This window comes from Lolium perenne, chromosome 6 (genome assembly GCF_019359855.2).
Source record: "Lolium perenne isolate Kyuss_39 chromosome 6, Kyuss_2.0, whole genome shotgun sequence".
Classification (NCBI taxonomy): Eukaryota; Viridiplantae; Streptophyta; class Magnoliopsida; order Poales; family Poaceae; genus Lolium; species Lolium perenne.
In genome coordinates, this window is record NC_067249.2 from 187,436,635 (window position 1) to 187,505,200 (window position 68,566).

A 68,566-nucleotide genomic window follows, 5' to 3' on the forward strand; every position below is an offset into this window, starting at 1 on the left:
GGAGGAAGAGGAGGAAGACGACTCCTCCGACGAATACCCGCCGGCAAAGCGCTTCCGCGCTTGGTCGGAGGACGATGACGACGATGATGATGAGGAGGATGAAGCCCCGGCCGAGGGCTACGATAGCAGCGACGAAGAGCCCGCCGGAAGCAGCGCCGACGGCAGCTATGACGGCAACGACGAGGCCAGCGATGGCCCTTAGTATAGGACTAGTAGTAGTTCTTGAGCAATCGGCTCTTCTTCTGTTCTTCCTTCCTTGAGCAATCGGCTCTTCATTGTAAAAAACCCCCTTTATTAATGAAGAAATGTTTCCAATTAATCTTGCCGATAGTCAAAGTCGGTCAACTCCCAAAGAGCCGATGGCATCGCATCGGCCTTTACCATAAAACGCGAGTAAGGCCAAATCAGTTGTCTCTTCAAACGGTAACCTGCAACCTTCGTCTGAGAGAGTAAACTCAGATCCCCAAATCGCCGCTCGAACAGATCCAACTCACGGCCACACGAATCTCAGATCTCAACCGCGCCAAACCAACCCCGCAGCGCATCCAATGGCGGAATCATCCAACGCCAATGCTATGGTCTCCGGTCTGAAGGTAATCCTTAACCGCTCCTCTCCATCCGAGTAAATGTTAGGATTAACAGCAAACACCTGAATTAATGTTCTATTTCGTTATTAATTTTAGGTTTCAGACATCCTGCTGCCGCATCCTTCTCTCCCAAATTCTCTGTGTCTTGGCCCCCGTTCTTCCGAGAGTCCTGCTCATTTAATTTCATGCGAGGCCAATAGAATTCCCTTCGTAAACCAGAATTTAGATCTGACTTCTTGGGCCGACTGCCTACGAGCCTGGCCTAATCCTCCTGAGGGTTGGGTGGCATGGTACAGTAGAGTATCCAAAACTCACCATGCCACATGGGAAACTATAGGGATAGCCGATGCTTTGTCATTATCATTGTCTCCCCTTGAGAAGCACGAAAACCTTCTGAAAACCATCGGCTACTTCTGGTCTGATGCACTGAATTGCTTCATGTTTGGCCATGGTCCCATGACACCAACTCTGCTGGACGTGGCCATGATCACAGGTCTAGACATTGCATCCCCAAGCCCCTCTGCTTTTATGCTGCCAAAGGTTCCTTTCACCCTCTCCTCCAAAACAGAGTGTACCAGCTGGGGTGCCTACCTTAGGCGTTACATGAAAACCAAAGGGCCTGTGACAGAGAAAGAACACACAGTCTTCCTGAACTTCTGGTTGGAACACTTCATATTCTGTGGCCCTTCACTCGCCCCAACCAAGAATTACCTTTCCCTGGCCTATGAACTTGCCAAAGGCACTCAGCTTGGCATCGGCAAACTATTCCTTGGAGAGGTCTATCGATCTCTCCAACTGATGTCTGTCAAACTGTTTTCCCAAAAGACAGTTAAAACAGGAGGTCCCTGGTGGTTTATTCAGCTATGGGCTCAACTGTACTTCCGAAACCAGATCACAAACTCCCCACCTCTGGCCACTTGCACCTTCCCAGATGCCAATGGGAAGCAGATCCGATGCACTAGCTACGGCCAAGCTCTATATAGCCTTCCAGGCAGCAGGCTGATCCCTAAGGAAGCATCAGAGTGGTTCAGAATTTTCTTCCAAGGCCCGGACAGTCCCCTATTCTTTCCTTACACTGAATCTGAAAATTTTGAGAATCCAGTTTCCTTTAGGTTGGACAGTTTTGCCGATGACCCCAGCACTCGGCACTTGTACTCCATCATGATCCGTCCTTACTTCCTCCCAGTTGGCATGAGTACCTCAAACAGGATCATCAAACCCGGTTATGAATCTTATCAGCCGGTGGTAGTGGCCCGGCAGTTTGGTCTCGGGCAAGTGTCTCCACACTTCTTCCTTCACCACCTGACAGAAAGCAGAGCTGAGCTGCCTGATGTCCTCACTGGCCAGAGGTGCTATTCCTTCTTTGATGCCCTAGCCATTCCAATCCCTCACAACCTTCGTTTCACCACCACTACTGATGGTTTTGAGACTTGGTGGTCCATGTGGAAGACACATGCCTTCAGGAGAGCTCTCGGACCATTGCTGAAGCAACTTGATGCTGAATACGATATTCCTGCAGAACAGGTACCACTACTCACAATTTTCTTGCAGTGGCTCACAATGATTGTCTATAACCTGGCTCTATTTCCTTGCAGCAATAAGATGGCCCAGAACCTGTGCAAATTGATGGCCCCCCTTCCAATTCCTCCCACCAGCTCTGGTGGTTCTATTCTGCAAAAGCTCACCACCTTTGAAGAAGATTGTGATGCAGAGCCAGCCGATTTCACCAAAATCGGCTCCTAAGAACAAAGCATCTTCTGGGCCAGCTGCCCCCCGAGCCTCAAGCCAGGCGAGAAAAGCAGTCAGGAAAGTAGCTGCCAGAAAGACCTTAAAGCGCCAAACCCCTACTCCCGCTCAAGAAAACTTGCACGTAAGCTGATCTATGCCTTGGCTAATTTCATCTATCCTTCTAGGCTTCTGCAACATGCTTGTATTTCTTTTACAGACCTCCACCGAGGAGAACTCCAGCGAGGAGACACAGTCCAGTCGAAGGGACTCGAGCTCAGGCAACTCTGGGAGAACCACCACACAGAGCCAGACAGACTTGCCATCGTCAGCTTCCAAGAAAAGGTCAGCTCCCGAACCTGCTGCTTTCCAAGCTCCGATCAGAGCAGGGCTACGCACGAAGAGTCGATGCGTCAAGAGGGCTCGCAAAGAACCGCGAGCTTCTTCACCAAGCCAGGAGGTTTCAGATGTAATTACCTCCCCTGGTTCATATTTCATACTATACCATCGCTACTCGGATCGGCTAACCATTTCCTTTGTAGACTGATGACACCTCTAGTGGGGACGTCGAAGAGATACTGATGCCATCCGCCACCCTGGATCTAGCAACTTCAAAGAGCGCGGCTGACAAGGTGGCCAACCTAGCCAAGCCCACAGAAAAGCCGATCACCACAACATCGGCTGTCCCTCCTATCTTAGGAGAGGTACATTCCATTTCCTTGGCTCTACCCTTTTCTTTTGCTGCATACTGACGCTGTTCTTGTTTGTCTGTCAGGGTTATGACCTCTCAAGCTTGCTGACGTTCTACCCTGAATCCATCGAACCAGCTACTTCCAGGGCAGGTGAAGAGCCAAGACCTAGCACAACCCATGGTCAACTCCATCGTCTCAAGGCTTTGCTCTCCTCCTCAATTGAGACATTGGTTGAAAACCCTGAGGAAGTAAAGGGCATTCTTGAAGACATTCAGCCCCATCTCCCGGTGACACTGCAGGTGAAACTTTGGCCAGTTGTGACCCTGTTAGCCTTCAGGTCAAGGGTGCAGTTGGCTCGTCAGAGAATTGACCTTCGCCATGCCCAGCTACCGTTGAAAGCCGATATTGCAGAAAAGTGTCAACGGCTTAATGAGAAAAAGGCTGCCTTGGACGCCAAAACTGACACTTCTGTCAGCAGTGCCGAACTCGAGACCCTGCGTAAGGAACTGGAGAACCTTGAAGAGAGGGTCAGGGTGACCAAGCAGCTTATCCAAGATAAGGAAGCTCTTATTGCCCGCTCTCAAGAGGAAGCAAAAGGCCTCACAGCTGAACTGAAGACTGATCTGGCTGAAATACGTGTCCTGAACAGTCAGCTGGTGACGGGCAAGGACGAGGCTGACAAAGCTGAGATCGCCGAGGTGGATCGTATCCGTGCTGACGCCCTCCATGCCCTCAACGTATTCCTTCAGTAGAGCCTCTCTGTGTAAACTGATAAATACTTCATTGAACTTGTACCTCTAGAGTCGATGGCTATGCATCGGCTTTTTTACTCTGAAGTCGATGTCCGTGCATCGGCTGTACTTGTATACTGTTGTCTTGCATATTTTCTCAAGTCGATGTATGTGCATCGGCTGTGATTTGTATGTACATTTTTTTTACTGGCCGATTTTTTTGTGCATCGGCCCCCATATTTCACTGTTCATGGGTTAGGTGCCCCCCGGGCCGAATCTTCCAAGTAATTGAAGATATCGGCTCTCCAGTCATCCTGCCTGTATGGCTTGATGAACCCGGCATCCAACACTTCCTTGATTTCTTCCAGAATTTCGGCCTTTGTCTGACGTGCTCGTTGCTGGAACGGCCGAAATCCTTTCTTGAGAGGGAGCCGATGCTCAATGATGCTCCTGTCTAACCCAGGCATCTCTGTGTAATCCCATGCAAAGCAATCTGGGTATTCTTTTAACAGAGCTATCATCTGGCCCCTGAGATGTGGATCTAGCTTTTTGCTGATAAAAGTTGGTCGTGGCTTATCCCCAGGACCAATGTCAACCTCTTCTAGCTCATCAGCCGATGTAAACCCATACCCTAGCTTTCCGTCGCCTGCTAGATCGATGTTAAACACAGGCAAAACGTATGGCGAGGATAGTATGGGCCGATTGCTAGAATCGGCCCCCATTTTGATTGCATTGCTCAATGAAGGTTTACATCTTGCTCGTGTTTTATTACGACTACGTGGCATGCTTGAGACGAGATCATCACGTTCTATTTATTGGGGCCGATCGCAGGGATCGGCCTTGCCACGTATGTCCGTTGCCTTTGCTCTTGCTATACTGTCAGGCCGGTGGATAAGACCAGCCTCACCCCGTTTTTTGTCACTTCGATGCACTCACAGTCATCCAAACTGATTCCGGAGAGCGGCTCTTGGTCTCCCGCTTCCCAAATGTTCATGCCAGCCGTTGAGATTTCGGCTGAATCATCTGCATGGACGACCTCCACTTCATCTCCATCCCACTGTATCAAGCATTGGTGCATCGTGGATGGAATGCAGCAGTTAGCGTGGATCCAATCTCTCCCTAGCAGGACAGCGTAGGTGCTTTTGCTATCGACGATGAAGAATGACGTAGGGATGGTCTTTCGGCCTACAGTTAAATCTACGTTCAGAACGCCTTGCGTCTCTGATGCTTGGCCGTTGAAGTCGTTCAATGTGACGTTGGTTTTGATCAGATCTGCGCTAGAGCGTCCCAAGCGACGTAGCATGGAGTATGGCATTATATTGACTGCCGCTCCCGTGTCGACCAGCATCTTATTGACAGGCTGCCCGTTGATATAACCTCTTAAGTACAGGGCCTTCAGATGCCTGTAGCTCCTTTCTCGTGGCTTCTCAAAGATAACTGGCCGTGGGCCGCAGTCGAGCTGTGCTATAGGTGCCTCTTCTGTTCCTGGAGCACAAAACTCCGACGGAAGAATGAACACCATGTTCGTGCCAGCCGATGTCTTATCATCGGCTTTCTTTTGTTTGGGGCGCCACTCTTTCTTCTGTGGACGACCCTCCTCGTCCAGAGTTTGCTGAATTTTCGCGGCCAGATCAGGCCGCGCTTTCCTTAACGCGTGTAGGTATCGTCTCTCGGCTTCCTCTACACTACGTAGTCGCTGAACCCTACGCTTTTGAGAATGACTGAGTCCATCAGGGCACCACCTTGGCCGGTGGTATCTATCTTCTTCTTCTTCATCTTCATATTCTAGCTCCTCGAGATCTTCCACCCGAGAGGACTCAGCTTGCTTGTTCCGAGACGGGAGAGGCCCTAGACGCTTGAACACTGACACGTCTCCTGTGTCCCTCTTTTTCTGTCTACACTCTGGGCAGTTGCCGATTGTAGGCAATCGGCTCATCCCTGAATCCCAGCAATGCTTGAAGAAAGGACAATCCCAGTGTCTGCCCACGTCGTCCTGCTCTCTTGACTTTTCCTTGGCACGGCGCTCATATCTTTCGTCGTCTCGATCATACCGACGATATTTCCTGTTATCCACACTAGACCGACGATCTTTTTCGTCGTCGTTGTCGTATCGCCGGCGCTGGTCGTACTGACGCTCATATTTGTTGAGGAGATGCTCGGAGAGAGGTCGCTGGTATCGCACATTCCTCACTTGCTCCTCTGTGATGTAGCGCTTGTCATCATGTCGGGGCCGGTCGCGTGGGACGGCCTCCTCTTTTTCCTTGCCACGGGAGCGGCTGCGCTCGTCTTTGTCCTTACCAGGGTGGTACACAGGTCCTACCATGTTAATGCTGAACGAGAAACCTGGCTAGCACCTCCCGGGGTAAGTGCACTCCACCATGTTAACGGCAGGGAAAGGGTGCGTGTCAACTTTCATGGCGTACTGGCTGAAAATTAGACGGCCTTGTTCTATCGCCATTTGGATCTGCTGACGCCACACTCTGCAGTCGCTGGTAGTATGGGTGAATGAGTTATGCCACTTGCAGTATGGCCTTCCATTCATCTCTTGCACCGTAGGTATTTTATGGCCTTCGGGTAACTTCAGTTGCTTCTCCTTGAGTAAGAGGTCGAAAATCTGCTCAGCTTTGCTTACGTCGAAGTCAAACCCTTTTGCAGGACCTTGTGGTTTAACCCATTTGCAGGACACGGGGTTTGCCCCCCGAGTCCATTCAGCCACGGCTACCTCCTGATCTCCTGCAGAGTCTTCATCTTCTTCTGTCTCAACCAGGACTACCGAGCGCTTGAACTTGTCCTGGTACAACTCTGGGTGGCGCTGTTCATATAATGATAGCTTCTGAACCATATGCGCCAGTGAAGTGTACTCTGCCTGGGAAGCCATATCCTTGATCGGCGACGGGAGACCCACCACTGCCAGATCGACTGCTTCTTTTTCATTCATACGAGCCGAATAGCATCGGTTCCTGACGGTCCTGAAGCGCTGAATGTATTCCGATACCGTTTCTCCGCGCTTCTGTCGTACTTGTGCCAGATCGGCAATGCCAGCCTCGGAAGCTTCTGAGTGATATTGCATGTGGAACTGCTCTTCCATCTGCTTCCAAGTCCGGATTGAATCTGGTGGCAACGAGGTGTACCACCCGAAAGCCGATCCTGTGAGAGATTGCGCGAAAAACCTCACACGTAATGGGTCTGATGCTGAGATCATGCCCAACTGCGCCAAATATCGGCTCACATGCTCAACTGAACTAGAGCCTTCTGATCCACTAAACTTGGAGAATTCAGGGAGCCGATATTTGGGTGGTAGTGGGATCAAATCATACTCGTTGGGGTACGGCTTGGAATAGCTGATTGCCCTCCTCTTCGGCACCATGCCGAACTGGTCTCTCAAGATTGCACTGATCTGATCCACGGTGCTAGCTGCAGGAGTTGAGCTTTGATGATTCGTTGGAGTGGCATATTTAGCTAGCCACGCCTGCTTCTCGGGATCCGATCCAGAAACCCCTCCTGTTGTCCCAGAAATCCCTCCTACTGCAACCTGGTTCGTGCGTGCCCAGTTATTGCAGTCTGGCACATATGTGCACATGTATCCGTGCGGGATCTCCTTAGGCGGTTCATACAAGAACTGATAATCACTAGGATCGCCACCGATCTTGTAGACGACGTATGCCGGTAAACTCGGCAGTTCTGGTGCTGCTAGCACGAATGGCAGCTGTGGTCTGGTCTGGAATGGCATCTCTCCTTGGTGAGTCCCTAGAGTAGGTCCTGACGGAGAGTACTGATGCTTCATGATTTCCTGGACCACGCGAAGCGCGACACGCTCCAAAGCGTTCACCGGGCTCTCAGAATGGCGGTGTAGCGAATGAGCTACCATGTGATTAATCTCCTGACGTAGAGACCTGGTGCGTTCTTCTGAAGGAGTAGACAGATCCACTCCATCGAGAGCGCCTTCAGCTGAGAACCCTCCCCACCTGATGCCGTGTGAGCGGGTCCTCTGGAAAGAGCCGATGAGGTCGGCTTCGAAGAGAGCTTTGATCTCGTCATACTTCTTCTTGTACTCCTCAGTCAGATCTTCGTACGTGACTGGATCTTCCGCCATCTCTGATGCGGATGTTGATGCAGTTGATGTAGAAGACAGTCCCACCGGGCGTACCAGAATGTGTTGACCACCAAAACCCACCGGCGAGTAGCGACGGGCAACACTTAGAGCCGGGAGGCTCCCAGGACTGCTGGTGGGCCCTGGTCCCTCGGGCGACGGCCCGCAATGCTCCGGCACGCACGTCCGATGCTGGTGCAAGGGCGTGCCACCTGACCTATACCTGGTCAGGAAGGTGATGGATTGCTTCGACTAGTTTCCTGCATGGCATACACGTAAACATTAAATACGAGCCTCGATCGGCTCTCAGGTTGTCCTGTGAATCGGCTCAAGGAGTCGATCCACCCATGATTCGTATGAGATCTACGATAACATGGTGGTCCTGCTTGATCAATATTAAGTTAAAACGATCTACGACGATTTAGGGTTTTCACCACATAACCGGAACATCCTACACGTAATTGAGCCTGGCAGACACGAAAGATAACAACAAACCAACCCTAGAGAAGGCCTAAAAACCAACATGAAGTTGATTCCCGGAACATCCTCTCTAGGGTTAGCAAACTATACCTTACGTGCTACTGGATCATTCAACCCGTTTGCAAGGCCTAACTATGTAGATATCAAACTAATCCTTGAAGAACAAGGAGCAATCATAACGGATCGAATCTACTAAATAAAGATTAAGCAAGGTGCCACCCTTGCACCTAAGATCGGTACAAGGGTGGCTAGATATCCAGGGGTAGCATGACTAATCAAAATACATCAAGAAAGTACCGATGCTAACCCTAACATATCCATGATAACGGTGTTGCTCGCCATCAAAAAGGCTTCAGTACGAGCAACACATGAACAACGAATAAACAAGATACTGCCTAGATCGCGAGATGCGATCTAGGCAGCATAGCGCTTACCCGGAAGAAACCCTCGAAACAAGGGGTGGCGATGCGCCTAGATTGGTTTGTTGTGAACGTGATCGTCCTTCTTCTCAAAAAACCCTAGATACATATTTATAGTCCGCATACTTTCTAACTTGAAAATAATCCCAACCGTGCACGATCTAAACTCTATCTCTTAATCCTAACCGACACGTATCCTACTATATTTTACAGATACACGGGCAATTTGGCCCAAACTCTTTATACAAGGCCGATTCATGAATAATTTCCATGCATATTCGCTAAGCCCATCTCAATCATGGCCCACCTCTGATTTGGTTAAAACCTGGTGATAACACATGCATATATGCCTAAAAAGTCCACCTTCGGGTTAGCATCCGCACCCCTTCCAGTATTAAGTTGCAAACAACAGACAATTGCATTAAGTATGGTGCGTAATGTAATCAACACAAATATCCTTAGACATAGCATTGATGTTTTATCCCTAGTGGCAACAGCACATCCACAACCTTAGAACTTTCTGTCACTGTCACAGATTTAATGGAGGCATGAACCCACTATCGAGCATAAATACTCCCTCTTGGAGTTATAAGTATCAACTTGGCCAGAGCCTCTACTAGCAACGGAGAGCATGCAAGATCATAAACAACACATAGATGATAGATTTATAATCAACATAGCATAGTATTCCATATTCATCGGATCCCAACAAACGCAACATGTAGCATTACAAATAGATGATCTTGATCATGTTAGGCAGCTCACAAGATCGAACAATGATAGCACATGAGGAGAAGACAACCATCTAGCTACTGCTATGGACCCATAGTCCAGGGGTGAACTACTCACACATCACTCCGGAGGCGATCATGGCGATGAAGAGTCCTCCGGGAGATGATTCCCCTCTCCGGCAGGGTGCCGGAGGCGATCTCCTGAATCCCCCGAGATGGGATTGGCGGCGGCGGCGTCTCTGGAAGGTTTTTCGTATCGTGGCTCTCGGTACTGGGGTTTTCTCGACGAAGGCTTCTTATAGGCGGAAGGGTAGGTCAGGAGGCGACGCGAGGGGGCCACACACTAGGGCGGCACGGGCCCCCCTAGGCCGCGTGGCCCTAGTGTGGCGGCGCCTCGTCGCCCCACTTCGTATCTCTCTCGGTCTTCTGGAAGCTTCGTGGAAAAATAAGACCATGGGCATTGATTTCGTCCAATTCCGAGAATATTTCCTTTGTAGGATTTTTGAAATCAAAAACAGCAGAAAACAACAACTGGCTCTTCGGCATCTTGTCAATAGGTTAGTGCCGAAAAATGCATAAATATGACATAAAGTGTGTATAAAACATGTGAGTATCATCAATAAAGTAGCATGGAACATAAGAAAATATAGATACGTTTGAGACGTATCACACCCTCCCCACTTTATATAGGGAGTGAGTGTGGGATTCACAACACTTGCAGCCCACTCACTTGGGCCCTATCTTGGTCACTGTGAGTCCAACTCACTGAACCAGTTCTGGTCCAGTCCAAGTGCAACTCGAACTGACTCCATTTCAGTTGGATCACATTCATCTGACTCCTTGCTCTTAAGTGTGTGACCCTGCAGGTTCACGACCCCTTAGACATGACTAGAGTTACCCTTCCAAGTATCCCGTCATGGCTCCGAGTCTCAGTCGCTCCCATGAACACCTGGTCTCAAGTCGATAACTGTTAGTGGCTCCTCGCTGAACTTGCTAGCTCCCAAGTGACGTAAAGTCATGGCGACTAACCTTTCAATGTGACAAATGTCTAAGTCCGTTTTGCCTCACGATATACCTTGTCAATCTATAGGCAAGTTGTCGCCATCCCTTTAATAGCTCAACTTTCTTCTCGATTCGTGATATCTGATTCACATGACTAATCCTTAGTCGATCGCCTCGGTTAACACTTAACCAAGTCGCGCATGGCCATACTTTCTGAATCATATCACTCGATTACAGAACAACGTTTGACAGAACCTAAGTCGGCCGATCCACAGCTCGGATCATGCAATAACCTCGGGTCTAGGCATTACATTGATAGAGAGATGCAAAAGACGACTTTGCTCATTGCGTATCCCTGTGGGTCAGTCTGATTCGCTAAACAATTTAGCCAAGTTTGTGTAAGTCGGATTAGCATCACCACGTCCATGACAAGTGCAACGGAGTCATCAACCGACTTGCACATTAATCTAAGTCGTGTGTCTAACACAACCTCAATGACTAAGGAGAATTTAGTATGAACAACATAAGCATATAGTTCCACAACCGAATCACGTATTCGATGCTATATGAAAGAGTTCATACAAGTACGACCTTACTTTATGAATATATTAGGAAATACATCATTCATGATTGCCTCTAGGGCATATTTCCAACAATGCGGAGTCTCCTTGTGCTGGCGGCAGTGCTTCTAGGATGACGGTGATGCATGTAAAATGCATACATGAACTTTGTAGTTTATTGATACATATTATCACATATTTGCAGCATATATGATGTTAAATCCATGTTTTATATTGATTTATGGTGATTTACCAATGATCCCCTTTATTTAGGTTATAACTCTGCAGAACAGGAAAACTCTTTTTTGTGTACTTTTTTTTTTACTTTCAGGGACCTCAACGAGTCAAATTGAGCTAGGATTTCAGGGATTTCAATATTTCACCACAAGAAACATCTGGAGCATTTGGACCTCACGAGGGAGGCCTGGAGGCCCAAAAAATGTCAGATGGCGTGCCTAGTAAGGGTGGGCGCGCCACCCTGGCTCTTTTGAGCCTCGCCGTCCGTTTCGGCTGATTATTTCGCCTACGAACTCCGTTCGACCTAAAACCCCAATATATATGACCACCAGGGTTTTCTTGACGAGACATAGAAACACCAAAACAAAGGGTGCAACAACGAAGATTGGAGGGGGAAACTCCGCTGGAGTCGTCGCTGGAGGGATCTCCACCTTCTCCAACGTCTTCCACATCAAAACCATGATGAAGGGGGAGTAGTCCAACGTTATGTTCGTAATTATTATTTGGTGGATCTTTATTATATGATATTGATATATGAGATTCGAGTCTATTATGTGTGGGATGTATTGATAGATGCATATTATAGATTACGTTCTTAAGTGCTTGTTCTGATTCAACTTGTATGCAAGAACATGTGCGAAAAAAGAATATATATAGAGTAACATAGTTGTAGTGATTAAATAGTGACTTAAAATTCATGATCTATTATGGTTTCAGTCTCTACGACACGCACATGATGAAATCTCCATGAACAAGCATAGTTATTCTGCTTCAATTTTTCTCAGTTATTTAATGTCATGAAAGGAGAAATACGCACATGCCTGGTGAACCTCCCTTTTAGTTTTATATCCTTCTCCCTTTCGACAAAGTGTGGAATAAGATGAACCTCTTAAATTCGAAATGATAAGTGCTAATGCTGATACTACACAAACCTGCATTTGATTTCCCTGTGTGTTGCCACGTGTTTTTTTGGGATATACGTCTGTCGTGATCATTTCTGCAACTCCAAAAAATCAATTCAGTGGTTCTTAACATTTTTTTGTTGGCTTAGGTTGCTCATCAAGCATATCGCTCGATAATTCAGTGGTTCTCAACATGATAATGTTCTGAAGTTCCCAAACTCAATTCAGTGATTCACAAGCACACAGTTCAGTGATTCAGAATACTAGTAGGAATGGGCGCGGCGGCACGCCGCACCGACCTATAATATGATGGTGTTAATAGTTTTAAGACCATACTTGAATTGATAAAAGTAATTAATACTTTGCTTTTAAGTAATGGATCAAGGTGATTGAACTTATGTGCATAAAAAGCTGATCCTGAAAATCAAGTAAATAAGCGGCATCAGAAAGAAACCAAAGTTAAGTCTGGTAATAATAACTGGCACTGCATATTGACCATCGTACGCCACGCCCGTGAGGTAACATTGGTGGTTGTAAGGAGTTTGTCACAACATTGGTGAGTGGCGACACTTAGAGGGCAAATTCAATTAGAAAATGGAGGTTAGCCGGTCTTATTAATCTATACCTGGAACTTGCTTACATAGTTCATGAAATGTCTTGCATAAATATCATAGATCCTAAATTCTATTTAGTATGCATGACAGCTCTTTTCTAGCGAGAAAAGCTAAGCAGGGATGCACAAGTACCACAGTAGGATGGGTGGTGTCGGTGTTCCCACGTCTTTGAGTTGTCAGTCCTCAGTGCCGTCATCTTCATGGTTGGATGAGAGGATGGTGTGCTCTTCACTTGGTCCACCGTGATCTTCTTTAGTAACCGATAAAACACCCATTGATGCAAAAGAGGATTCTTCTCAGCTCCTAGAGTCCTAGTGCCTCTATGATCTTTTCATCCCCTAGAATAGAATGAATTGCTTTATTAGTTGCCAATCTCTAAAACTGAGAGGGGGACTCTTCTTGAATCGCTCATAGCCTCAAACTTCCCATGTACACAAACAATCAGATATACTATGAAAATTTAGATTGTGTGTGAAATGAAAAAAGATAGTCGAACTCTAAAAGCTAAATAAGTAGTAAAGAAAAAATTCTGTGAGGGACGATTTCAGGGAAAGGACATAAAAATAGTGAAGAATTTTTTTGATTTGGGCATATGACAAACATTTTAAAAGTATAAAAGGAACAAAATTTTTGGGCTGGTAAAAAAAATCCTAGCAACAAAAAATCTAACGAATAACATAATATTATATATGAAAAGAACCAAACAAAGTAAGCAAAGAGAGGTGAAGCGTTCTTACATGGAGCAAGAACTAACATCCAAGTTTTATATGGAGAATACCGGCGGTCGACCGTGTATGTATGAAGAAATCTTTGGTGTTGCTATTGGAAGTTCAGACCTTTGGCATCTTAGGCCGCAGCCATCAACCTGTCAGGGTAGGTATTCTGTAGAGTGCCCAAGACTGTAAGGTAATGGCTAGCATTGTTTTCCTTGCAGTAGTTCCATGATGAGCAAGTGTATGTTTGATTATAGTGTCGCTCTGAGGTCTCTTCTTTCCGTCAAGGTGGAGAATCTCAACGTCAATCAAAATAGATTACCTAGTGCTGGAAACATAGGGGTACAACTACAAATGTAACCAAAACTTTTCTTTTTTGCCCTAGCTAAGAAATATATAAAAATATTTAGCTAACAAAATTGGTGTTCAATCGGTAACAGTATTGAATTTTATGTGGGCTCTCGAAAGTGTGAACCATACTGCCAACTGATATCATTGAAGCATATAAGTACGTTTTGCTGATAGCTGCATGTTAGTAATAGCTTAGAATAGACATTTTAAAATGGTTGGATAGAAGAGGTAGTATGTGCATATAATATTTTTGTAAACATATTTAGAAAGATGACTGACATATTGCAAAGAGGATATGAGAAGAACACAATCGCACAAACCAGATAGTATTTACATATGCACTAACACAGAGAAATCAAATGGCTGATTCATTTCCATACAGAAGAGTGGCAATCTCAAATATCCAGAATGAGTTGTTGACACGACTTGTAGGGATGGTAAGTATTTGCTGAAGCGCACTTCATAGAATCTTCATATAAACAAAAAGTGGATCACTCGACTTGAGATCAAACGCACATGAATCAACTAACTGGGTTGAATTTTTCTTAATGGCTCCAGCATTAAATTACTACATTGTAGAGCTAATTAGGGGAATGAATAATTAGATCATCTTTTAAAGCAATTAAGATTAATTCCTCTAATTTGACTGCTTCATGAGCACTATCTGAACACTAAAACATCATAAAATCTTACATCATGAATTAAAAGTGTATTGTTTCAAAGAGAGAGACATATGGTACTTAATTTTGCTGCTGATGCGACTGCCATAGAGCTGTGTTGCCCCTTGTGTCTAATTGAGAGAGTGAAGCGGTCTCTACACCCAATCAAGACCAATCCAGTATTACCCTGGAAGTCAATCGAAGATCACGCCGCCATGTGCAAGATTATAATAAAGAAGGCATAAACACAATAATCTGGAAGCTCCTACGACAACCTTTTCTATATTAAACATTAGCAAAAAAATAGCAGGTATAGTAATGACAACTACTGAATTATTATCAATCCAGTTTCTAGGCCAAAACATCAGGTAATACATTAGTGTTAGGACATGATGAGTGGGTGAGTACCAACAAAAATTTCAACCTAAGAATCCAATGAGTGTCACCTGAAGTGCACTAATGCCTGCCATTCAACATCAGGTGTTCCTGACTTCACCATTGATCAAGAGCCTACCGTGCCGTCGTCCAGGAGCAGCAAGCCTGCCCAGTGCATGAACCAATATGCAATTTCTGTTTCTCTGCATGCCACTCTCAATAAGGAAAACCAAGAATATGAAGCTATACATAATCATAATTCACATAATAGAACAGTCTAGGTCTCAAAGAACTCGTACAAATTAGTCTAGTTGGGCTGGCGATCTGGCAGTGTATAATCCGTGTCGTGCCAGCTTCTTGGCTTAGGTATGAACATGCCACTGGAGCTTAGTTTACTGTCATGGAACATATGACAATGTTGATTTAGAAATGCAGTGTCCCTTAAATTGAACACAACGGTACAATCTTTTCTCAAGTGCAAACAACCATGAGCTTGCTCGGAACACAACCTGTTGCAGTCTATAAGTGAGATTGTAGAGGGCGCAAATGCACAAATATGCGCAATAATTACTACTACTCATACTCTCAACAGAACACTGCATCTCTAGGCCAAATTCTAAGTAATCACTCAATTAGTCAGCATAATTAGTCAGCTAAGATAATTGTTAAATTGAGCCGACAGTTAGCCTAAACGAACGACTTAACTGATTGACTAACTGGCACCATATGGATCCAACATATAAAATGTAGGCCTACTGAGGCATGAGCTACTTTAGAGAGCTAATTAAAATGTATGGTAAGCATGAAGATTGTGGAGTCAGATCATAACTTTAGCACCAAATAAAATGTTTCTATACCTCTTAGTTGGTTGGGCTAGCTTGGTTCAGAATACTAACTGACAATCTAGCTTTCAAAATTATGATATGGTTTAATAATAAAGCCACAAAATTATGTTGTTCAGTTTTGCTTTGGCAGACCCAGACGCAGGTGTATCAATCACATGTAAAATTTCTGAAAAATGTGAAAAAAAATCTTCATTTACAAAAGGAGTGGTATTCTGATTGCCACATGAATTCTAAAGGCCTACAGGCCAAGATACGTAGAGGCTGACTCGGCAGCAGAATCAGCCGACACAGCCAGGATTAGAGGAATTTCCCTGTACGGGATCTGAAGGCATACCTGACGGTCGGAGGCCGGCCACGCCTCGGACGCGCATCACCAGGCGAGCGCGGGCACGGCATCTTGAGCATCGAACAGGGGCGGGCAGCATGGCAGGACTCTGGCGCAAATAGGGACGGCGTTGAGCCGAAGAGGAGACGCGGCGGGACTCGGCGTCCAGCATGGACCTAGAGCTGCGCGCGGCACGGAGGAACTCTGCAGCGAGCAGGGGCAGGAGGGAGCTTTGCGATGTGCGACGGAACTGCCGCGAGCAAGAGCTGCCGGGAGGTTGGCCGCAGCGAATTCAACGTCACCTAGCTGTGGCGCGTCGCCGTCGTGCTCTCCACCGAGAACTCCACGCCCACCGCTCGTGGCTCGTCGGCGGCGGCCCCGCTCGAACCTACCGCGCGCACGACCTAGAGGCCGACGACACCTCGGACGTGCACCCAGGCGTGACGGTGGCCAGGAGAGAAGGGGGGGGAGCAGCGGCAACCTTCAGCGCCCCCACCTCAATCCGGCGGCTCCGCCAGCGACACTATCCACGAGGATGGCCGCGTCAGCTCTTCCCCAATACATGTCGGGGAGAAGAGGAGGGCGCCCAGGTCCTCATCCACGCCCACAGCCGCCTCTGGAGGAGAGGAGGGCCCCAAGCTCCTTCACCGGGGGCAGCACCCGGCCAGGGAGAGAGAATAAGGGGCGCCACCAGCACCATCGCGGTCCCTTTTGCCACCGACACATATTCTCGCTTCCCCCCAAGGCCGACTTCGGCCGCGACCTGCCCAGCGCGCCGTCGTCGATGCCTGCATGGCCCCCGCGCTGATTCCTCTTGTCTAGAGCAGGACGACGCGGCCGAACACGCAGGGGGTTGGGGGAGGCCGCGATCACGGTAGCCTCCTTCTCCGTGGCCTCTTGCCGGTGAGGGTTCACCGTCTCACCTCCATACCGCCGCCGCCCCCTCTCCCTCCCGAGATCGTCGGAGGCCAGATCGACGCAGCACGCGATACCATGGCCGGCCAAGGGAACTCGGCGAGATGCCCCTCCTCGTGTGCTGCGCCTTTGGAGGTCCACAACGGCGAGCAGGCCTGCCAGCATTGCCGGCGTGGCAGCCCGTGGAGGCTATTCTCGGGCGGGGAGGAAGAGGATAAATCGAGAGAGGAGGAGAAATCCAGAGAGAAGTTACGCCGCTTTGACCGGGTCGTTCCTTTACAGCTACAACCACACAACTATGATACCCAAATGACTGACTAATAGAGGAAAAAAATTAAAAGCTCCAACAGAATTGCTAGAGAGCACCAAAGCGTACATAAGAAAAAACTTGTGGGAGTTAAACCACCATGGAACACACGTGTTGGCTCAGTATTAATCGTAAAAAATATTCAAAACTCTGTGAAAAATGGAGGCTGTTCAGGTTTAGTATAGTAATATGGCAATGATGTTTGCCCCAAAGCCATTTCATTGATTCAGAATATGGTACAAAGTTGTAAGACCCATATGACTGACGACCCAAATTCAGAGATATAGAACCCCTCCACACACACAGCAACCAATCTTTTGTTCTCCTTCTCTGCTACTAGCTAACTTCATACCCTCGGCATGGTAGCAGCAGAAATCGTGAATATGTTTGCTCCTCATGGAGCTAGCTGCGGTAGATCTTGAAGGGCTCGAGCACGTCCTCCCTGCTGGCGTCAGCGGCGTCGTACGCCTCCATGAACTCGCTGAAGAGGAACTCCCTGTACTTGGCTGGATTGGCCATCTCGTCAACTAGCTGAGGTGCCGGCCTAATGAGGCTCCCGTCCGTGGGGTGCACGTGCGTGGCCACCGACATCCTGGCTGCGGCGGAGTTGGTGACGGCGCGGTGCTCGACGCTGGCCAGCGCACCATTGGTGACGATCTCCATCTGGTGGCCAAAGTTGACGAGGATCCAACTCCCGTTGTGCCAGGCCTGGAGGCCTGCAGCGTCGGCCTGGGAAAGCAGGGTGAGGAGGCCCATTGTGACGGTCGGGTCCTGGCAGGGCGGGTAGGTTGATGCTCATGTGGGTGTCGCCGCCGCTAAGATCACCGGCGAAGAAACCTCCGTCTAAGCCGAGTCCCTCGACGATGAGCCCGAGCAGCGTCTGCGCCAGCCCGTGTTGACTAGGCGGGGAGCGAAGCCCGCCGGCTTGGACGGCCAGCAGCGCACGTTGTCGTCGGAGGGCGGGTAGCAGCGGAACTTGACGTAGTCGCGCCAGTAGCGGGTCTCGCCGCGGTCGTAGGAGGTGCTGGTGGCAAGTCGGAAGCGCTTGGTCATGTCGTAGGAGCAGTAGGGCAGCTTCTCCTCCGCCGGCAGCGCGAAGAACCCCTCCCCGCCGCCTCGTCCCGGAACGCGCTCACGGCATTTTCCCCCACGCCGTGGTTCACCACCTGGAAGAAAATGAACTCCTTCCCGGCGGCGATGATCTCGGTGGCCACCTGGCTGCGGCATTGGCCGTCGTAAGAGAGGAGGGCCCCGCCGCCGTGGAGGTCGATGATGGGGAGGGCGATGTCGTGGGAAGTGAGGCTACCGGAGAGCTGCATGGCAGCGCGCTTCTCCGGCGGGAAGACGTACCTGTCCGGCACGGTGGCGTGCGCCGCAGCGCCGGGGCATTGCACAGCAGCTCCATGCAAGATGACTACCTGTGGAGCTTCGGTCAGTTGATGCGGTGGAGAACGGGTGGCAGCTAGATCAGTTGTTGCTACAACATATGTGTGGCTAGTCCTTGTGTGAAAACAAATGGGTACACAACATGGGTTCATCGGTTGGCCAAGCAAAAAAGAATATATGACCAGAGTGGGATTTGAACCCACGCCCTTTCGGACCAGAACCTTAATCTGGCGCCTTAGACCAACTCGGCCATCTGATCTTTTTGCTTTATTATCAGTATAAGAGCTATATATCAACTATTTAAAGCAAATAAAATCAAAAATAATGTTGACCAGAGTGGGATTTGAACCCACGCCCTTTCGGACCAGAACCTTAGGGTGTGTTTGGTTTGTGCCCAAGATTACCCCACCAAAATTTTGGTTAAGCTATTCCTTGCCCACAAGTTGGCCAACATTGGCTAAAATATTGAACTAGAGTTGGTAGTGGAACATTGGCAAGCCAAAAAATTGGCAACTATCCAAACAACAACCAATCTTTTGGTTATGACCAAAAAATTGGTAGGGTATGATTTGGTAACAATCCAAACACACCCTTAATCTGGCGCCTTAGACCAACTCGGCCATCTGATCGTTTTGATGTTGAAAGGGACTTGACTTATTTGATATAGGCGTAGAGCTTTCTGTATTCACAACAGAAACACCACCGTTGAAAACAGTAATGACCTAGCAGACCAGCAAATTAAACGATGTGTATCTTCTAGCTTAAGAATCATAATGAAAATGAAACAGGTATGAAGTATATACAGATATACCCCTTTTACATCATGACTAAATTCATGTCATCATACTTGCGCAAGTACCCAACCTTTCTTATACCATACCATTTTTCTGCGTATACTCCATCCGTTCAAAAAAGGATGTCTCAACAGGAGCATTCAAATTAGAACAAAATGGTCAAAATTAGCTCGCTCTTGATTAAGTGGAAGCAAGCAGCCTCTGGCCAACACTTACCCAAACTACTTTCTCATTTAACGTTTTTCGTTTTCGTTTTTGCTGCATCCACTAGAATGAAAAAACACATCACAAACACAAGATTAAAAATAGAAAGGAGCATGACGAAACTTATTTCTCAGTGGATGAGGCATAGCACACGTTCAATTAACACCGACGATAATGCAAATACCGAGCACCAAAACCATTTAGCAATCATGGAAATAAAACATTCAGTTAGCCAGCGAATGAAACTAAACTCAGACTTGTGCGCGACAATGAAGATCACTTGCCGCCAGTGCCGGCTTTGGTCAGAGGCTCAGAGCGCCCATCCACACTGGCGGTAGCTCCCCATCTGGTGATGGTGCAACGTTGACAGCAGCGGCGGCAGCATCTTGTACACCCCGGCCACCTGCTGCATCCCTCCACCGTCTTCTTTTTCCTCCGTACGCTCTGGCGCCGCTCCTGCCCATTCCCGCCTCCATCCACCTCATGTCTCTGACATATCCCATTGTCTTCTCCTCCCACCGCCCCCACCACCAGATCGAATTTCGCAGCACCTTCAAAACGGCATATATATGATCAGATGAGTAAAGAAAGTCACAATGCCCAGCAACTTCTGAAAGAAAATATTCTGACTTGTTGCCACCAATAGTTCATGTATACCCTATGCCCTGACCAAGAAACACATCTTAATCTCTTATATAAAGGCATGGTTCAAAGAGGATATGTCATAATATCCTAGAGACCATTCTTTCTTCTGAACTGGCCTAAGCTAGTTGTATGCATTCAAAGCCAGCATGAACAATCAAATTTTCCGCATCACTCGCCACTAGCAATTGCCGCCTGGTTTACTATCTCGAAAGAATGACCATATCAAAATACATCTGGATATGTGGTACTCCCTCCGATCCATAAAAAGTGTCGGGGATTTTGTACTAAGTAAAACTTTTATACTAAGTTCTCGACACTTATTATGGATCGGAGGGAGTAGTACATTTTGCTATCTCCGGCATCATAAGTAGCTGCACAAGCTTTTTTAAACCTACTGCATCTTCAAACTTAGTAATAGACAACAATATAAAAAGGAGCAGAAGGTCAATTGTATTTCCAAATATTTTGTCCAAGAGGTCTGAGTTCTCATATGCTTTTCCTGGATAATCTTTGGACTGCAGGTTCAAATAATGGATATCACAGAGGTCCTCCTAGCTACACTTACAAACCCATTATGGTCAGATATGCTATTTTGCAGATGGGAACATAGAGTAATTTGAGGAGCAGAGTTTTCAAACATTTCTACAATCCCTACCCGCTGAGCTATCTGAAGATAACAAACACCTTGTGTAAAATTACATGTCATGAAGCATAAACCAACCTCTGAAAGCAGTAGCAATGGTGGTCATCTATTTCTATGAAAATATCAATGAAGCGTGCATTGTACGTATAAAGGGGAAAAAACAAATATTAACCCCCTCCTTAATTTCCTCGGTTTCCTGCTGTAGTAGTAGTAGTAGTAGAAGGGAAACCAGAGGACCATATAAGTAGCAAGCTAAAGGTAAAGAAGGCCTACCAACCATACTGAAATGCTCTGTAAACTGGAAGGAGCAGATATGAAGAACTAAAATTTCCAGTAAAACAAAACAGATGAACACAAAAAGAGAAGAACATGGATCGCGCTCTGTATCTAATAGCGACACAACTACCCTTGAAGAGCACATGAGAACCGTGCTCACGCTATGTATAAAAGGCTAAGTACATGCCTTCACAGTTTGCATCCCAGACCCAAGCATACATAGCCACCGACCACAATGGCAAGCCGGCAGCCAATCTAACGTGAACAGAGGGCAAAAATAGCAGACTTCACCCAGCCGAGCAGTGAACACTGGATCAGCTGTGGCACCACCCAGGGAGAAATCTCCAGTACAAAGAAAAAAAAGGGAAGAACAGATCAACCACATCAAACAAAAACCACGTGGCAATGAAATATTACTCCAGATGGGGATGTGTGTGCTAGTGTGTTTCCATTAGGGTATACCACGTAACACTACATATAAAGAGACGCACATGCTTGTCTAACCAGGGGAATTCGCCTGCAATGGAACAATCGATACTGGGAATGTGGTAATTTGCACGCCATCTGTAGGTTGAGCCTCAATTTAAACTAATTGTACTGAAAAAGTAATGATAAAAAAATAAAAGAAATCTTGAGTCTGCCAGTTGATTGCAGCATCCCGATAATAAAACTAATTAGAATGCAGTAACGCACATTGTAAATTTAAAGAACCTGGGGAAATTGATAGATCTGCACCTCAGCAGCAGATCTCGTATTCACTCTTCTCTATGTAGTAACACACATTGTAAAATTCTATGAAACTCAAATACTCATCTCTCTATGGTTCAACTATCTAACATATATTGACCTAAATTAAAGACATGCTTGTAGATGCATAGTTCTAAACAAAATGACAGCAACAGAATCAAACTCCACCTCATGACAATCTAAAAAAACAAAGAGGAATGCAGGAAAAAATTGTATGTACAAGTAAGCTTACTGGAAAAGCACCATAGCTCTTCAAGTCAGACCCACTTAGTGCTTCGTTTCTGTTCAAAAAAAAAAAAAACTTAGTGCTTCGTTTTTCTCTTCTCAATTGTTTTAGGTGAAACCAAATATGCGGCTAGGATTGCGGAAGCAGGGATAAAAGTAGATATTTTACATATCCCAATTCTAGGATGGGATCATAAAAAATTGTGAACAATGCTACTTGAAAATGAAAGAGAAAAAAATACCCCTAAGCTGTTCTCTCATTCTATCCTATGGCTTGCAGCTTGTGAAACAATGACTCCTCTGTCACCGATCTAAAGGTTGCAATGCATCTTTTTAAATTTGCTAAGAGAGCATAATAAGACTTCAGGGTAATGTGAATCGTGTCAGGTTAGAAGTTTAAGAATTGGTTTCGCAAGAGTGGTTTATCTGTCACACATTCGCTTCTTACGATTTTTGAAATTCTTTATTTTCATATAGAATAAGAAAAAGGAATGATTGCTTCAATAAGATTTACCGTGTATACTCAGTTACAGAGCACATCAGCATTAAGTTGATGAGGCATCTGAATACAAACATAATGAATACCACATACGGACAGTTTGTAAGGAAATTCTAAGGTGGTAACAAAAGTATAGCTGGATGTATAAGCATAACATAATTTCCTTACAAAATGGCTTATCAAATACTGGATACCCAAGTTTTTTCTTGAAGATGTAGACCTCAAAGTATACATACTGTATACTCTCAAATTCCACGGTTGTCATAGTACTTATTTCATCTCCAATGAAAATTCAGAGGTTTCCTTTAAAATAAAATAAAGGTTTTTTGATAAACAAAAAATAGGCATTCTCTTGCAAAAATAGGCGCATGTTACCAACTATAGGCACTGAATATCCATTACATGAACCATCCAGTTATCCTCTCTGTTTAGTGCAAGCAGCCAAGCACACACCGAGCACGTAAGAAAGGCAAGAATAAACTACGATAGATGAAAAAACCGGAGTGCTAGCATGTTGCCGTGAGATATACAAAATCCATGGAACAAAGCATAGTCAAGTCAATGCAATAAGAAAAGTAAATAGAGAGAAGGATAAAGCGATGGCCATGTGATGTAAAAGGAAAAACACTGCATCTGCATGTATGTGGTAATCTACTATATATAGAACTAAAATATTCATATGTACACTAAGGTAGCAAATTTAGAGACCTAGAGTTATTTGGGTTTCTAAAAAGGCTTACATTTCGGAACCGAGGTAGTAGCATGTAACTTCAGTTAAAAAACTTATAGTGCGTAACTGAAAGATTACTGGATTATCTCAATCTTAATGTTATCTAAAATTACCATCATAAGCACATAACCTGCTGCAATTATCGCAGAGAAAAGCAACAATAGTATAAGCATGACACTTTCCTTGCTATTTGCAGTAATCTGTCATGCAATCCAAATGTTAAGTCGCAATCATTTCTTACTCGGGAAAGGAAGTTACCCTCTCGTTTGAGAATAAGATAGTCCTACTGCATCAGTTTCAGAGTGTCATACTGGCATTCTGGCAGGAAACAAAAACCTGCAGAAGCAAGATGAAACAACTCAAAATAGTTCAGCCATCATGAATTCCAGGGCCTACAGGATGACAGCAAACTTGCAACAGAAAAAGTTATAGCCTGGTGAAAGTTAAATTGGTTCGGAATATGTAAAACTCAGCTTTTGGGTTTTTGTCTTGCAATACAACATGAATCAGAACAAAATAAATTAAATAAACTCATTCTTTTAGTGTTCTGCTATACTGCAACTGTGGCAACTGTACAAACAAAAAAAAAACGAATCCATAGTTGTAGCATACCAAATAATCAAGTGACATTGCAACCATCATCTAAGAGGGAACCTAGAAAAGAGAGATAAACATACCAATTGACATGGAGCCTCCTACGGTGAGAGTTGCATTCTCTTAAAAGCAATGTTCAAGAAATCGGTAATCGTTAACTGCTCGGCCGGCTTGAGTTAATGGATTAATCGGAAATCGGCCTATTGACTGATTTAATCGGTCGGCTATTAATCAGTGGAATTTTTTGAAAATTGCAAATTTCGAGCACTAAAATGTGCTCTATTGAACGAGTAAATGCAAAAAAAAAAAAAAAATACAAAAACAATATTTTACACGAGATTATCTTGAGTAATTGAAATGAACGGACATGTAAATCATTGCGAACCTAGGCAGTCACACATGCAAAATGTTTGGTCGAACCTGGCAGCCACACAACAATAAAAAAATAGGACAGCACTATATGTTGCATACTAGCAATAGTGCAGTACATCACGGCAGTCTATATTAAATAGCAAGATGAGGAGACGTGCTACTCCTAGTCTGCTACATGCGCTGTCGGAGGTGAGCTATGGTGCGGCGGCGATTTAATCCTGGCAATGAAGACGGAGGAACGAAGAGTCAAGCAGCGCTAGTTACCGAGGGCACGGAAACTGTGCGGAGGCGGTGGGTCAGGCGGAGAATGGAATTTCTTTGACGTCTTGGCTGACCGGTTAATCGGTTTCATCCCGGTTAGTCACCTGTTAGACTGTTTAATTGGCACCAGCGACTAAACCATCCGAATAGCCTTATTTGGCACGGGCACCTCACGATTAACAATTAGTCAGGCGAGTAATCGGCTACTTGGCAGATTTTTTGAACAATGCTTAAAAGCCATTTCAATGTTAAATTGATTCCTGAAAAGAAGAACCAAAAAATCGATGAAAACTCAAACTATTGGGGTGTAACAAATCTGGGAAGCAACATGGGTGCTCACGTTCAGTTATGTAAAAATGACATCGTCCCCCACCAAATCAAGCAACAAGTGTGAATGCGCGAAAGGCTAAAAATGGCATCGTCCCCCACCAAATCAAGCAAGTATGGATGCGCAAAAGGCCATGATTCCACACAAGTTGAAGATTAAATCTGCCATTCAGCAAGCCAAATGACCAATAGTCTCTCCATCATGCACAATTGCACCCTCTGATTTCTAATGTGAATGCATGATATTATTTGCATGGTTAACATGCATGCCTACATATTAATTGGGCAAAAGAAAAACCAGTGTGTGAGAGAGACTTACTGGTCAGAGATGCAGATGAGGCATCTCCACGCAAGCGAGGAACCAAGCTCCATGAATGGCTACAGCTGCACCTGGTGACTACACACGCACGGCAGATGTTGCCACTCATGACGGCTCCGATGCTGAATACAAGCGATCGCTGCAATGGAGGGAAGCCATTCTCTGACGATCAGATCAGTGTCGATCCCATGGCTTTCCCAGCGGTGATGTATTCCCTTTTTACATACTATGCAAAATTCTTTCTGCAGCTATCCTGCACGGGAGCATTAGGTGCACTTCGCTGTGTCTGTCAAAGCAATACTGAACAAAGGAATGCTGACAACACAACTATTATGCATTGGATTGGATTAGTGATAGTTTTCAATCATATTTCTCGGTACATTACAGAGCATGACTATCATAGTTTGGCAGTGGCTAAAATAGTACAATATCACACCACCAACATTAAAAGCAATGAAAATGGGCATTATCACACTATAACATTTTGTATCACCTAGCTGGTATTCATGCATCTTCCAGCATCTCACCCTTTCCGCAAAGCACAATCAACCTTTAAGGGTTATTAGGAAACAAACTAAACCAAGTGTGGGTAACATGTAATCTTTAGAGTCTGGCTAACAATAGTACTGCTAATAAGAAAGTAGTTTCAGATTTGAATATCGGCAGATAATAAGGACCCTCTGAAGATCATACTAATTCATTTACACATTCACAGGTTGCTAATGGTTCAAGTCTTTGCATCACCATTTAGCTATAAATATGATAACACAGACTAAACCTTGCAGAAATTGAGCTAAATAAGTGGTCTGACAATTAATTCCGTCATCTTTAGTTTTCATTACTGAACCTTGAAAAAGGGAAGTAGGAAAGAACTGAAGGATGCTCTAGAGAACTAAAGAACCTTAATTGTATGAAATGAAGAGGTTTTGTAAGTTCATCGCTGTATGTTTTGGTAAACCAAGGGCACAAAATACAACATAACTTGCCTGAAAGACATAAATGTAAGTCTTGGTATACCAAGAGCACAAACAACAACATAAATTGCCCCCCAAAAATTAAAAGGTTGTGTAAATTGAAAATTTGTGCAAAATGCATTATTTTCATGAATTGTGTAACTTGCAGGGATTAAATCTGATGTGGAAAATTTTAGGCTGGAGAGGATAAATGGCGAAGTGCAATATCTTGACAGTTGATACTATCCTAAATTCATATAGCATAAATGTTTATCTGGCCATAATGTGAATTTTTACGACTACTAGAGAAAGTTTCCGATTTGTGTAGATACTACTCCCTCCATCCAGAAAGACAAGGCGTGCACATTTTTGAAGTATATGGGCTATCTCAGACACAATGGAACCATTTAATAATGTTTTAATACGAACCAAACGATATCAATTTTCTATCATTTAATCCACATATTGTCGGACAAAGTCCTGGTAAAACTATATCTAAGAAAGAAGCGCCTTATATTCTAGATGGAGGAAATACGAAAGAAGTCACAAGCCTACAGTGTCCACTCTGACAGCCAGAACAGTAGTAAACACAACTACATCAGACTAGCTATCACACTACTTTCAAAGAGAAATTTACCACTTGCAACACCTAGAATGAGCACACATGTAAGAAAAAGTTGACGCAAGAAAAACTATGGAGAAAAGACCAAAAGTTTATCTTGAACAGAGATTCTACCAATCTACCTTGCTTCTATATTCCATACCTGATGCTGTATGTTGGCTCACAGAGTCACGCCAGGGCGCAATTATCAAATGTTTAACTTCACATTTGTGTTTTCTCTGTCCATTCACACTCAACCCATAACAAGGTTAACAAAAACTAACAGTACGGATTCCACACAGCATACCAGGAAACAATAATAATTTTCTTACAATCAGAAATTCAAGTATGACTCGATACTTGACTTCGACGTGCCAGAACAAAAAGTAACTGTTAGCCCTGTTTTATTTGCAAATATTTGACCATTAGTGTAGTCACTCCTTCCATTTATAACCTGATGACCAAGAGTATCATTGTGTTTGCTATCTACATTTTATAGCTGATTAGTGGCATAGAGCATTTTTTTGCGAAAACGCAAAAGCCTTGCATTTCAATGCATTGATAGAAAAAGGAGTTTACTTATTTACAAGCTTGCGACAAGCCAACACCGCACCAAACAACTCAACCCACTAGACCTAAGCAACTGCGGGGATCAAGGCATTTAAGCCAATCGTGCCGGCGGTGGCCCAAGATCAAGCTTCGGATCGAATCGTGTCGAGGAGACTACTAGAGTTAGGCCTCGCATTGTCGAAGATGATCGCGTTGCGCAGTTTCCAAATCCACCACACAAATAACATAACAAGCGTGAGGATGTTCCCTTCCGCAAAGCGCGAGGGGTAGATTGGATAGCGGCCATCCACCACTCCACGAAGTCATAATAGTATAGAATCTACATTGGATAGTGGCATAGAGCATGACCAGACCTTATCTTACTTCTAGAGAAAGACTTGCAGCATCCTAATTGTATAGAAAATAGTAACTCTGCACCACATTACATGAGATAATAGACTGTGAATTGAATACCTTTGCAGTCCTTCGCCAAGCACAAACATAACATGCCGAGCTAAGACCTAAAACACAAGACCAAAACAAAAGTAATTAAACTGCAAAACAGATATACACAACCAATAAAGCAAGCTCTTTGAAGAGGTTTTGTAAGCCCATCGCTGCATGTTTTTGTAAGCCAAGGGCACAAAATACAACATAACTTGCCTGAAACACATAGATGTAAGTCTTGGTATACCATGAGCACAAACATAAATTGTATGCTGAAATATAACTTGCCTGAAACATAAATTGCAGGGACTGAATCTGATGTGGAAAATTTTATGCTGGAGAGAGGATTAATGATGAAGTGCATTATCTTGACAGTTGACACTATCCTAAATTCATATAGCATCAATGTTTATCTGGCTATGCGACTTTTTACGACTACCAGAGAAAGCTTCCGAGTTGTCTAGACACTACTCCCTCAATCCAAACAGCCTGAGCAAGTTTTCAAAGTATATGGGTTATCTCAGACAAAATGGATACCATTTAACAGTTTTTAATACGAGTCCAACGATATCAATTTGTATCATTTACTCCACATACTGTCGGATAAAGTCCAGGTAAAACATAAATCTGAGAAAGCACAAGCGCCATATATTTCTAGAAGGGGAGGGAATACCGAAGAAGTCACAAGTCTATAGTGTCTGCTCTTACAGCCAGAACAGTAGTAAACACAGCTACATGAGACAGCTATCACACTACTTTCAAAGAGAAATTTACCACTTGTAACACCTAGAATGAGCACACATGTAAGAAAAAGTTGATGCCAAGAAAAACTATGGAGTAAACTCCAAAAGTTTATCTTGAACAGAGATTCTACCTTGCTTCTATATTCCATAACTGATGCTGTATGTTGGCTCACACAGTCACGCCAGAGCACAATTATCCTTTGCTAGATATCCAGCATCCACAAACCTGCAAAGCAAAAGTGAAACCAAAAAAAATGTTTAACTTCACATTTGTGTTTTCTCAGTCCGTTCACGCTCAGCGCATAACATGGTTAACAAAAACCAACAATACGGATTCCACACAGCATACCAGAAAACAATAATAAATTTGTTACAATCAAAAATTCCAGTATGACTCAATACTTGACTTTGACATGCCAGAACAAAAAGTCACTGTTAGCCCTGTTTTAGTTGTAAATATTTGGCTATTAGTGTAGTCACTCCTTCCGTTTATAACATGATGACCAAGAGTATCATTGTGTTTGGTATCTACATTCTATAGCTGATCAGTGGCATAGAGCATGACCAGACCTTATCTTACTTGTAGAGAAACACTTGCAGCATCCTAATAGTATAGAATCTAGTAACTCTGTACCACATTACTTGAGATAATAGATTGTGAATTGAATAGCTTGCTTGTCCTTCGCCAAGTACAAACAAAACATGCAGAGCTAAGACCTAAAACACAAGCCCCAAACAAAAGCAATTAAACTGCAAATCAGATATGCACAAACAATAGAGCAAGCTTTTTGAACAGGTTCACAAAACATACGAACAATGAAGTGTCGCTTGCACAATAGATGGATCATAATACCCCATGAGTGTCATTGCAAGGCAATCAAAGGTTGCACCTTACTTGTGTACCCAAGCCGCATGGCATGATACACAAAAGACAGAACATGGACTCATGCCAATATAGAAGTAAAATGGCAATCACAATCTAATTTCTCGTCGCAGGCGTCTATATTTCTCCTGCATTCTCAAGAGATCTCTAGAAATCTGCTGATTCCCTGTCAGCATCAACCCATTCAGGACACGGTTGAGCATGAACCTCCTGGGCAGGTAGCCTCTCTCCACCATCTCCATCACCATCCTCGCAGCCATTGCCATGTCCTCGGCCCTCTTGCGCACAAACATTGCGCTTATTATGATATTGTACGTATCTTGGTTGGGCAGGCAGTCCTCTCCTTTACTCATCCTCTCAAACAAACACAGGGCCTTGTCGATCTCCCCTTCCTCAAATGAATACCTTATTAGAACATTGTATGTCTGAACGACAGGCTCGCAGCCTTCACTCTTCATCCTCTCCATGAGCTTCATAGCTTGGTCGATTTTCGCAGCATGGCAGAGGCCCCGGATCAAGACGGTATAAGTAACCACATTAGGTGTGAGATCCTGCTGGAGCATATCGTCAAACACCGTCAATGCATCCTCCACGTTTCCCTTCTTACATATGACTTGAATAAGCGCGTTGTAAGTGGCCACTGATGGTGTGCAGCATCCTTCTTGAGACATTTCATCGAACAGTTTGCGTGCTTTGTCGAGCTGCCCAGCGAGACCCAGCCCATGAATGACTGTTGTGTAGGAGACAATGTCAGGCTTACTACAGCTCTCGTCTTTGCTCCCCCGCTTCTTCATCTGGAGGAAGAAGTTCCACGCGTGCTGTACCTGTCCAGCGCGGAAGAAGCCCTTGAGGATGATATTGTAGGTGGTTTTGGTGGGGGCGATGCCGGACTCGGCCATCTGCCGCAGCAGGTCGAGCGCGCGGGAGGTGTCCTTGACGCGGCACCAGCCGTCGGCGAGGGTGTTGTAGGTGACCACGTCCGGCGGGAAGCGGGCCTGGAGGGCGCGGACGAGGGAGGCGGCCTTGGCGGCGTGGCGCGACTTGGCGAGCGCGTCGAGGAGGGAGTTGAAGAGGGGGAGGTCCTGCGTGACGCGGTGGGAGCGGTGGAGCGAGAGGAAGAGGCGGACGGCGACGTCGGGCCTGCGCTGCGAGGCGGCGAAGCGCTCGAAGAGGATGGGGAAGGTGCGCGGGGTGAAGGGCAGGCGGAGGCGCGGGAAGAGCGCGAGGATGGAGTTGGTGAGCTGGCGCGGGTGGCGGAGGCGCGCGGAGAGGTCGAGCGCGAGGTCGATGGTGCAGGGGGAGACGGCGTGCGCGCGGGCGGGCAGGTGGAGGAGCGAGTGGAAGAAGAGGAGCGCGCGCGGGGCGTGGTGCCAGAGGAGCTTGAGGACGGAGTTGGCCACGGGCGTCGGGAGCGCCGGCGCGACGGCGAGGAGGGACGCCGAGAGGGAGCGCGCCGACGCGGTGGTGAGGGTGGACGACGGGTGGTTGAGCACGACGGCGGCGATTTGTCGAGCGGATGGGGATGATGTGATTGAAGGCGTGGGGGAGAGTGACGAAGCCGAAGCTGGAGGAGGCGGCGGCGGCGGCATTGGGGATCTTCGGGGCGTGGAGGGAGGAGAGACTGTCAGTTAGGGTGTGTTTGGATTGTTACCAAATCATACCCTACCAATTTTTTGGTCATGACCAAAAAAAGATTGGTTGTTGTTTGGATAGTTGCCAATTTTTTGGCTTGCCAATGTTCCACTACCAACTCTAGTTCAATATTTTAGCCAATGTTGGCCAACTTGTGGGCAAGGAATAGCTTAACCGCCAAAATTTTGGTGGGGTAATCTTGGGCACAAACCAAACACACCTTTACACAAGACAAAGGCGAAGGGCATGACCAACGGGGGCATATGCATGTTGCTTCCCCATCAATCCACCTAGGTAAAAGTCAGGTGGAGCATCTACCGAAACTACAAGCTTCCAACGCGAGCTGCACCCTCTGTGATCCACCTCCGCAGCTTTTTCTCACCCGGTCCCCTCTCCCTCTCAGGTTTCTTCCGTATGTAGCCCGTGTGTGCATACCTTTTCCTTTGCTTTATCTCTACAATTTGTTTTTGGCATGGAGGAGGTCGCCTCCTCTGCAAGAGAACACTTTGCTCTGCAAGCTGCATGCAAGGCTATCCTGGACCATCCGATCCTACGTGTACAGCTGGGGAAGCTGTCCAGCGTGGAGCGTTGGCCATGCCCGAACTGAATTCGCAAGGGCGTTCGCTAGTACTGTACTAGACATTTTGGGCGACTGCTAGGCGTCGGTCGCCGGATTTCCCGGTTGTTCTTCGGGTCGTTCGATCGCGATCCGACGCTTAGAATCAGCCACAGCAGAACTTTTATATTTGGCCCCTTTCTATTTTGATGAATCAACCCGCGGTCTTAGTTTTCTCCACAGGATCGAAAGTATGTATCCAAACCATCGAGATATTTATAGCGAAGGACATACCTGAAGCTACATAGTATTGCAACAAAATCAGTCTCTCTACGTACAAAAAAAATATACTATTACAACAAATTAATAAAATAGATTTCAAAAAAAGGAGTGTTATAAAAATGATTTAACAAAAAGTTTATTTTGCGGCAGATTGATTACAACAAAATAAATCTTGTAAAATCTACAAAAATAAGAAATATTTACAACAAAAAATACCACATATTTTGTAGCAACTAAAAAATAGCTAACCAAAAATTTCTTTATCTAGATTGATTTACAACAAAAAATTATCAACTGTTTCTACAAAAATTACAATTGATTACAAAAAAAATTAAGTTATTATCAATTATTATTAACAACTAAATCAAGAAAAAAAGTTATACGTTTACAACAATATTCAACGGCAATATCAATATTATTTTTAGCTATTTACAACAAAAAAAATCATATGTTTTTGTAGCAATGGAAAAGTGGTTAACAACATTTTATTTTGGTATAAATTGAATGACAATAAAAGTCGCCATCTATTTGAACGAAAAATACAAACAATTACAACAAAATCCACAAACTTGTGGCAAACACCCATATATACATTACAACATTTTTCATGTGCTTTTTCCTCAAAACTTATGCGTGTTATTTACAAAAATAAATAAGGTATGCAACATCGAGGAAAATCTGGCGTTTTCCATATCATTTTGTAATAGAAACATGCATGGATATTTTTGGTGCCTGGGTGGTGGTGGGCTTCAGCATAGCTAGCTTTGATGGTGGTGGGCTTCAGTGTAGCAGACCTGGTGGTGGTGGGCTGTAACGTACATAGATGGTGGCCCAAAAGGGGGCAAGCAAGGAAGCGATCCGGACGACCGATCTTTTGCTCCGATCGGTCGCCGGATGCGAAACGTTTTCCCGTTTTTTGAGGTAATTGCACCAGTGGTACAACAATTTATTCTTCACGGGCATTTTCACACAACATGTTAGAAAATATGGTTTAGTGGTTGATACGTCTCCGACGTATCGATAATTTCTTATGTTCCATGCTTGTTTATTGACAATACCTACATGTTTTGTTCACACTTTATGATGATTTTATGCATTTTCTGGAACTAACCGATTGACGAAACTCCAGAAAGACTCCAGGGACGCCGCCGCCATCGCGAAACTCCAATTCGGGGGACAGAAGTCTCTGTTCCGGCACCCTGTCGGGACGGGGAATTGCCCCCGGAGTCATCTCCACCGCCATCTTCACCGCCATCGTTGTCTCCATGATGAGGAGGGAGTAATTCACCCCCGGGGTTGAGGGCTCTGCTGTAGCTATGTGGTTCATCTCTCTCTCTTTGTGATCTAGTTGAATATCATCTATGTGCTACTCTAGTGATGTTATTGAAGTAGACTATTCCTCCTCCATGATGTAATGTTGACAGTGTGTGCATCATGTAGTAATCGGTATATGCTATGATTGTGATCTCTTGTAGATTATGAAGTTAACTATTACTATGATGGTATTGATGCAATCTATTCCCCCTTTCATAGTCTGTCGGTGACGGTGTGCATGCTATGTTAGTACTCGGTATAATTGCGTTGGTTTGTCATGCACTCTAAGGTTATTTAAATATGAATATCGAATGTTGTGAAGCTTGTTAACTCCGGCATTGAGGTGCTCTTGTAGCCCTACACAATTAATGGTGTTCATCATCCAACAAGAGAGTGTAGAGTGGTTTTATTATGTGATCAATGTTGAGAGTGTCTACTAGTGAAAGTAGGATCCCTAGACCTTGTTTCCAAACATCGAATCTCCATTTGTTTACTGTTCTGTTGCATGTTTACTCGCTGCCATATTTTATTCAGATTGCTATTGCCACTCATATTCATCCATATCATTTGCATCTCACTATCTCTTCGCCGAACTAGTGCACCTATACATCTAACAAGTGTATTAGGTGTGTTGGGGACACAAGAGACTTCTTGCATTGTGATCGCAGGGTTGCTTGAGAGGGATATCTTTGACCTCTTCCTCCCTGAGTTCGATAAACCTTGGGTGATTCACTTAAGGGAAACTTGCTGCTGTTCTACAAACCTCTGCTCTTGGAGGCCCAACAACGTCTCTGAGAAATAGAAGCGTGCGTAGACATCAAGCTATTTTCTGGCGCCGTTGCCGGGGAGGAAAGGTAAAAGGTACTCACACTCCGGATCTCGGCTACTAAGCTATTTTCCGGCGCCGTTGTAAGTACTCGAAGCTATTTCCTTTAGATCCTGCAATTGCATCTTTTTGTTTCTTGTTTTACACTAGTAAGGCATAATGGAAAACAACTATGAGCTTTTTAATTTATTTCCTAAGTTAAGACATGAATTGTGTGATGCGAAAATTAAAGAACCTATGGAACCTCATTTGCATGCTAGTAGCAATGTTATTAGTATGAACGCAATCACTACTAATGCTATGGAGAAGTCTAAGCTTGGGGAAGCTAGTTTTTATGATCTTTTTAGCTTCCCATCTTTAGGGGAGAAAATTTGCTCTGATAATACTTTATCTCCCATATGCGATAACTCTAATGATGCTTGTGATATTTTAAATCCACCTACTACAAGTACTGCTTTCAAGATACCCATGAAAATTATTGAACGTGTTATGGATAACCGCTATGAAGGGGATGCAACTGTCCATCCTGGAGATCATTTACTGTTTTTGCATGAATTATGTGGGTTATTCAAGTGTGCAGGTATCTCTATGGATGAAGTGAGAAAGAAACTATTCTCTATTTCGCTGTCTGGTAAAGCGGCGCATTGGTATAAATTGCTGAAGAATAGTCATTCTCTTGGTTGGGAGGAAATTGTATCTCTCTTTTATTCTAAATTTTATCCTCCTCATGAAGTGCATATTGATAGGAATTACATTTATAACTTTTATCCTCGTGATGGAGAGAGTATTTCTCAAGCATGGGGGAGATTGAAGTCACTAATGCTCAAATGTCCCATTCATGAACTCCCCCGTAATGTTATTATTAATAATTTTTATGCAAGGCTTTCAGGACATCACAAGGACTATCTAGATGCCTGTTCGGAGGGATCTTTCACAAGCAAGGAGGTTGAAGCTAGGTGGGATCTTCTTGATCGGATTGAGGAGAACGCTGAAGATTGGGAGAACGACAAAGGTAAAGAGTCAGGTATAAATTATGATTATGAATGCATTGAAACTTTTATGGATACTGGTAAATTTCGAAATATGAGTGATACCTATGGTCTTGACTCTCAAGTTGCTGCAAATCTTTATAAAGCTTTTGCATCTCATTTTGAATTGCCTAAGAAGAATTTTGATAAGTATCATGAACCTTTTAAAGATGCTTGCATGAAGGATGAAATTATTGTTAATGATTGCAATAAACATGCTCAAACTCCTAAGACTGCTATTTCCTATAAGCATGTTAATTTTTGTGGAATGCATAGACCTTGTGGAATTAATCAAATCGAAGATGAATATTGTATCCATCATATTAATGAAAAAACTAGAAAGTGGTTTAGGGCTCTAGATGATCTTGGTAAAAAAGTTTGTGCCCTCTATCCTTTTATTTGTGAACTTTGCCATAGAGTGGGTCATTTTAATTTTCAATGCTCCTCCAATGATAATTTGAACCCCATGAGTGCTGCAGATTTGTATTGTGATGATGAAATTACTCCTAATCAGCATGATGAACTTACTTTATTTTTATGGTGTGAAGAGCTATCAAGAAAAATCTCTTTGTTACATATGAGTGATCTTGATATTGATGATGTCCTGCATGGGTGTTTTTCTTATTGCATCGATAATAGCCATACAAATACTTACATACAAAATATTTTAGAAGATGACACCTTGCCAAAATATGATAGGACCGCCGTGTGTTTTGAACTAATTAATGAAAAGGAGGAATCCTCCCAAGTTTCTTCTATTGTTTCTGAAAGTAAATCAGGTTATGTGGAGAAGCCGCCCTTCAAGCCTCTTCCTCCTAAAGAAGGGAACGATGAGAAGGAAGAGAAGAAGAAGAAGAAGAAGAAGAAGGGAACGAAGAGGAAGAAGAAGAAGAAGAAGGAGAATAAAGAGAAAGAGGTAACGACATATCCCCGCGTGAATGAGATAACGCTAGGTAACCGTAAGTATGTTGCTCCTAATGATTATTATGATAATGAATCTGAATACAATGATCTTCCTATGCCCTTTACATACATTAGTGATCATGATTTGAAAGAGCACACTACTTTTGATATTGCAAATCTCTGTGAAACTAATTTTGAAAATGATGATGATAATAATTGCCATAGTATCAGTGCTATCCATGCTTCCTCCCATAATGATATAGAAAGCTCTAAGCTTGGGGAAGAGGTGTTTGAAAATCCTTTTGCTACTGATCATTATGTGTTTGATACATGTCCTTCTAGTAACAACGATGGTATGGTCACAGATGAACCTACTGTGAAAGATAACTATTCTATTTCTTATGATGACACTATGCCTCCAATCTTTGATGATTATTATAAAGAATGCTATGATATAGGTTATAACTATCCTTATGAAACTTGTCATAGTTATGATTGGATTGCCAAAAACAATTCTCTTAATATGCAACTTGTTTACCATGTTCAAATTCTTGATAATAATCTTGCTCCAATTACTATTAATGAGAAGAACTCTTCTTATGCCAAAATTAATGATACTTCTATGCATATGAACCATGATAAGAATGTTTTAAGTGATGGGTATATTGTGGATTTCATCAATGAGGCTACTGAAAGTTATTATGAGAGAGGGAAACATGGTTATATGCATCTTAATAATATTAAGTTTCCCCTCTTTATGTTGAGAATCTTGAAGTTGCGCTTGTGCTGTCTTTCTATGCTTGTCACTTTGTTCTTCATGAATTCATTTGTGTACAAGATTCCTTTGCATAGGAAGTGGGTTAGACTGATAACCCACAAGTATAGGGGATCGCAGCAGTCTTCGCGGGTAGTAAAACCCAATTTATTGATTCGACACAAGGGGAGACAAAGAATACTTGAAAGCCTTAACAGCGGAGTTGTCAATTCAGTTGCACCTGGAAACAGACTTGCTCGCAAGAGTTTATCAGTAGTAACAGTTTTATAGCAGTAGCAGTAGTGAAATAACAGCAGCAGAGTAGTAAACACAGACAGCAGTAGTGATTTTAGTAAACAGCAGGATTAAAATACTGTAGGCACAGGGACGGATAATGGGCGTTGCATGGATGAGAGAAACTCATGTAACAATCAAAGCAGGGCATTTGCAGATAATAATAAAACGGTGTCCAAGTACAAAGCAATCAATAGGCATGTGTTCCATATATAGTCGTACGTGCTCGCAATGAGAAACTTGCACAACATCTTTTGTCCTACCAGCCGGTGGCAGCCGGGCCTCTAGGGAATCTACTGGATATTAAGGTACTCCTTTTAATAGAGTACCGGAGCAAAGCATTAACACTCCGTGAACACATGTGATCCTCACATCACTACCATCCCCTCCGGTTGTCCCGATTTCTGTCACTTCGGGGCCATTGGTTCCGGACAGCGACATGTGTATACAACTTGCAGGTAAGATCATAAAACAATGAATATCATGATGAAACAATAACATGTTCAGATCTGAGATCATGGCACTCGGGCCCTAGTGACAAGCATTAAGCATAACAAGTTGCAACAATATCATCAAAGTACCAATTACGGACACCAGGCACTATGCCCTAACAATCTTATGCTATTACATGACCAATCTCATCCAATCCCTACCATCCCCTTCAGCCTACAGCGGGGGAATTACTCACACATGGATGGGGGAAACATTGCTGGTCGATGGAGAGGCGTCGGTGGTGATGATGGCGATGATCTCCTCCAATTCCCCGTCCCGGCGGAGTGCCAGAACGGAGACTTCTGGCTCCCGAGACGGAGTTTCGCGATGTGGCGGCGTTCTGGAGGGTTTCTGGCGACTTCGACTTCTTGGTCGCGATTTTTAGATCGAACCCCTTAAGTAGTCCAAAGGAGGGCGTCGGAGGCCGGCCGAGGGGGCCACACGCTAGGGCCGCGCGCCCCCCTCCTGGGCCGCGCCGCCCTAGGGTGTGGGGCCCTCGGGCCTCCACCTGGCTTGCCCTTCTGGCTCCGTGAGTCTACTGGAAAAATAGGACCTTTCGCATAAATTCCGAGGATTTTCCTGAAAGTTGGATTTCTGCACAAAAACGAGACACCAGAACGGTTCTGCTGAAAACAGCGTTAGTCCGTGTTAGTTGCATCCAAAATACACAAATTACAGGCAAAACAATAGCAAAAGTGTTCGGGAAAGTAGATACGTTTTGGACGTATCAACTCCCCCCAAGCTTAGCTTATTGCTTATCCTCAAGCAATTCAGTTAACAACTGAGTGCGATAAAAGAACTTTCACGAACACATTTGCTCATATGATGTAAATATTCTCATGATATGGCTAACACTTAGGCAATTCATAATAAGGTACATGCAAATAAGATCATCTAATAGCTATGTCAATCATGGAAAGGTACCAACAATTAATAATAAGCATCATGAATCATGTTTATAAGCAGGATTGCAATGTTCATAAAAGAGTATGATAAAGTGGTATCTCGCTTGCCCATATTTGATCAGCAAAACATAAATGCCCAGGCACCTCTGAAGTTCATAGAAAGACTAGAAATAGTGATTGTCAAAGATAAAAGCATCAAAGTTATACCGCAATCAATCATATTTTGGGACAAGCATATTATACTAAGAATGACAGTTGTGCTCTCAAGATAGTGCTCAAAGAAAGGATGGAGACACAACATAAAAGTAAAAGATTGACCCTTCGCAGAGGGAAGCAGAGATTAACATACACTAGAGCTTTTCATTTTTTTAAACAGGAGTAAAATTATTTTGAGAGGTATTTGTTGTTGTCAACGAATGGTAATGGGTACACTAACTACCTCGCCAACCGGACTTTCAAGAGCGGCTCCCATGAAGGACGTTATCTCTACCAGCAAGGTAGATCATCCCTCTTCTCTTTTGTTTACACACGTATTTTAGTTTTATTATGAGTGACACTCCCCCCAACCTTTGCTTACACAAGCCATGGCTAACCGAATCCTCGGGTGCCTTCCATCAATCACATACCATGGAGGAGTGTCTATTTGCAAAATTAAGTTGCTTACTGATGAATCAGAGCAAAACATGTGAAGAGAATTATTAATGAAGTTTGATTAATCGGGGCTGGGAACCCCATTGCCAGCTCTTTTTGCAAAACTATTGGATAAGCGGATGTGCCACTAGTCCATAATGAAAGTCCGTCAAGAGTAAATGACAAGGTTGAAAGTTAAACACCACATACTTCCTCATGAGCTATGAAACATTAACACAAATTGAGAAGCATTTTGAAGGTTTAAAGGTGTAGCGCATGAGAATTTACTTGGAATGGTTTGAAATGCCATGCATATGTATTTATGGTGGACACTTTGGAACAACTTGGTTTTCAGGTGTTTGGAAGCACGAGCAGCGTTCCCGCTCAGTACAAGTGAAGGCTAGCAATAGACTGGGGAGCGACAAATCAAGAGAGCAGTCACTGTCATAATCATGCTTGCGGCAAAATAAATTAACAGAGGCATAAAAGTGATACAAGAACTCTGAAGCAATGTAAATCATAGAGGCTTAATTGACTTTTGTTCAGTCATATGCATGCGTGAGCATGTGCCAAGTCGATATAAATGAATTATTCAGAGGAGGATACCACAATGTCATACCTACTTATGAATAAAACAATGCAAGCAAACATCCATGACATGCTACTCATATTAATAAATTGGGGCAAAACATGAGAGATCATGGACTACTAGACTTTCTTAAATGACATGTACCTCACATGAACCAACTAAGCATGCTCACATGGATGAGTATATGTACAAAAATGAAAACAAATAGAGTTCATACCAGCCTCTCACCACAGTCGAATTGTCGTAGATCGTCATTATTGCCTTTCACTTATGTAGCTTGGATAATATGAAATGAAAACCACGCTCCAGCCACCGAAGACCATTGAACTCAAAATGAACTTTACAAAACCAAAGAAGAACAGCAAATATTTTTGGTGTTTTTGAATTGGAAACAAGAACAAAAGGAAACAAGCAAACAAAGCAAAATCTTTTTGGATTTTCTTATAGCAAACCAACAATAGCAAATAAAGAAAAATAAATGCAAGAAACCAAAACAAGCAAATGGTGAAGAGAAACAACAGAAATATTTTTGGTCTTTTTGTGTTTTAGGAAAGAAACAAAGCAAAAACAAGAAAATGGAAACTAGAAGAGTCACATAAACACAAAGCAGCAGAAATTCGTCAAACTTGACAGCAGTACAGTACTCGATTTTTAAGAAATTCTTCCACTGCTCAAATTGAAAAGTGTTCAACTAATGAAAGTTAGATAACAACCTGGGGAAGATGCACAAAAATTGGCTTCGCAAAATATCGTTCTGGATATTTTTGAGAATTTTTCCGGTAACAGTCCAGAATCTGTTTTCAGGCAGCACTTCCCCAAATATCATCTCCCTCTCATTAGAAAACCACTCAAAGAAACTAAACAAGTATATACAAGTATCCAGCAACCATAATATGCAAAGAATGAGTGATGCCGGTATACCTCCCCCCAAGCTTAGGCTTTTGGCCTAAGTGGAGTTCAATCCCATGGTGCCCATGAAGTAGCACCTCCGTAGTACGACGAAGATGGATCATATTTCGGGTATGTGCTAGAAGAAGCACCCGGATACGTGACGGTGTATTCGTAGGAGGGCTCGGCGTCCTCGGAGTCATGCTGCTGGTGGAAGCCTTGTATCTTCATTTTCTCCTCCACCTCCTCCTTAGAGCGCGACCATGGTTCCCTGTCAATACTGAACAAATCTGGCTGGGGAAAAGGAATTTCCTTCTCATCCCCGTCAGCAAACAACATTCTATAGACCAAATTATCTGAAGTAGAATCAGCGGTAACAAAATGATGGCTCTTCATAGCAGCAATATCAAGCCTCCTAGGAGTTAATGGCACATCATTAGAGTCTAGAGGAAGTTCTAGATGTGCTAAAATGCGTGATGCAATAATTCCTCCAAAAATAGACCCCTTTTTAGACAAACGGCGAGCAATAAGAGAACCAAGATGATAAGGTGTCTCTCCAGTGAGTGCAGCAATTAAGAAAGCAAGATGGTAGCTAGAAATATTGCTAGTGTTCTCCCTACCAAGAATGCTAGTAGCAATGTAATAGGCAAAATACTTAATGGCGGGGAGTTGGATGTTTCTTATCTTGCCACGCTGAATGGTGCGACAATCATCATTAGTGATCCCTTGATAGAGCTCCAACAAGACCCTGGGGTTGTCCTCAATCCTCCTTGCTGTACCTACAGGGGCAATACCCAATGCAACACAAAATTCTTCCAATTCCATAGTAATAGGATCACCATAAATCTTGAATGCAACTGTCAGGCCATAGTGCTTGTTGTGGAACTTGAAGCTCTCGACAAAGATTTTGGTGAGCATGTAGTATTGCTCCCTTTCATCTCCCACGTAGGCGGCTAAGCCCGCCTTGTTAACGAGGGTAAAGAAATCATCCAGCAACCCTGCATTACTCAAAAAGTCATAACATGGGAAAGATGAAGCGTTAGGAACTCCATTGTCTTCTTCGGGCTCGAAGCTTGGCGCAATGACATCCTCATTGTAGGATCGCCTGAATCGGGTGGCGGTCCTAGAGGGCCTTCCGGTGCTGGTTGTCTCTCTCTCAAACACTTCTCCAAAGTTGAAATTATCCATCTTCCTTTTCTGAAATTTTTCAACAAACATTATAAAATTTGATTTGGTGACATATAATTGAGGGGAACTACCATAGGAACTTGCTAGAGTACTAATCATGCATCAAAACTAGTTTATACAACTTACAACAAGCATGCAAGCTCACTAAACATGTTACCTACAGCAGCAAAATATTCAAGATATACTCAACCAAACAAAATTCTACTTGGATAATCGGAGGAGTCACATACCGGAGAGCAAATGTGCCAAATTTCAGACAGAAATCTGGGCTGAGCAAAGAGATCGAGAAATCCTGAGCTCTTGAGCAAAAACGCGAGTGAGAGAAAGCTGGTGCTGATTTTTTCGGGAGAGAGAAGAGTGTGGGAGGAAGAGATGCTGAAGTGGGGCAAAGGGGGACCCACACACTAGGGTGGCGCGCCCCCCTTGCTGGCCGCGCCGGCCTGTGGGGTGCCACCCTGGGGTGCCCCACTGATCATCCCCAGGTGCTCCCGGGTGCATTTTCGAAAAATAGGACCAACGGTATAATTTTTGTGAATTTTTGAAAACTTTGAAAAATGCACATTTCTGGGTATTAAGTTTATTATTACTGGCCAGGAAAATTTTTGAAATCTCTAATTAGCTAAGGAACTTTGCAAATCAAAAGTGCTACAGCAAGTAAGACAAGTGGATGAAGAAAGAGATGTTGTTTACCTCCTCTATGCATATAAAAAGTATTTGTTAACAAGGTTGATCAAGTCTTGCTACCAAATAAATTTTACATAGCATAAGAAGAAATAAACCTCAAATCAATCATGTTACCTTGAATTGTATTGATATGGATAGAATCATAAGACTTTGATATCCTTCTTTAGGCTCATATATAGGACAATCGATAGTTCCAACTTTGATAGTTCTCACATTAGAAATAGTATTAACTCCACATACTTTATCAATCTTCTTGGGGAAATAGACGGTATGCTCCTTATCATCAACATTGAAAGTAACCTTTCCTTTATTGCAATCAATAACAGCCCCTGCGGTGTTAAGAAAAGGTCTCCCAAGAATAATAGACATATTATCATCTTCAGGCATTTCCAACACAACAAAATCAGTTAATATCAAGCAGTTATTAGTAACTTGAACAGGAACATCCTCACATATACCAACAGGAATAGCAGTAGATTTATCAGCCATTTGCAAAGATATATCAGTAGGTATCAACTTATCTAAGTAAAGTCTCTTATAAAGAGAAAAAGGCATAACACTAACACCGGCTCCCAAGTCACATAGAGCGGTTTTAACATAATTATTATTAATAGAACAAGGAATAGTAGGTATACCTGGGTCGCCCAACTTCTTTGGAACTTTGCCATTGAAAGAGTAATTAGCAAGCATAGTGGAAATCTCCTCATTGGGGATTTTCTTTTTGTTAGTAACAATATCTTTCATATACTTTGAATAAGGAGGCAATTTAATAGCATCAGTCAAAGGGATTTGCAAGAATAAAGGTTTCATCCAATCGCAAAATTTATTATAGTGTTCTTCTTCCTTTGATTTTAGTTTCTTAGCAGGAAAAGGCATTTGCTTTTGCACCCAAGGTTCTCTTTCATTACCATGTTTCTTAGCAATAAAATCTTTTTTAGTATACTTTTTATTTTTATCATGCTTGCCAGGTTCATCTTCAACCTCTTCTTTATCAGAAGCATCATTCTTATCATTATCATTACCATTATTATGTTCATTACCACTTTCAGTTTCAGCATCGGAAATACAAATACTATTAGGATCATTAACAGGTTCAGAGGATTCTACAACATTTTTATGTTTCTTCTTCTTTTTCTTAGAAGGAGCACTAGTTTCAATTCGTTGAGAATCTTGTTCAATTCTTTTGGGATGCCCTTCAGGATATAGAGGATCCTGGGTAGAGACACCACCTCTAGTTGTTACTTCATAAGCATGTTTCTCTTTAGAATTATTTTTTAACAAGTCATTTTGCACTTTAGTGAGTTGATCAATTTGAGTTTGAACCATTTGAAAATGTTTAACAAGCATCTTAACATCATTGGAGGTTCTCTCCACAATATCATGTAAATTGCTAATAGCTTGAGAATTTTCCATTAGATGATTCTCTACTCTCATATTAAAATTTTCTTGCTTAACAATATAATTATCAAACTCATCTAAGCATTGCGCAGGAGGTTTCGAATACGGAATATCTTCCCTAGTAAAGCGTTGAAGGGAGTTTACCTCAATCATGGATGAAGGGGGAATTATCTCACATATATCTTCTATGGGAGGTAGATTTTTCACATCTTCGGATTTAATACCTTTCTCCTTGAGAGACTTCTTGGCTTCCCTCATATCTTCATCATTCAATTTAATTAAACCCCTCTTCTTCAATATTGGCGTCAGAGTTGGTTCAGGTGTAGTCCAATCATCATGATTCCGGCCTATTTTAGCCAATAATTCTTCAGCTTCGTCTGGAGTTCTTTTCCTGAAAATACAACCAGCACAACTATCCAAATATGCCCTAGACTCAACGGTTAGTCCACTATAGAATATATCAAGTAAATCATGCTTTTCCAATTCATGTCTAGGTCGAGCTCTGATAAGAGAGAAAAATCTTGCCCATGCTTCAGGCAATTTCTCTCCATCTTCCTGGTCAAAGCAATAAATTTTCTGTAAAGCAGCATGTTGAGCACTAGCAGGAAAGTATTTCCGAAAGAAAACATCAAGCAAATCACCTGGACTTTTAATAGAACCAGGAGGCAAATTATTATACCAAGTTTTAGCATCATCCTTTAATGAGAAAGGAAAAATTTTAGCAACAAAATAAGTACGCATCTTGACATCATCAGAAAACAAGCTACTCATAGAAGAGAGTTCATTCATGTGTTCTACAGCACTTTCTTTTTCAGTACCACAAAAGGGTGTTTTCTCAACAATAGCTATATGAGATAGATCGAGAGAAAAATCATAATCTTTATCCTTAATGCATATAGGAGATGTGGCAAATTTAGGATCAGGAGATAGCTTATGTCTAACAGTATATTGTGCGAGAAACTTTTTAATTTTTCTTGCATCAGTAATAGCGTTGCATTTATCAATAAAATCATCATCGAGTTCCACATAATCCTCATCAGGATAATCACTAGAATAATCAAGTTCAGGTGAATTAACAGGTTGTTATCACCAAAATTTGACCAAGTCAGAGGTGGGCCACGATCAAGATGGGCTTGAAGATTATATACGAAGAAAATACGTAGATCGGCCTTATATGCAAAGTTGGGCTAGATTGCCCATATATCTGTAATATAATAGATCGTATCTTAGATAGAGTTTTACCCGTGCACGGTTAGGTGCACGCCTAAATTAGAAAGTCCGCTGGACTATAAATATGTATCTAGGGTTTATGGAATAAACAACAACCAACGTTCAACCAACAAATCAATCTCGGCGCATCGCCAACTCCTTCGTCTCGAGGGTCTCTACCGGTAAGCAACATGCTGCCTAGATCGCATCTTGCGATCTAGGCAGCACAAGCTCCACGTTGTTCATGCGTTGCTCGTACTGAAGCCTTGTTGATGGCGAGTAGCGTAGTTATCATAGATGTGTTAGGGTTAGCATAGTTCTTCGCGTAACATGCTATCGTAGTGCAACCCTTGCATGTCTAGCCGCCCTCACACCTATCTTAGGTGTGGGGGCGGCACCCCGCTTGATCATTATTTAGTAGATCTGATCCGTTACGATTGCTCCTTGTTCTACAAGGATTAGTTTAATATCTGCAATAGTTAGGCCTTACAAAGGGGTGGAGGATCCAGCGGCACGTAGGGTGTCGTTCGCTGGCCCTAAACAGATGTTCCGGGATCAACCTTGTGTTGGTTTTTAGGCCTTGTTTAGGATCGGCTTACGATCACCGTGCGTGGCCGCGAGGCCCAACCGTGAGTAGGATGATCCGATTATGCGGTGAAAACCCTAAATCGTCGTAGATCTCATTAGCTTTATCTTGATCAAGCAGGACCACCATATATTCGTGCACCTCGTACGAATCATGGGTGGATCGGCTCCTGAGCCGATTCACAGGATAACCTCGAGAGCCGATCGAGGCTCGTATTTAATGTTTACGTGTATGCCATGCAGGAAACTAAGCGAGGCATCTCCATCACCTTCCTGACCAGGTATAGGTCAGGTGGCACGCCCTTGCATCAGCATCGGACGTGTGACCAGAAGGCTTTGCGGGCCGTCGCTCGGAGGGACCTCAGCCAGCCGCAGCTCTAGGTTGTTCCCGGCTCTACGGTGTTGCCCGTCGCTGCCCGCCGGTGGGTTTCTGACGACAACACATTCTGGCACGCCTGGTGGGACAAGCTTCTACATCAACCACCTCGCCATCTACATCTGAGATGGCGGACGGCACGCCAGTCACGTACGAGGATCTGACGGACGAGCTCAAGAAGAAGTATGACGAGATCAAAGTCATCCTCGAAGCCGACCTCATCGGCTCATATCACAGAACCCGTTCACATGGCGTCAGGTGGAAGGGGTTCTCACCGGAAGGCGCACTCGATGGAGTGGACCTATCTATCCCGTCGGAGGAACGCACCAGGGCCGTGCGCCAGGAGATTAGTGGCATGGTGACTCACTCGTTGCATCGCCATTCTGAGAGCCTGGTGAATACTCTGGAGCATGTCGCCGTTCGGATGATCAAGGAGGTCATGAAGAATCAGCACTCTCTATTAGAACCAGCTCTCGGGACCTACCGAGGAAAAGTGCCACTTCAGTCCCGTCCACCGTCGTCATTCACATCGGTGGCACCAGAAGTGCCTAATTCACCGTCGTGCGCCGTTGACAGGGTTAATGACACTTACCCTGGGAGGTGCCAACCAGGATGCTTGTTCAACATCAACATGATAGAACTGGGGCACCCCCCTGATGAGGATAGAGGCGAGGGCAACTGCTCTCATAGCGAAGATAAGGAAGAAGCTGCTCCACGCGATCGGCTCCGACACTGCCGAAAGATCCTGGTGACGATCAAGATGGAAGCCGATTCTAGCGATCGGCCTGTATCATCCGTACCACCTGCTCTCCCGGTATATGGCGTCGACCTCACAGGGGACGGAAAGCTAGGGTATGGGTTTACATCGGCTGACGAGCTGGAGGAAGTCGACATTGGTCCTGGGGATAAGCCGCGACCGACTTTTATCAGCAAGAAGCTAGATCCACAGCTCAGGGGACAGATGATAGCTCTGTTAAAAGAATACCCAGATTGCTTTGCATGGGATTACACGGAGATGCCTGGGTTGGACAGGAGCATCATTGAGCATCGGCTCCCCCTTAAGAAAGGATTTCGGCCGTTCCAACAACGAGCACGTCAGATGAGGGCCGAAATTCTGGAAGAAGTCAAGAAAGAGATCGAGAAAATGTTGGCCGCCGGATTCATCAGGCCATGCAGGTATGCTGAGTGGATCTCCAGTATCGTTCCTGTGGAAAAGAAGGACGGCCGATGGCGCGTAGCCATCGATTTCCGAGATCTTAACAGAGCCACTCCAAAGGACGAATATCCAATGCCCGTGGCAGAAACGTTGATAAACGCCGCTGCTGGCCACAAGGTGTTGAGCTTCATGGATGGCAATGCCGGTTATAACCAGATTTTCATGGCTCCGGAAGATATACACAAGACCGCATTCAGGGTACCAGGGGCAGTAGGCTTGTTCGAGTACGTGGTCATGACCTTTGGGTTGAAGAATGCTGGTGCAACGTACCAACGAGCCATGAATTATATATTTCATGATCTGATCGGCAAGTTGGTGGAGATCTATATCGACGACGTGGTAGTCAAATCAGTCTCCATGGAGGGACACTTGGACGATCTACGGCGCGTCCTGGACCGAACTCGGAAATTCGGGCTGAGAATGAATCCGAAGAAGTGCGCTTTTGGCGTGACGGCTGGTCAATTCCTAGGTTTTCTGGTTCATGAACGGGGAATTGAGATCGGCCTGAAAAGTCAGGAGGCGGTGCGTACCATACAGCCGCCGACCACGAAAAAGGAGCTCCAACGCCTCATCGGCAAAATCAATTTTGTCCGTCGATTCATCTCTAACCTGTCAGGACGAATCGAGCCGTTCATGGCGCTGGTGAAGACTAAATCTGATGACGAGTTTCACTGGGGGGCAGAACAGCAACAGGCGTTTGATGAGATTAAGCGGTATCTGACGACGCCGCCTGTGCTAGTTCCGCCCCAGCAAGACAGGCCGTTCTACATCTACTTGTCAGTAGCTGACACGTCCATCGCTTCGGTGGTGGTGCAACTCTACGATGGCGTTGAGAAGGTCGTTTTCTACCTCAGCAGAAGGATCTTTGGACGCGGAGACAAGATATCCTGAGGTCGAGAAACTTTGCCTCTGCCTGTTCTTTACCTGCACCAAGCTTCATCACATCCTTTTGACGGCAGAGATCATCGTCATATGCAAGTCGGATGTTGTCAAGCACATGTTGTCGGCCCCTGTTTTGAAAGGCCGACTTGGTAAGTGGATGTTTGCGTTGTCAGAATTTGATCTCCGGTATCAGCCTGCGAAAGCAGTCAAGGGACAAGCGTTGGCCGATCTTATCGCTGAACGGATCGGTACCAATATAGCAGCACTATCTATATGTGCATGGGCTATGTTCTTCGATGGATCGGTTTGTGACGATGGTTGTGGCATCGGCATTCTGCTCGTGTCGCCTCGGGGGGCAGAATACTCCTTCTCCATCAGATTATCTACCCCTTGCACCAACAACGTAGCAGAATATGAGGCAATACGTAAGGGAATGGAGTTGCTATTGGAAGCCGGAGCTGAAGCAGTAGAGCTTTTTGGAGACTCAAAGTTGGTGATTAACCAGCTCACGGATGAATATAAGTGCGAAAGTGAATCGCTTTTCCCATATTGGGTGGAATGCCGTGAGTTGATGACACAGTTTCGATACATCAACTTTAATTGGGTCCCAAGATCCCAAAATGCTGAGGCCAACAATCTCGCACAAATGGCGTCGAAGCTACATAGATACAAATGACGGATCAGAAGTTCAGATACAATTCCTGGAACAGGATGATTGGAGAGCCGAAATCTTCAATTATTTAAAAGATTCGGCTCGGGGGGCACCTAAACGGATAAGATACAAAGCCATGAAGTATGTCCTTTTAGGAGACGACATGTTCTACAGGACGTTGGAAGGGTTGCTACTCAAGTGCCTGGGACCGACTGAGTCTAATCGGCTCTTACATGAGGTGCATGAAGGAGCCTGTGGAACGCATCAGTCGGCTCATAAGATGAAGTGGTTGATCAGACGATCAGGGTTTTATTGGCCCACCATGCTTGAAGATTGCTTCAATTATTACAAGGGGTGCCAAGCGTGTCAGATGTTCGGGAAGATTCAGATGGTACCAGCATCAGCGATGAACCCCATCATCAAGCCTTGGCCGTTTCGGGGGTGGGGCATGGATATGATCGGCAAAATCCATCCGGCGTCGAGCAAAAAACACGAATGGATTTTGGTCATCACAGATTACTTCACCAAGTGGGTGGAAGCCGTCCCTATGAAGAAGGTGAAATCGGAAGATGTGATCAAATTTGTGAAAGAACACGTCATTCATAGGTTCGGAATTCCCCAAACGATCACGACCGATGGAGGTTCGGTCTTTGTTTCTAAAGAATTCAGGACGTTCTGCGATGACATGGGGATTAAACTGATCCGCTCATCCCCATACTATGCTCAAGCTAATGGACAGGCTGAAGCGTCCAATCAGAGTCTAATCAAGCTGATCAAGAGGAAAATTGACGAGAACCCTAGGGATTGGCATGAGAAGTTGTCAGAAGCATTATGGGCCTACCGCATGTCGTGCCATGGAGCTATAAAGACTTCGCCGTACCAGCTCGTCTATGGGCAGGAAGCCGTATTGCCTTGGGAAATTACGGCTGGATCAAGACGCGTCACGTTTCAGAATGATTTGACAGTTGAAGAATATGCAGCTTTGATGAGCGACACTATTGAGGACGCAACAGAGCTTAGGCTTTGGTCGTTGGAGAAGATTAAGGAAAACAAAGCCAGGGTGGCTCGTGCCTACAATAAAAAGGTTAGACCAAAGGAGTTCCAAGTTGGTGATCTAGTATGGGAAGCTGTGTTGCCATTAGGAACCAGGGACAAGGCATATGGCAAATGGTCTCCTAATTGGCACGGTCCGTACAAAGTTATCCAGGCCTTGAAGGGTAATGCATACATGCTGGAAGAGTTGAGCGGCGAAAAGTTCCCAGTGGCTGTCAATGGTTAACACCTCAAGAAATATTTCCCAAGCATGTGGGACGATGGGCAGTAAGATGTGGGGGCCGATTTAAAAATCGGCCAGTAAAAAAAAAAATCACAGCCGGTGCGCAGACATCGACTTGAGAAAACGTATGGAGATAACAGTATGCAAATGCAGCCGATGCACGGGCATCGACTTCAGAAAAACAGAGCCGATACACTCATATCGACTCTAGAGGAATAAGCTCAGATTAGCAAGTTAACGGGATCGGTTCAAGCCAAAAATCATGATATGAGAGACGAATCTCCTAATGGTTGCTGAGGGATTCAATCTGATGGTTTGGGCGAGAATTAGGCCTGTTGAGGTGTTTAGGCAACAGCTTGGCCTCGGATAGCAATATGAGCCGATGTTCTGCTATCGGCTCCCTGTACGGCAGCGCCATTCGACAATCGGCAAGGTTAACAAGGAAGCGAAATTAATTAAGGGATTTTTCTTCATTAATAGGGGGATTCCTTACAAAGAAAGAGCCGATGGCTCAAGGGAGAAGAGGGCAAAAGCCAACTACTACTACTTATCCCTAATCTAGGGGCCGTTGCTGCCCTCGTCGTCGCTGCCTCCGGCGCAGCTGCTGAGAGGCTCCTCATCGGAGCTTCCGTAGCCTTCTATGGGGGCTTCATCTTCCTCATCGTCGTCCTCACTGTCGTCGTCCCACCAGGTGCGGAGGCGCTTCGCTGGTGGGTAATCTTCAAGGGAGTCGTCGTCGTCGCCCTCCTCCTCCGCCTCTTCCTCGGAAGAGGTGAAATCGTCCCAGGAGAAGCGGTCGTCTTCGCTCTCCGCCTCTTCTTCCCCTTCGACGAGGAATTGAAGGTCGCCCTCTCCGTCGGTCAGGGATTTGTCATCCTCAGACCAGATGGAGGAATCGTGTTCCTCCTTGTCCCACGTCGTCGGGGCGAGAATGTCGTGTGCCGCCAACGAGCCCCACTCAGGCGTCGGCTCGCGGGAGGGGGAGGAGTCATAAAGGACCGACGAGGAAGAGGAGGAAGAGGAAGACATGGCTATGGGAGATTGGGGGTTTTTTGGGTGCCGATGGCCAGAACAGAGCAGGATGATGAAGTGGCAAACTGCTCAGAGCGGTTAAATAAAGGGGCTATGGTAAAAAAAATTCAATGCCACAGCAGTTTCCGAGGAGGCGGTGCCCAAAGACAACGGTCAAATCACGCGGAATAGTTGAGAAGACAGGGCATCATGATGAAGAATGCTGTGACGGTTCTGCTCTGCCATGACATGACCCGACGAAGAAAAAACGGAGTGATTTTGGAATTGATAATTCCAAAACCAGGGGGGCATGTGTTATCACCAAAATTTGACCAAGTCAGAGGTGGGCCACGATCAAGATGGGCTTGAAGATTATATACGAAGAAAATACGTAGATCGGCCTTATATGCAAAGTTGGGCTAGATTGCCCATATATCTGTAATATAATAGATCGTATCTTAGATAGAGTTTTACCCGTGCACGGTTAGGTGCACGCCTAAATTAGAAAGTCCGCTGGACTATAAATATGTATCTAGGGTTTATGGAATAAACAATAACCAACGTTCAACCAACAAATCAATCTCGGCGCATCGCCAACTCCTTCGTCTCGAGGGTCTCTACCGGTAAGCAACATGCTGCCTAGATCGCATCTTGCGATCTAGGCAGCACAAGCTCCACGTTGTTCATGCGTTGCTCGTACTGAAGCCTTGTTGATGGCGAGTAGCGTAGTTATCATAGATGTGTTAGGGTTAGCATAGTTCTTCGCGTAACATGCTATCGTAGTGCAACCCTTGCATGTCTAGCCGCCCTCACACCTATCTTAGGTGTGGGGGCGGCACCCCGCTTGATCATTATTTAGTAGATCTGATCCGTTACGATTGCTCCTTGTTCTACAAGGATTAGTTTAATATCTGCAATAGTTAGGCCTTACAAAGGGGTGGAGGATCCAGCGGCACGTAGGGTGTCGTTCGCTGGCCCTAAACAGGATGTTCCGGGGATCAACCTTGTGTTGGTTTTTAGGCCTTGTTTAGGATCGGCTTACGATCACCGTGCGTGGCCGCGAGGCCCAACCGTGAGTAGGATGATCCGATTATGCGGTGAAAACCCTAAATCGTCGTAGATCTCATTAGCTTTATCTTGATCAAGCAGGACCACCATATATTCGTGCACCTCGTACGAATCATGGGTGGATCGGCTCCCTGAGCCGATTCACAGGATAACCTGAGAGCCGATCGAGGCTCGTATTTAATGTTTACGTGTATGCCATGCAGGAAACTAAGCGAGGCATCTCCATCACCTTCCTGACCAGGTATAGGTCAGGTGGCACGCCCTTGCATCAGCATCGGACGTGTGACCAGAAGGCTTTGCGGGCCGTCGCTCGGAGGGACCTCAGCCAGCCGCAGCTCTAGGTTGTTCCCGGCTCTACGGTGTTGCCCGTCGCTGCCCGCCGGTGGGTTTCTGACGACAACACAGGTGTAGCAACATTAGGAGTTTCAGTATTTTCAATTTGTCTAGACCTAGCAATTGTAGCATCTAGAAAGGATCCCAATGAACCACTATCATCAAGCACAGCAGAAACATTATCAATATTATGAGAATTTTCAGATTCAGCAGAAGTACCCGCAAGTGAAGCTTGCGGCGGTGAAACAAGTTGACTTATCACAGATGGTGAATCAAGAGTAGCAGAGGTACTCAGAGTTGTACCTTTTCTTGTAGTGGATGGTAATATGGCGACTTTAGGATCGCGAGGTTTACCCATGATGGAGAATTTGCAGCGAACAATATCAATCCAAGTGAACTTCCAAATAAAGCTATGCTCCCCGGCAACGGCGCCAGAAAACAGTCTTGATAACCCACAAGTATAGGGGATCGCAGCAGTCTTCGCGGGTAGTAAAACCCAATTTATTGATTCGACACAAGGGGAGACAAAGAATACTTGAAAGCCTTAACAGCGGAGTTGTCAATTCAGTTGCACCTGGAAACAGACTTGCTCGCAAGAGTTTATCAGTAGTAACAGTTTTATAGTAGTAGCAATAGTGAAATAACAGCAGCAGAGTAACACAGACAACAGTAGTGATTTTAGTAAACAGCAGGATTAAAATACTGTAGGCACGGGGACGGATAATGGGCGTTGCATGGATGAGAGAAACTCATGTAACAATCAAAGCAGGGCATTTGCAGATAATAATAAAACGGTGTCCAAGTACAAAGCAATCAATAGGCATGTGTTCCATATATAGTCGTACGTGCTCGCAATGAGAAACTTGCACAACATCTTTTGTCCTACCAGCCGGTGGCAGCCGGGCCTCTAGGGAATCTACTGGATATTAAGGTACTCCTTTTAATAGAGTACCGGAGCAAAGCATTAACATTCCGTGAACACATGTGATCCTCACATCACTACCATCCCCTCCGGTTGTCCCGATTTCTGTCACTTCGGGGCCATTGGTTCCGGACAGCGACATGTGTATATAACTTGCAGGTAAGATCATAAAACAATGAATATCATGATGAAACAATAACATGTTCAGATCTGAGATCATGGCACTCGGGCCCTAGTGACAAGCATTAAGCATAACAAGTTGCAACAATATCATCAAAGTACCAATTACGGACACTAGGCACTATGCCCTAACAATCTTATGCTATTACATGACCAATCTCATCCAATCCCTACCATCCCCTTCAGCCTACAGCGGGGGAATTACCCACACATGGATGGGGGAAACATTGCTGGTCGATGGAGAGGCGTCGGTGGTGATGATGGCGATGATCTCCTCCAATTCCCCATCCCGACGGAGTGCCAGAACGGAGACTTCTGGCTCCCGAGACGGAGTTTCGCGATGTGACGGCGTTCTGGAGGGTTTCTGGCGACTTCGACTTCTTGGTCGCGATTTTTAGATCGAACCCCTTAAGTAGTCCAAAGGAGGGCGTCGGAGGCCGGCCGAGGGGGCCACACGCTAGGGTCGCGCGCCCCCCTCCTGGGCCGCGCCGCCCTAGGGTGTGGGGCCCTCGGGCCTCCACCTGGCTTGCCCTTCTGGCTCCGTGAGTCTACTGGAAAAATAGGACCTTTCGCATAAATTCCGAGGATTTTCCTGAAAGTTGGATTTCTGCACAAAAATGAGACACCAGAATAGTTCTGCTGAAAACAGCGTTAGTCCGTGTTAGTTGCATCCAAAATACACAAATTAGAGGCAAAACAATAGCAAAAGTGTTCGGGAAAGTAGATACGTTTTGGACGTATCAACTCCCCCCAAGCTTAGCTTATTGCTTGTCCTCAAGAAATTCAGTTAACAACTGAGTGCGATAAAAGAACTTTCACGAACACATTTGCTCATATGAGGTAAATATTCTCATGATATGGCTAACACTTAGGCAATTCATAATAGGGATTTCTATTTTCGTGCCCTCGGGTCCTTAGTTGTACTCAGTTTTCCCCAGTTCCTTAGTTTTTCCTCAGTTTTCCCCAAGCCCTTGTCTATAACCCGCAGAAAGAGCTCGGACGGAAGGAATCCCGTTTAGTTGACGTTGGTTGGTGCTGGCAAGTGGGGCCGCTGTTGGTGCCCCGCAGTGGACACGTCTCCACTTATCCAGATCATCGTGGGACCCACAACTTGTCCACGTTAGCGCGCCGGACCCACAGCTTACCCAGGTGACCGTTGCAAAATGGGAGCCCGAGCCAGCCCCGCGCCCGTGCCCGTGCCATTGCTTCCCCTTTCTTTCTCCGTGCCCCATTGTTCTTCTTCTCCGCCAGCGGCAGCCCTTCTCCCAGAGGGCGGGTGATGTCTAGTTTCTCTTCGACCTCCCGTTCTTCATGGCCGCAGTATGGACCCGTGCCTTTGACAAGATGCCCTGACTGCCCACGCCAGGAGCCTCTGAAGCGGTCGATCTGTAAGACGGACGAGAACGGCAACCGTGGACGTGAGTTCGTTGCATGCGAGAGCTTGCCATATAGAGAGGGGGATAAGGTTAGATCTCGCTCCAATTTCTCTATTTTCTCTCGATTTTCTTGTTATTCCCTCGAATTTGGGATTTAGGGTTCACGTTGTTGTTTTCAGATCTTGAAGAAATGCAGGCATTTCGAGTGGATCGATGTGTACGTTCAGAGGCTTCAGTTGCAGGAATCAATTGGCGCTATTGGGGGGCGCAATTTGGGAGGGGGGGACTTGCTGTAGAGAATGCGGCGGAGAGAGGAGCCGTTCCGATTATGCCTAATGCTCCCAATGCAGAACTGGTGGAAGTGAAGGGAGAACTGAAGAAAATGAACAAGCAGTTAAGGCAGCTGATCGAGTTGAAGAAGCAAGCTAACCTGATGGCTGGTTTTTTTTTTGTTGTATAATTACGATCGGATTCTTATCATTGCTCACCAGGCGCTAGAAGTTGTTACAAGGGATACCTTACAAATCCATTATTCAGTTACATGTACTTGTAGTTGTTTTCAAAGTTAGTGTGTGCATTCACCGAAATTACCAACTATATTCCCTAAAAGAAAAGGAAAGCTAAAGATAGTTGATAATTGTTAGAGGGGTGACAAATAATGCAATCACCGAAATCCGCAAATATGTATGCCTCGTGTTTATACCAAAATTATACCACTTTTAGGCCGTTTCAAAATACCAATACCATATCCCAAACTATATTCCCTAAAAGAAAAGGACAGCTAAAGATAGTTGATAATTGTTAGAGGGGTGACAAATAATGCAATCACCGAAATCCGCAAATATGTATGCCTCATGTTTATAACAAAATTATACCACTTTTAGGCCGTTTCAAAATGGGATCCCTTTCAAAATAGGGTCCCTTCAAAATACCAATACAATATCCCAAACTATATTCTCTAAAAGAAAAGGACAGCTAAAGATAGTTGATAATTGTTAGAGGGGTGACAAATAATGCAATCACCGAAATCCGCAAATATGTATGCCTCATGTTTATAACAAAATTATACCACTTTTAGGCCGTTTCAAAATACCAATACTATATCCCAAACTATATTCCCTAAAAGAAAAGGACAGCTAAAGATAGTTGATAGCAATCACCGAAATCCACAAATATGTATGCCTCATGTTTATAACAAAATTATACCACTTTTAGGCCGTTTCAAAATACCAATACTATATCCCAAACTATATTCCCTAAAAGAAAAGGACAGCTAAAGATAGTTGATAATTGTTAGAGGGGTGACAAATAATGCAATCATCCGCAAATATGTATGCCTCATGTTTATACCAATACTATATCCCAAACTATATTAAGTGGCAAACTCGTTATTGCACATAAATAGAGGGGTGGGCATTCTCCACCGACAGAGAGAGAGAGGGGTGGCCACGAAGAGAGAGAGAGAGAGAGAGAGAGAGAGAGAGAGAGAGAGAGGTTGCCACGAAGAGACGGATAGGGGTATACTGCCCGTTAGATCAGTGGATCAACGGTTCGTGGAGTCGATCCGTGTGACAACGGCTCAACCAATCAGGATAAGTTTGGGCTTCTCAGAGCATTTGTGACAGTACTTGAGGGCAAAACTGAGTAGTACTAAGAATCCAAGGGCACATAAATAGTAAATAGACTAAGGAATTCAAACAAAAGAATTACAAAATGAAAAATGTGTGTTTTGTACAATATAATTCATATTGGGCTACATCAAATTATTTGCAATTCAAATATACATGAGTGTGACAATTATGGCATCATTTAGACAAACTATGTTTTGGGAAAGATGTTTTGCAAAGGGGTTTGGGTGGAAAACCAATCATCTTCATAGCTACACTAGTGATTCTGAGAAGTGGCAATTTGTGGTAAAACTTGATTTATATATGTTTGTTAAGGTTTTCTAGGTGGCAGGTTGCGTAGGAAGACTCCATGAGTAGTTGCCACTATGTTTTTATTTTTTTGGATTTTTTTGCGCATGAAATGACTCAATTAGCTATGTTAATCTCATTTGTTGACTCCCTGTTGACCAGCTACTTGAGGGTAAAACTGAGTATATTGCACTTGCCGGTCTAAGTCCTCGAGGGGAAAACTGAGTACAGATAAAATTTCTGTATAAGGCCTGAGGTTACAACTGAGTACACCAAACGTCCCAGGGTTAGACTCGTGTAGCGGTGCACGCTGCAGCCGTGCATAGCGGACGCGTGTTGCGGTACACGCCACCTTCGTCTTTATAGAGCCCCTCTTTCTCTCCCTCGACGCACGTTCTCACTGGCTCACCGCAACCGCCTCTCTGTCCCATCATCTTCTCCACAACCGAAGAAAAACCCCGAAGAAAACCGCCGGCGATGGAGAAGAATGAGATGCCCATTTTCGGCACATCAGCCGCCGCCCCGTCCGTGCCCCTGTCGCTGCTTCCAACGTAGCAACCGGCGCATCGGCCGCCGCCCCGTCCGTGCCCCTGTCGCTGCTTCCAACGTAGCAGGCGGCGGATCGGCCGCCGCCCCGTCCAGGCCCTGTCCCTGCTTCCAACGTAGCAGCCGGCGGATCGGCCGCCGCCCCGTCCGAGCCCTGTCGCTGCTTCCAACGTAGCAGCCGGCGCATCGGCCGCCGCCACCGTCCAGTCCCCCGTCGCTTGGGACCCGTACGAACCAGTGCAATACGACGCGCCGGAGAACCCCTACGACACCAGCATCGTCGACAACGAGCCGGAGGTAACCCTTTGTTCCCTTGTTCTTATCTCATTTCAATCATTTTGTGTTAGATCTAGCGTTATTACGGTTCGTCTGTTCCTAGTTCAATCCTTTTGTGTTAGATCTTGCGTTATTACTGTTCGTCTGTTCCTAGTTCGATCCTTTTGTGTTAGATCTTGCGTTATTAGTGTTTGTGATTTGCTTTTGTTTAAGATTTGTGCCGATGATGATGAATATTTGGGCATAAATTGATTCAGGGTTTGGTCAGTAAACAATTGGTGTGTACAAATTTGTTGTGCATGATCTTTGGTTTGCTTACTCAAATCCTGGATATAAGTGTGTCCAATGTAACTGAGGCTACCTCTTTTTTTCGAGCCCATATTATCATGCATGATTTTTTGTTCACTCTCTGTTCCATCATCGTTGCAATTGACTCCGTTTTTTTTTGCACGATCTTTGGTGCTACGTGACGGGTGCGAGCAGCGACGTCGACAGCGACGACGAGTCCTTCCACACCAAGACTCGTCACGTCCTCAGGAGGCTGCAGTCCGGCCATTACGCTGGCCCCTTTGCTCGAGGCATTTACAAGTGCCCCTTCTGCAACAGGAAGCTCCGCGCCACCGACTTCAACTCCCTGGTGAACCATGCTGAATCCATTGGCAGATGTGGCGCTAGAGTTGGAAGGACCGTGAACGTGCATGCGTACATGGCCAAACACAAAGCACTTGGGATTCACCTGCGCAACCTCCAAGCGAGTCACACGCGCTACCTGGAGGCGTTGAACGTGCCTACTGCACTCTCTGTATGTGACTGCTCTATCTGTAGAGCAGCTTAAATTCATGTAAAATGTAGCTTATGTTGGATCTATCGGTACTACTTTTGGATCTGTCCTGAATATATCTATGCTATGTTGGTTGCTGTATGCAGCTTATCCTATATTTTCTCTCTGGATTTGTGCCCTAGATTTCCTACCTGATTGGGTAAAAACGAAGGCATAAAGAAATGAATGGCGTTAAAAAACAGAAGGACAAGCTGCTCTAGATTTGCTACCAATTTGGGCTATCAAATATGAATGAGATCGAGCGAGAGAGAGGAAAAAGGTACATTGAAAACTGCTAATGCGAGGCGAAAGAGACAGAAACCACTCGTGCTCCCGTCCCGGACCCACACGGCTCCACACGCTACGGCCCCACAAACATGGTCTCGTCCTGTCCCACGCGGTCCCTTCCTACCAGCCCCACACGACGCGGTCCCACACGACGTGACCCCACAAACGACACGACCCCACTCGTCAGCACGGAACGGTCAACTTAACGGATTCCTTCCGTCCGAGCTCCTTCTGCGGGTTCAGACAAGGGCTTGGGGAAAACTGAGGAAAAACTAAGGAGCTGGGGAAAACTGAGTACAACTAAGGACCCGAGGGCACGAAAATAGAAATCCCTTCATAATAAGGTACATGCAAATAAGATCATCTAATAGCTATGTCAATCATGGAAAGGTACCAACAATTAATAATAAGCATCATGAATCATGTCTATAAGCAGGATTGCAATGTTCATAAAAGAGTATGATAAAGTGGTATCTCGCTTGCCCATATTTGATCAGCAAAACATAAATGCCCAGGCACCTCTGAAGTTCATAGAAAGACTAGAAATAGTGATTGTCAAAGATAAAAGCATCAAAGTTATACCGCAATCAATCATATTTTGGGACAAGCATATTATACTAAGAATGACAGTTGTGCTCTCAAGATAGTGCTCAAATAAAGGATGGAGACACAACATAAAAGTAAAAGATTGACCCTTCGCAGAGGGAAGCAGAGATTAACATGCGCTAGAGCTTTTCATTTTTTTAAACAGGAGTAAAATTATTTTGAGAGGTGTTTGTTGTTGTCAACGAATGGTAATGGGTACACTAACTACCTCGCCAACCGGACTTTCAAGAGCGGCTCCCATGAAGGACGTTATCTCTACCAGCAAGGTAGATCATCCCTCTTCTCTTTTGTTTACACACGTATTTTAGTTTTATTATGAGTGACACTCCCCCCAACCTTTGCTTACACAAGCCATGGCTAACCGAATCCTCGGGTGCCTTCCATCAATCACATACCATGGAGGAGTGTCTATTTGCAAAATTAAGTTGCTTACTGATGAATCAGAGCAAAACATGTGAAGAGAATTATTAATGAAGTTTGATTAATCGGGGCTGGGAACCCCATTGCCAGCTCTTTTTGCAAAATTATTGGATAAGCGGATGTGCTACTAGTCCATAATAAAAGTCCGTCAAGAGTAAATGACAAGGTTGAAAGTTAAACACCACATACTTCCTCATGAGCTATGAAACATTAACACAAATTGAGAAGCATTTTGAAGGTTTAAAGGTGTAGCGCATGAGAATTTACTTGGAATGGTTTGAAATGCCATGCATAGGTATTTATGGTGGACACTTTGGAACAACTTGGTTTTCAGGTGTTTGGAAGCACGAGCAGCGTTCCCGCTCAGTACAAGTGAAGGCTAGCAATAGACTGGGGAGCGACAAATCAAGAGAGCGATCCTTTGTCATAATCATGCTTGCGGCAAAATAAATTAACGGAGGCATAAAAGTGATACAAGAACTCTGAAGCAATGTAAATCATAGAGGCTTAATTGACTTTTGTTCAGTCATATGCATGCGTGAGCATGTGCCAAGTCGGTATAAATGAATTATTCAGAGGAGGATACCACAATGTCATACCTACTTATGAATAAAACAATGCAAGCAAACATCCATGACATGCTACTCATATTAATAAATTGGGGCAAAACATGAGAGATCATGAACTACTAGACTTTCTTAAATGACATGTACCTCACATGAACCAACTAAGCATGCTCACATGGATGAGTATATGTACAAAAATGAAAACAAATAGAGTTCATACCAGCCTCTCACCACAGTCGAATTGTCGTAGATCGTCATTATTGCCTTTCACTTATGTAGCTTGGATAATATGAAATGAAAACCACGCTCCAGCCACCGAAGACCATTGAACTCAAAATGAACTTTACAAAACCAAAGAAGAACAGCAAATATTTTTGGTGTTTTCGAATTGGAAACAAGAACAAAAGGAAACAAGCAAACAAAGCAAAATCTTTTTGGATTTTCTTATAGCAAACCAACAATAGCAAATAAAGCAAAATAAATGCAAGAAACCAAAACAAGCAAATGGTGAAGAGAAACAACGGAAATATTTTTGGTCTTTTTGTGTTTTAGGAAAGAAACAAAGCAAAAACAAGAAAATGGAAACTAGAAGAGTCACATAAACACAAAGCAGCAGAAATTCGTCAAACTTAACAGCAGTACAGTACTCGATTTTTAAGAAATTCTTCCACTGCTCAAATCGAAAAGTGTTCAACTAATGAAAGTTAGATAACAACCTGGGGAAGATGCACAAAAATTGGCTTCGCAAAATATCGTTCTGGCTATTTTTTAGAATTTTTCCGGTAACAGTACAGAATCTGTTTTCAGGCAGCACTTCCCCAAATATCATCTCCCTCTCATTAGAAAACCACTCAAAGAAACTAAACAAGTATATACAAGTATCCAGCAACCATAATATGGAAAGAATGAGTGATGCCGGTATACCTCCCCCCAAGCTTAGGCTTTTGGCCTAAGTGGAGTTCAATCCCATGGTGCCCATGAAGTAGCACCTCCGTAGTACGACGAAGATGGATCATATTCCGGGTATGTGCTAGAAGAAGCACCCGGATACGTGACGGTGTAGTCGTAGGAGGGCTCGGCGTCCTCGGAGTCATGCTGCTGGTGGAAGCCTTGTATCTTCATTTTCTCCTCCACCTCCTCCTTAGAGCGCGACCATGGTTCCCTGTCAATACTGAACAAATCTGGCTGGGGAAAAGGAATTTCCTTCTCATCCCCGTCAGCAAACAACATTCTATAGACCAAATTATCTGAAGTAGAATCAGCGGTAACAAAATGATGGCTCTTCATAGCAGCAATATCAAGCCTCCTAGGAGTTAATGGCACATCATTAGAGTCTAGAGGAAGTTCTAGATGTACTAAAATGCGTGATGCAATAATTCCTCCGAAAATAGGCCCCTTGTTAGACAAACGGCGAGCAATAAGAGAACCAAGATGATAAGGTGTCTCTCCAGTGAGTGCAGCAATTAAGAAAGCAAGATGGTAGCTAGAAATATTGCTAGTGTTCTCCCTACCAAGAATGCTAGTAGCAATGTAATAGGCAAAATACTTAATGGCGGGGAGTTGGATGTTTCTTATCTGGCCACGCTGAATGGCGCGACAATCATCATTAGTGATCCCTTGATAGAGCTCCAACAAGACCCTGGGGTTGTCCTCAATCCTCCTTGCTTCAACTTTTATTTCTTGAGAGTGCATCATTAAAATTACTGAGCCCATCTTAATGGCTATAAAGAAAGCACTTCTTGGGAGATAACCCATGTGTTTATTTTGCTACAGTACTTTTGTTTTATATTTGTGTCTTGGAAGTTGTTACTACTGTAGCAACTGATACGCGTACAGCACGCGTCCGTTGGGAACCCCAAGAGGAAGGTGTGATGCGTACATCGGCAAGTTTTCCCTCAGTAAGAAACCAAGGTTTATCGAACCAGTAGGAGCCAAGAAGCACGTTGAAGGTTGATGGCGGCGAGATGTAGTGCGGCGCAACACCAGGGATTCCGGCGCCAACGTGGAACCTGCACAACACAACCAAAGTACTTTGCCCCAATGAAACAGTGAGGTTGTCAATCTCACCGGCTTGCTGTAACAAAGGATTAGATGTATAGTGTGGATGATGATTGTTTGCAGAATACAGTAGAACAAGTATTGCAGTAGATTGTATTCGATGTTAAGAATGGACCGGGGTCCACAGTTCACTAGAGGCGTCTCTCCGATAAGAATAAGCATGTTGGGTGAACAAATTACAGTTGGGAAATTGACAAATAAAGAGGGCATGACCATGCACATACATGATATGATGAGTATTGTGAGATTTAATTGGGCATTACGACAAAGTACATATACCGCTATCCAGCATGCATCTATGCCTAAAAAGTCCACTTTCAGGTTATCATCCGAATCCCTTCCAGTATTAAGTTGAAAACAACAGACAATTGCATTAAGTATGGTGCGTAATGTAATCAACAACTACATCCTCGGACATAGCATCGATGTTTTATCCCTAGTGGCAACAGCACATCCACAACCTTAGAACTTTCTATCACTGTCCCAGATTTAATGGAGGCATGAACCCACTATCGAGCATAAATACTCCCTCTTGGAGTTACTAGCAAAAACTTGGCCAGAGCCTCTACTAATAACGGAGAGCATGCAAGATCATAAACAACACATAGGTAATAGATTGATAATCAGCATAGCATAGTATTCTCTATCCATCGGATCCCAACAAACACAACATATAGCATTACAGATAGATGATCTTGATCATGTTAGGCAGCTCACAAGATCCGACAATGAAGCACAATTAGGAGAAGACGACCATCTAGCTACTGCTATGGACCCATAGTCCAGGGGTGAACTACTCACTCATCACTCCAGAGGCGACCATGGCGGTGAAGAGTCCTCCGGGAGATGATTCCCCTCTTCGGCAGGGTGCCGGAGGCGATCTCCTGAATCCCCCGAGATGGGATTGGCGGCGGCGGCGTCTCTGGAAGGTTTTCCGTATCGTGGCTCTCGGTACTGGGGGTTTCGCGACGAAGGCTTTAAGTAGGCGGAGGAGATAGGTCAGGGGGCCACACGAGGGCCCCACACGCTAGGCCGGTGCGGCCAAGGGCCAGGCCGCGCCGCCTTAGTGTGTCGGCGCCCCGTGGCCCCACTTCGTGACTCCTTCGGTCTTCTGGAAGCTTCATGTGAAAATAGGCCCCTGGGCGTTGATTTCGTCCAATTCCGAGAATATTTCCTTACTAGGATTTCTGAAACCAAAAACAGCAGAAAACAGCAATTGGCTCTTCGGCATCTCGTTAATAGGTTAGTGCCGAAAAATGCATAAATATGACATAAAGTATGTATAAAACATGTAGATATCATCAATAATGTAGCATGGAACATAAGAAATTATCGATACGTCAGAGACGTATCAGCATCCCCAAGCTTAGTTCCTGCTCGTCCCGAGCAGGTAAACGATAACAAAGATAATTTCTGGAGTGACATGCCATCATAACCTTGATCATACTATTGTAAGCATATGTAATGAATGCAGCGATCAAAACAATGGTAAATGACATGAGTAAACAAATGAATCATATAGCAAAGACTTTTCATGAATAGTACTTCAAGACAAGCATTAATAAGTCTTGCATAAGAGTTAACTCATAAAGCAATAATTCAAAGTAGAGGTATCGAAGCAACACAAAGGAAGATTAAGTTTCAGCGGTTGCTTTCAACTTGTAACATGTATATCTCATGGATATTGTCAATGTAAAGTAATATAACAAGTGCAATATGCAAGTATGTAGGAATCAATGCACAGTTCACACAAGTGTTTGCTTCTTGAGGTGGAGAGAAATAGGTGAACTGACTCAACATAAAAGTAAAAGAATGGCCCTTCGCAGAGGGAAGCATTGATTGCTATATTTGTGCTAGAGCTTTGGTTTTGAAAACAAGAAACAATTTTGTCAACGGTTGTAATAAAGCATATGTGTCATGTAAATTATATCCTACAAGTTGCAAGCCTCATGCATAGTATACTAATAGTGCCCGCACATTGTCCTAATTAGCTCGGATTACCTGGATTATCATCGCAATGCATATGTTTTAACCAAGTGTCACAAAGGGGTACCTCTATGCCGCCTGTACAAAGGTCTAAGGAGAAAGCTCGCATTGGATTTCTCGCTATTGATTATTCTCAACTTAGACATCCATACCGGGACAACATAGACAACAGATAATGGACTCCTCTTTAATGCTTAAGCATTCAACAATTATTAATTTTCTCATATGAGATTGAGGATATTTGTCCAAAACTGAAACTTCCACCATGGATCATGGCTTTAGTTAGCGGCCCAATGTTCTTCTCTAACATTATGCATGCTCTAACCATTCTAGCGGTAAATCTCCCTTACTTCAGACAAGACGGACATGCGTAGCAACTCATATGATATTCAACAAAGAGTAGTTGATGGCGTCCCCAGGAACATGGTTATCGCACAACAAGCAACTTAATAAGAGATAAAGTGCATAAGTACATATTCAATACCACAATAGTTTTTAGGCTATTTGTCCCATGAGCTATATATTGCAAAGGTAGAGGATAGAAATTTAAAGGTAGCACTCAAGCAATTTACTTTGGAATGGCGGAGAAATACCATGTAGTAGGTAGGTATGGTGGACACAAATGGCATAGTGGTTGGCTCAAGGATTTTGGATGCATGAGAAGTATTCCCTCTCGATACAAGGCTTAGGCTAGCAAGGCTATTTGAAACAAACACAAGGATGAAGCGGTGCAGCAAAACTCACATAAAAGACATATTGTAAACATTATAAGACTCTACACCGTCTTCCTTGTTGTTCAACACAATACTAGAAATTATCTAGACCTTAGAGAGACCAATTATGCAAACCAAATTTTAGCAAGCTCTGTGTATTTCTTCATTAATAGGTGCAAAGTATATGATGCAAGAGCTTAAACATGAGCACAACAATTGCCAAGTATCACATTATCCAAGACATTTTAGAATTACTACATGTAGCATTTTCCGTTTCCAACCATATAACAATTTAACGAAGAAGATTCAACCTTCGCCATGAACATTATGAGTAAAGCCTAAGGACATATTTGTCCATATGCAACAGCGGAGCGTGTCTCTCTCCCACACAATGAATGCTAGGATCCATTTTATTCAAACAAAACAAAAACAAAAACAAACCGACGCTCCAAGCAAAGTGCATAAGATGTGATGAAATAAAAATATAGTTTCACTAGAGGAACCTGATAATGTTGTCGATGAAGAAGGGGATGCCTTGGGCATCCCCAAGCTTAGACGCTTGAGTCTTCTTGAAATATGCAGGGTTGAACCACCGGGGCATCCCCAAGCTTAGAGCTTTCACTCTCCTTGATCATATTGTATCATCCTCCTCTCTTGATCCTTGAAAACTTACTCCACACCAAACTCAAAACAACTCATTAGAGGGTTAGTGCACAATTAAAATTTACATGTTCAGAGGTGACATAATCATTCTTAACACTTCTGGACATTGCACAAAGCTACTGAAAGTTAATGGAATCGAAAAATCCATCAAGCATAGCAAAACAGGCAATGCGAAATAAAAGGCAGAATCTGTCAAAACAGAACAGTTCGTAAAGACGAATTTTATTCAGGCACCAGACTTGCTCAAATGAAAATGCTCAAATTGAATGAAAGTTGCGTACATATCTGAGGATTACTCACGTAAATTGGCATAATTTTCTGAGTTACCTACAGAGAATTAGGACCAGATTCGTGACAGCAAAGAAATCTGTTTCTGCACAGTAATCCAAATCTAGTATGAACCTTACTATCAACGACTTTACTTGGCACAACAATGCACAAAACTAAGATAAGGAGAGGTTGCTACAGTAGTAACAACTTCCAAGACTCAAATATAAAACAAAGGTGCAGTAGTAAAAACATGGGTTGTCTCCCATAAGCGATTTTCTTTAACGCCTTTCAGCTAGGCGCAGAAAGTGTATATCAAGTATTATCAAAAGATGGTACATCTACAGCGGGGTTTGGAGTTTTCTCAACTATGCATTGTATCTTATATATGTAAGTTTCAGAGACTCCTTTTTCATTACCCTTAGGCTTGCTACTTTCATCAAACAAATCTTCAGGAACAATCCAATCAAAATTCTTTTCTAGTGCCTCGCACATTCCCAAGAGCTTGCAAGGTATTGATGTTTTAATATCCCCCTCATAATTAAATTTATTAGTGTACTTTTGTCTATCTTTTTCCATATTTTCAAGGGTGCTAGCAAAATTTGTATAAGAGCCAAGCATATTATATTTAGTAAAGACCTTTCTAGCTTCTCTTGCTACATCACCAAATTCTTTGAGAATGATTTCTAGGACAAAATCTTTCTTCTCTCCTTCTTCCATATCACTTAGTGTAAGGAACATATGCTGCATTACGGGGTTGAGGTTAACAAATCTAGCTTCTAACATGTGTACTAAAGAAGCAGCAACAATTTCATAAGTAGGAGCAAGTTCTACTAGGTGTCTATCTTCAAAATCTTCAACCGTACTAATATGAGTGAAAAAATCTTCTATATTATCTTTCCCAAGGATAGACCCTCGGCCTACCGGTACATCTTTAAGAATAAACTTAGGAGGAAACATGATGAAATAAAGAAAGCAAATGCAAATAACTAATTTTTTTGTGTTTTTAATATGGAGATTGCAAACAAGATAGCAAGTAAAGTAAAACTAGCAACTAATTTTTTTGTATTTTGATACAATGCAGCAAACAAGGTAGTAAATAAAACAAAGCAAGACAAAAACAAAGTAAAGAGATTGGAAGTGGAGACTCCCCTTGCAGCGTGTCTTGATCTCCCCGGCAACGACGCCAGAAAAAGAGCTTGATACGCGTACAGCACGCGTCCGTTGGGAACCCCAAGAGGAAGGTGTGATGCGTACAGCGGCAAGTTTTCCCTCAGTAAGAAACCAAGGTTTATCGAACCAGTAGGAGCCAAGAAGCACGTTGAAGGTTGATGGCGGCGAGATGTAGTGCGGCGCAACACCAGGGATTCCGGCGCCAACGTGGAACCTGCACAACACAACCAAAGTACTTTGCCCCAACGAAATAGTGAGGTTGTCAATCTCACCGGCTTGCTGTAACAAAGGATTAGATGTATAGTGTGGATGATGATTGTTTGCAGAAAACAGTAGAACAAGTATTGCAGTAGATTGTATTCGATGTTAAGAATGGACCGGGGTCCACAGTTCACTAGAGGCGTCTCTCCGATAAGAATAAGCATGTTGGGTGAACAAATTACAGTTGGGAAATTGACAAATAAAGAGGGCATGACCATGCACATACATGATATGATGAGTATTGTGAGATTTAATTGGGCATTACGACAAAGTACATAGACCGCTATCCAGCATGCATCTATGCCTAAAAAGTCCACTTTCAGGTTATCATCCGAACCCCTTCCAGTATTAAGTTGAAAACAACAGACAATTGCATTAAGTATGGTGCGTAATGTAATCAACAACTACATCCTCGGACATAGCATCGATGTTTTATCCCTAGTGGCAACAGCACATCCACAACCTTAGAACTTTCTATCACTGTCCCAGATTTAATGGAGGCATGAACCCACTATCGAGCATAAATACTCCCTCTTGGAGTTACTAGCAAAAACTTGGCCAGAGCCTCTACTAATAACGGAGAGCATGCAAGATCATAAACAACACATAGGTAATAGATTGATAATCAGCATAGCATAGTATTCTCTATCCATCGGATCCCAACAAACACAACATATAGCATTACAGATAGATGATCTTGATCATGTTAGGCAGCTCACAAGATCCGACAATGAAGCACAATTAGGAGAAGACGACCATCTAGCTACTGCTATGGACCCATAGTCCAGGGGTGAACTACTCACTCATCACTCCGGAGGCGACCATGGCGGTGAAGAGTCCTCCGGGAGATGATTCCCCTCTTCGGCAGGGTGCCGGAGGCGATCTCCTGAATCCCCCGAGATGGGATTGGCGGCGGCGGCGTCTCTGGAAGGTTTTCCGTATCGTGGCTCTCGGTACTGGGGGTTTCGCGACGAAGGCTTTAAGTAGGCGGAGGAGATAGGTCAGGGGGCCACACGAGGGCCCCACACGCTAGGCCGGCGCGGCCAAGGGCCAGGCCGCGCCGCCTTAGTGTGTCGGCGCCCCGTGGCCCCACTTCGTGA

General features: G+C 44.3%; 1 protein-coding gene, 1 long non-coding RNA gene, 1 other non-coding gene and 1 pseudogene across 19 annotated transcripts; all 4 read right to left on the bottom strand.

Moving 5' to 3' along the window:
- Positions 1–12,713: 12,713 nt before the first annotated feature.
- Positions 12,714–17,161, bottom strand: LOC127306675 (uncharacterized). Its single transcript, XR_007854800.1, has 2 exons — positions 13,508–17,161; positions 12,714–13,108 (listed from the first exon to the last, which is right to left on the bottom strand). It is a non-coding gene; the product is annotated as an uncharacterized lncRNA (long non-coding RNA).
- Positions 17,162–17,662: 501 nt separating this feature from the next.
- LOC127310161 (2'-deoxymugineic-acid 2'-dioxygenase-like) lies at positions 17,663–18,798 on the bottom strand (annotated as a pseudogene).
- A 26-nt stretch (positions 18,799–18,824) lies between these two features.
- Positions 18,825–18,905, bottom strand: TRNAL-AAG (transfer RNA leucine (anticodon AAG)). The gene has a single exon. It is a non-coding gene; the product is annotated as a tRNA-Leu (tRNA).
- Positions 18,906–19,782: 877 nt separating this feature from the next.
- On the bottom strand, positions 19,783–31,095 carry LOC127306673 (uncharacterized). 17 transcript variants are annotated; one of them, XM_051337358.2, is made up of 6 exons: positions 29,466–31,095; positions 28,707–28,801; positions 25,283–27,906; positions 23,668–23,745; positions 22,188–22,236; positions 19,783–20,195 (listed from the first exon to the last, which is right to left on the bottom strand). In XM_051337358.2, the coding sequence occupies exon 1, from the start codon at positions 31,045–31,047 to the stop codon at positions 29,548–29,550; it is 1,500 nt and encodes a 499-aa protein (XP_051193318.1). In that variant the 5' UTR covers positions 31,048–31,095; the 3' UTR covers positions 19,783–20,195; positions 22,188–22,236; positions 23,668–23,745; positions 25,283–27,906; positions 28,707–28,801; positions 29,466–29,547. The 17 variants fall into 17 exon arrangements, with proteins under 17 accessions (XP_051193318.1, XP_051193313.1, XP_051193310.1 ...); XM_051337353.2 differs by having other exon boundaries at positions 29,391–31,095; XM_051337350.2 differs by having other exon boundaries at positions 29,387–31,095.
- Between the last annotated feature and the right edge of the window lie 37,471 nt (positions 31,096–68,566).

What these genes read in the sequence shown, in the direction of transcription:
- LOC127306673 (XM_051337358.2), bottom strand. Translation starts at nt 31,047, where the DNA reads ATGCCGCCGCCGCCGCCTCCTCCAGCTTCGGCTTCGTCACTCTCCCCC.